The sequence below is a fragment of the Syngnathus acus genome, chromosome 2 (assembly GCF_901709675.1).
Source record: "Syngnathus acus chromosome 2, fSynAcu1.2, whole genome shotgun sequence".
NCBI classification, from domain to species: domain Eukaryota; kingdom Metazoa; phylum Chordata; class Actinopteri; order Syngnathiformes; family Syngnathidae; genus Syngnathus; species Syngnathus acus.
The window spans coordinates 5,621,730-5,693,818 of record NC_051088.1 but is presented as its reverse complement, the minus strand read 5'-3'; the positions used below and the strand labels follow the sequence as shown (position 1 = coordinate 5,693,818).

At 40.5% G+C, this 72,089-nt stretch overlaps 1 protein-coding gene across 10 annotated transcripts; it reads left to right on the top strand.

The window, feature by feature from the left end:
• Window positions 1–14,193: 14,193 nt before the first annotated feature.
• LOC119133942 (neural cell adhesion molecule L1-like protein) lies at window positions 14,194–69,888 on the top strand. Of its 10 annotated transcripts, none has more exons than XM_037270343.1 (31): window positions 30,648–30,904; window positions 33,939–34,114; window positions 34,344–34,452; window positions 34,550–34,743; window positions 34,852–34,974; window positions 37,047–37,217; window positions 37,500–37,538; window positions 37,711–37,816; window positions 37,908–38,089; window positions 38,213–38,347; window positions 38,934–39,074; window positions 41,333–41,444; window positions 43,072–43,238; window positions 43,763–43,928; window positions 44,014–44,138; window positions 44,388–44,492; window positions 44,987–45,184; window positions 45,506–45,576; window positions 45,646–45,868; window positions 47,461–47,576; window positions 48,408–48,612; window positions 48,755–48,877; window positions 50,574–50,756; window positions 57,331–57,351; window positions 57,796–57,861; window positions 58,282–58,395; window positions 59,452–59,613; window positions 60,370–60,501; window positions 62,634–62,703; window positions 63,444–63,519; window positions 69,452–69,576. In XM_037270343.1, the coding sequence occupies exons 2-30, from the start codon at window positions 34,033–34,035 to the stop codon at window positions 63,517–63,519; spliced, it is 3,717 nt and encodes a 1,238-aa protein (XP_037126238.1). In that variant the 5' UTR covers window positions 30,648–30,904; window positions 33,939–34,032; the 3' UTR covers window positions 69,452–69,576. The 10 variants fall into 10 exon arrangements, with proteins under 10 accessions (XP_037126195.1, XP_037126184.1, XP_037126238.1 ...); XM_037270334.1 differs by having other exon boundaries at window positions 60,370–60,546; XM_037270300.1 differs by lacking the exons at window positions 30,648–30,904; window positions 63,444–63,519 and adding an exon at window positions 14,194–14,386 and having other exon boundaries at window positions 60,370–60,546; window positions 69,452–69,888.
• The last annotated feature ends 2,201 nt before the right edge of the window (window positions 69,889–72,089 follow it).

The following is a 72,089-nucleotide window of genomic DNA, read 5'->3' as shown; positions in this document are numbered from 1 at the left end:
AATAACTCTGAATGTTACGTCAGGCCCGTTCTCAGCTCTTCGTTTGTGTTTATGTCACGTTAGCATACCTATCGTTTAGCCTGTTGTTGCTCGTTCATGTCTGTTCTTGGTGTTGGATTTTGTCGAATAAATTTCCCCCAAAATGCGACTTATACTCCGGAGCGACTTATATATGTTTTTTTTCACGTTATTGTGCATTTTATGGCTAATGCGACCTATATTCCCGAGTGACATTTAGTCTGAAAAATACGGTAAATGTATGAATGTGTGCAGATCGCTTCAGACATGTTTTGCTGTCATCATACTTGGCTTGCTCTGAATAACCAATCAGAAGACAGAAAAATGCATTACTTTTTTACTTTCATGGCCCTCCAAAGTGAATCTGATTGGTCAAAGGAAGTCTTTAATGTACAGTCAGCACTATTGATTCTGAAGGCCCTGGGCTGCTTAAATTGACATGACAGCACAATGAAATCTGACTTGACAAACAAACCCCTCTAAGCTCCACATTCCTGTTCTGGAAGCAGAAGAGAGCTGCTACGAAAGAGGACACTTTTTATTCATGTTTCATGTAAAAAAAATGCTTCGTTAGGTGCATCAAATTGAAGTGATTGCAATGTTCTGACGTAATAATTTAAATTGGAATTGGCCACACATACTACCAGTTTATGCTCCAAAATGGTAAGAAAAGAAGGTTGAATGTGTGAGCTGCAATTGATTCTTTTTTTTTTAATGCAGTCTTTTCTCAAGCAGTGCTAATATTGCTAATCTTAGTCAACATTGGGTGTCCTGGCTGGTTCTCCTGTGTCGTAGACCACTGGAGTAGGTGATGTGGGGTTGCCATGGCAATGATAGACCCAATTTTCTCAATCACCACTCCAATTCTCTAGCTGTTATTTTAAGATAAACATTTGACATTTTGTTGCGCTGATGCATTTTATGTGCTGTACATGTCATACACGTCATAGGCCTACAGTTTTTTTTTTTAGACTCATTTTCAATTGTTCTGCAATTCCAGCTTGTTCCATTTAGGGAGAGCGAGAGAAGAAAAGTGCAAATGTTTGCAAGATCTGCAAGAAGGCAGCTTTTCCCATATTTAACCCAGTTTTGCAGAAGTGGATGTGGGCACCTAATTTGCTCACTTTGCAGATTGGTTAGCAGACAGCGAAATACAACAATTTTGCTCAAAGTAAGCGAGGAAATCACACAATCACGAGTGAGCAGACTTCAGGTGGCCCTCAAGATGTTAATTATGATGCTTCTGATGTCGATGCTTCTCTGTAGACTTGAAATACTGCAATGACATTTTTGTACTTTATTCACCCACAATCTTTTTTTTTTTCTTTTCAATGCCGCATTTTCTTATTGAAAATGCATTTCCAACCCTACTGTTTGTGGTCATTGTTGTTTGTTTTTGCAGACTCGCAAGCACTCCATTTGATCCCCTGAGCCCTTTGACACAGATTTCAGCTGCAGTTAATGGGGCCATAAATAATTGAGTCCTGAAATGAAAACTTTATCGAATCTATTGGTAAACAGACAATATATAACCTACTTTATGATATCATAAAATATTTACCAGTCACGCTTCTAACAGGTAAACCTACATGGCGTTTCCTTCCATTGAAATCCTGTTTCACTAAACCTTAAATCGTTTTTGCCGCTATCGTCATGCACTGCGCAAAGCATAAATCACGTCCATGAAATTAAACCATGTATGTATTCCTGTGTTTTCTTCCTTGCGTTTCCCTCTTACTGTTCTCGCTCGCCCTGTTCTGGGGACATTAGCTCATTAGCCAGACTGCTTAGGAAAGGCTCTCAGAGAGGACTAATGATAATGAGCCAACGTGTGTGCCTTACATTGCATAGTGCATGTCAGTGTAGAGGATACAAGGAGCGGTTCTAATATAGAACATTTAAATTTATTACGTCAGTAACCACCACATAGCACCCCTACCACTCCCTCTTGTTTCCAAGTCAGACATACTTTTAACATTTCACAGTCTGCACTCTTGGGAGAAATACGTTCCCATTTTTCTCATTTTTTTTTAGTCAGAAGCAGGGAAAAGTGCTCTGCACTGTGCCTTTGAATGCTCTACATTATTGATATGAACCAAGAGTAAAAGGACAAGGGACTAGGGACTAATAATGTGAGGCACTTATGCATTCCGTTCGCCTTGAAGCAACAATTCTCAACCAATCAACAGACATTAGTGTTTATCGCTGCACCATTCATAAACATTTGAACAGATTAAAATCCTCCTCTTATATCGGCACAACTTCCAATAAATGCAGCAGAAGATGCCTTGGTTACTTTCTGATGAAATATATTGTAGCATTTATGAGTCGATCTGTCCTCCAGTCTGTTGGGAGAACGAGGGATGGTCGATACCATTCTTTTTTTCAGACCGATACCAGTACGAGTATTCTCTAATGGTCACCGACACCAGTACCAAGCACCGATAGCAATAAAACATTTGGTACAGAAAACGTTCCCTAAAAACATCAAGAGATTATTTAAAAGACCTATAAATCTCAATAAAGCAGATTTCCTTGAAATTGCATACATATTTATATGCATGCAGAAAATGTACGAATGTACATTTTTGCGCTTTGAAATATTTATATATTCATGCAGTTTTTAAATACTACAATTCCACATCTGATAACAGTGATTGCGCGGCACACACTTGGAAAAAGACAATACATAAACTAGAGTGAGGCTTGAACTTTTCCTTTAAAATGTTCACTCAATGACAAGAGACAAATGTGGCGAAGCTCTTAATGGCCAATTGTGCAGGAGATGCGCAATGGCCATTCAGCGGTTTTCATTTGTGGTGTTATTGAGCAAATGTCACCGTTTTGTGCTTTTCGTCGCCGTTGTAAATTCAACCAATACAACCCCCCCATCTCTCCCCAGTGCTGCTTTGCTGTTCGTATAATCTATTGACTGACAATCTTCTTTGGCTGCTTTATACTATTATACACCCTGGTTTGTGAGGAATACTTGCAATTTCTGCTGTGACACGTGTTTAGCAAAAAGCCATCTTCACACAAGTCAGTCATTCAGAGTTGAATTGCAACCAGCAGTTTGCCTCATCTTCACTTTAACAAGTTTTTTTCAAGCTGCCAGTTTCAATGTCGAGTCCTTCGAGTTCACAGAAGAAGGCACAAAAAAGACAAAATGCAGGCACTTTTTCCTCACAGGAGCACGTTTCCCTCGCAGTAATTTGGGTGTTTAGTGTCTGACTTAAGGACTCTTTAGCTGTGTTTGTGGTGCGTATCAACAGCTACATCACGCCTGAAAGTGTGCCACACTAATGGCGTTCACTGCAGCTCCAGAAATCAAAGTGGCGGAGCATCATTGCTCTGGGGCCAGAGTGGCGGGTGAAGAAATAAAAATAATAAATTGTTGCGGCATCATAATTTTTCTAGGCCTTTGCTGTGATGTAAAAGCTCTGGTCAAGTCCCCCCCACCGTTTGAGCATACAAAAGTGATAACGCTAGTCACCACATGTACAGTGAGCAAATCAATGAAGCAAATCAAAATGGCTTTAACACTTTAGCACGGATAGAGTTGGGGAGGGATGTTAAGAGCGGCGCAGGGGTGGAAACAAGATCTTATGACATGCAATAACTCGCAATAGTTTGTCCGTTTTCCAACAGGATGTTCATCTTCCCTAACAGAACTTTTGAAAACATTGATAACAAAATGACGCTTAAATCAACAGGTTGTAGCACAACAATCTAGGAGTGGTGCCTCAAGCTTGGAGAACTATTTAGAAAAAAAATAATGATTAAATAAATAAATAAATAATTAAGAAATGAAATTGAAGTCTATTCTTAAATGTAATCGATGCACTCCAATCTGAACAACACACACAAGCAGTCTTAAATCCTCATGTCAGCCATAAGTGAATTCACAGAATGCCATCCTGTAAAAGTAAAAGCACAAACAACATACTATAGGATTTGGATGATAAAACGAACATGAGCAATGGTCAGTTAATGGCAAACAAAATTCAATGAGGGTTTCTCTCAACTGTCAGCCTTCAGCCCGCAGACACTTGCAATCCTCTTGTCCTTCCACTGACCCCACCCCCTGACTCACCCATCCAATCTCAAATCACAGACACCAAGTGCTACTCAAAGTGTCATCTGCACCATATTGTCAAAACATCAATATTGCTTCTTTCTTGATAAAATCAATAAACACTGCAATTGTTATATACTCAGCATACATATACTCACTCTACTTCTAGCATTATTTGCACTATCACAATATCTTTTGATTTGGCCAATATTGTCAGCACCCTTGATGAGAGTTCAGACTCAACAGAGGATGATGAAACAATCCCAAATGAAATTATGCATTCATTATTGGCCCATTTCCAGGTGATAAAGCCAGAGGGTCTTTAATATCAGTTATGTATGAAACATAATTGTTTTTACCAATCATATTTCTTTCTCAAATTATATCCGTGGCACAGGTTGTGAATTTATTTTATGATTAGATGCTGGCATGTGTGCCACCGCTTTGCAACCTGTATAAAGAACAATTACTATTTTGCTATTAGCCGCTTTATTATGTGTTTTTCCCAGTGATCTAGAAATACTCTTTATTTTTTATCCATGTATTGCAAACAACTCTATCTTAAGTAATTTATTGTACCTTACATTGACCGGCTGATCAGCTGTCGTTAACCACCACTACCAGTAATGATCCAGCTCTATCGCTGCATTGACAAGTCAGCTGGCCATCACCTGCTCTCTTCTCCAAGGCTTTTCCTAAGCTTTTTGTAAACTTAATTATTCCAAGGTAGCATTGGTGCTCCAAAATTTACAGTCTGTCCATCCAACCATTTTCTGCACAGCGTACTGTCTTGAGTGTTGCGCACGGGAGTGCAGATTTTTTTTAACTATGAAATTTCACCAAGGCAACCGGGTTGTTGTGCAACTCTCTAACCAAAATTCACTGCCTCGAAGCGGCCACTTCGTGAGCACACACCACACCACGATGTGAAACATTCGCCTACCTCCAGAGCTTGTGGATGAGGTGTTTATTCTAAATTGCCGCCCACTTGCACCACGACGCCGACGGCTTCATGAACCGACTTCTTGATCGGTGTCGAGCGCAACCCTATTTGACTACATAAAGCCGCAAATGGTGCTCTTCGTGTTCCTTAGTGTTTTGTGGTCTAGGAGCTGCAAGTATGCCGTATTGTTTTTTGTGATTGAGTAGAGCAGGATGCAGAATTTGGATACTTACCGAATATTGGGATTATTTGACTTTAGCCGAACTCTGTGCCCTACTAGGTGTCATCCTAGTTTGACTGCTTTTAACAAACTTGAAATGCTCTCCCATTGAAACTGATAAGTGTAGTTTACATCCACTGACATGTAGGTGGTGTGTTTGCACCTTTTATGCAAGCACATATAAATATTTAAACAGCACAAGTGTCGCTGATGATGATACAAATGTATTATCACCTAAATATTTATTACGATAAATATTTTATCTCTTGTTCAGCGAGAGAGAGAGAGAGAGAGAGAGAGAGAGAGAGAGAGAGAGAGAGAGAGAGAGAGAGAGAGAGAGAGAGAGAGAGAGAGAGAGAGAGTAAGAAATGGCAAAAGAAAAGGCAAAGGTGTATTGACCTTTGTACTGTTAAACACTAACTGTTCTGGCAAGAAATAGTCCAAGTCACCTGTTGCTTTATAATACCTAAAATCAACTGGTACTTTGAATTTATTCATTTTACATACATGATCTGACTTAGCTCAAAGGTTTTCTTTCACCTTCCCATTCACTATTTTCAGTTTAAATAATCACACTTCTGCTTGCGTTGGAGAGTGTAAACCACAAATACCTCTTTACCGACCCTCTCGCTACAAACAACAGAAAATGCCGACAGAAAGTGGCACTTCAAACTGTGAACATGACTAGTTGTCCAACATAGAGTCATTGATCATGGACACAGAAATCTTCACTGCAATAATTCCATCGAGCAACCTGCACAGTAAGTCTCCATGTCCTTTGCGTAGCATAAATTCTTGTATAAAAACCTCCACTGAGGTCTTTATCTCAGGTCTTGCGCAAGGGTACAAGGATGGACTGGGATAAATGTCTCTGGACAAGGCTCTGTCTCGACTCCTCCTTGAGAAGCTAATGGACACTGCGTTGGACCCAGTACATCCTGAACCAAAAGAATTTAGTTAAAATGCATTACAAATTTGCCAGGTGAGAAACAAGAGGATCGCTATCGGGCAGCCGGTGCCACAAGGTGGACGAGACCATGGTAGAAGCTGCTGTACACATCTGGATCATTAGACCACTGAATCTTGAAGAGTTCTCTTGTAGAAACCAGTAGCAAACTTCCTGATCTTAGATGAGTGTTCGAATTTAGAGCTGCTGTCCCAGCATAAATCATGAAAGGCCTTCCTCTGTCTGTTTTTATGCTTTATGTTTTTATGACGTGCCCAACAGGTTGGCTATGGCCAATGTTTTGGATTTGAGTGATAAAAAATACCCTCAATCTTCTGTAGAATCTATTGACGATTATATTTCTTTTAGTACATTCTCGCATGTGGCTGAACTGTTATGTTATTTTTTAATTTGTATTCCCACCATTGCTGAGTGATTGAAAAACAACTTAAAAGCAGCTCTAAAAGCCTTTTCTTTTAAAAGAGCTCTATTCAAATGCCAGTCGGCCAGTGGCGTCGTCAGTGCACAAAACAGGGCCATTAGGACACATTCTACTTTTGAATGATTGCATGTGCTAAAATAAAATATTGTTTTCTGTCTACTATTGGTTTCTTTTAAAACCCCTTCACAGGTCAGACAGACTCTTTTCTTTCAGCCACTCTGGGAAGAAACATGATGTGACCATGAATGATCTGGCCAGATGACGTCGTGTCCCCACTGTGGACTATTCATCGTGCAGCATGCTCATTGTGCCTGTTCCATCAACGGCTGCTGTGGGCTCAATAACATCTCTAACCCGGGTGGGTTGGATGGGGTCAACCCCACCAGCGGTGTTGATGGACACTACTGCAGCAATCAGTCGAGACAGGCTACAGAGCTTCACATCTTGACCGCTGGGAAGGAACACGCATTTTGTTGCTTTCAAATAGTCTTGACCCAGTATGCAGGTGCCCCCTCACATCAACCACTCAAGCTGAAAAGCCTCCTAGGATAGACAAAAAAATCTTCCTTAACCACTCACCTTGGGATTTTCTCCGGTCACTGGCCTCAATCATAAGATTTGTTTTATAATGGTTCCCACTGGAAAAAAAACAAAACAAAAACACATGCAGCCTCACTGTCACGGCAGGTTGAGGTCGCCCGTTTTGTTTTTCAAGAATCATGTTTACTTGTCTCTAGTGACACACGAACCCCAAAGACACCGGTTTTATCATCATTTTCATCTGTGATGCCAACTGGCCGTATTTGGAAACCTCTTTAGCCAGTACAGTGTTTAACAAAAAGAGGAAAGTTATTTTCATAGCAAGGCTAGCCTGCTTCCAAAATGAGACCGGAAAGGTCTCAAATAACTGCACAGTTCTCCACCACCTTGCTGACGTAAGCCTTGCTCTCTAGGTAGATGCTAATGGCGCTTTTCATGCGCTGGCAGATTTCACGCTGCCGTACCCCGTCACCTTTCCAGCCGCTAACCGTCATTCATCAGCAGGGGGTCCGCTGGAAACATTGATGGGATGACGTTGTGTCTGTCCCTTATTTAAACTCCCCCACCTCCAAACTACACCAATCAGCACAAACCAAAATGACCACAAAGTAAACACAAAAACATATCACAAAGTGACAAAGTAAGAACACATTCACTTGAAATGCTTAAAAGTCAGTCGCACTACACTCTCAGCAAGCGAGAGACCAATAATAGGTTGTTATTTCGGATAATCGATGAGGGTGCTGACCCAAGAGCACCCTTCTGCTTCATACATTCAATTGGCTCATTTTGTCTTGGAAAAAGCTCCATGGATCCGCTTGGGTCTCATTTTAGGCTCGCTGTCTGATCCATTCTTTATTATTTCCGGACATGAACAAGATTTCTTATAAGAAATGTGAAAAACCTTTTCAACATTTTCCCAAAAAGAGCCCCCTACTTTTTTTAAATATGAAATACAAGACAATAACTCCCATTATGAAGCCATCCTCTTGAGGTCAGCAAGTGCTGTCAGACTATAAATGAGATGTTTGCCTCCTGAGTGAGATAACCAAGCATTTTAGTCTTGTGTTTACTTCCATTTGTGAGCATTCAAAGCAGATATGCGAGTCATCTGTAAAGTCTAACGGAACAAGCAATAAAGGTGTTCGCCAATCTTCCTCTGTGGACACACGCAAGAAAAGTTCAGATCTGCGCTGCCTGACGGCATTTGTTTTTACACATTGTGCTCATGTGTTCAATAAAAGGAATCTATAGCCAGTGAGTGGGTTTTTAGATATGTGTTGGGCTAAGGTGCAGACCTCAATTGATTTCCAATAGTCTCTTCCTAATGAATGTTTTCTCTCTGCTTTCGTCGATGATACAATGATTATCTTTTGCACTTTAAAGCCACAAGCATATTAGATAGTGTCGAAAAGGTCCGTGTTATAATTGTGGCCATAATATACAGACGAATGTTCCGTATCTGCTCAAGATGTCCAGCTCAGTTTTCAAATGCATGAATTATTCAGTCCTCTTCATTAACATGAAGGATTTCTTTGGAATCAACACACTGACTTATGATGAGTATGCATCATCCATTATCTACTCAGCCTTCGCTGACATTGGTGGCCATAGGTGCGGCAAAATTTCTGTTATTGCCAGCAAGGATGAGGTTTATGACATACTCAGCCTTCAGGAATGAGTTACTTGTAAAATTTGAAAAAATTGTATGATTTTTTATTTTCACTGTTTGTATACATGAGTAGAGCTGTGCATGTGAAGTTTCAGACACTAGGTGAGAACAGAATGTGACAAAGCATGCCAGAAAACACTGCTACAATGCTTGCTTGCTTCCTTCCATGACCCAGGCTGATGCATGAAAAAAAACAATCCCCGCCCATAAATTATGGGTGTCATTAAGATGTGCTGAATGTAGTCATAAAAAAAAGCATTCGATCGTTAGAGTTTATCATTTTAGTGCTGACATCATTTTTACATACACATAAGTGTCCATGTTCAGCCAAATCAACGGTCGCTTTAATGCATGCTTTTAGTCCATGGTAGGAAACCTGAGAGGGCAGATGGAACACATGTTGCCACAGGGATGGCATTCAAACTTTGATTGCACCCATTCAGCAGTTGACAGGTTAATGGAGTTCATCTTTCCCACCTAAATTTTGACACATGATGCTTCTTTTAAATTTTGTTTGGCTGGTTTTGTCCAACTGACTGTACAATGAATGTATTTTAACTTCGATAAAATTGCAATCTCTGCTACCATAACATTACCATTTTTTTTCATGGCTGGAACTCTCAGTCTATCTTCTTTAAATTTTTAGTGCTGATTTTTGTTTCTTCCGCTTGCTCACCAAAGCAAGAAGCCAATTGATTTTGAGGATTTGATCAAATATATGTCTCAAACAGCAAACAAGGTCAAATTTGAGTGGTTGCTTCACTTTCCTTATCAGTGCTCTACCCAATTCTAGTATTTCCCCCCCCACAACCACAACATTTTAAAACGAGAAGATTATTGTTCCTTATCAAACTCTATGAATGGTAATTATATGAAAGCCGCACGATAGTTATGGTAGGTTAGGGTAAATTCAAACATCTTTCTATCTCGTACATCTGCCATTCTAAAGACATTTTCCTTGAAGGTCTCAAGTACTGTTGCTGACAGAAAGAACTGATCACTTTTTAATGAGAGGATGTTTTTTTTTTTTTTTTTGCACCAACATTTCTCCACCGTGTGGCAAAAATGAGAGATTTACTATATGTCCCAAAATCATAACAATACTACAGGTGGATACGCCAAAGCTTCAACAGATCATTAAAAGACACAAATTTAAAATTAAGAGAGCTTTGAGCAACATGAATGCAGCTCCTCTGAAGCTTCCCAAATGTGCACGTTTATTAAAGCCATTTAACATTTCAATTTCAATTCTTCCCTGAAGCACCAATAATGTAACCAGCTTGAGTAATGCTGTCAAACGGTGATGATGTAACTCCTTATTCCTTCCGTGCAAATTCAGCATTCTCTGGAGTCAAATGAATGATTGGGAGCTGCAGGCTTTGACCGCACTTATCAGTCAGCATGTGTTCTCAGTCAGTCTCCATTTAGCATCCATCACCTCGCCTTTATCTTGTCATCAATTTGCACCGCGCAGTGCAGCTTTTGCACGGGGCACTTGATGGTCCTAGTGTTGTCTGCATGGCGTAATCAGTCATTAAAACCTCGTGTAGCATCTTCTCTGTTATGTCTCTCCTCAGATATAATACAGATGGTCTGCATTCTCTCAAGGGCTCTTATTTCAGATGGAGCATCTCTTTTCACACATTTAGTTCATTCTGGCGCACATAAAGGTAGAAAGAACTGAGAGAGCATCTGACTTCTGCACAGTAGCCACATAATAAAATTCGGAAGGAATGCACAGAAAGATAGCATGTTAATGTCTGGATAGATTTTGTCAAAGAACAGCATAACTGCAAAATGAGCCAAAGAAACTAAATCTCAAAAACCAGATTGCAGGGATGGAATTTTAGTGCAATGTTGAGTACGTGGAAGCAGGAAGTCTTGATGAGCTTGCCTTTTGAATGCTTTCAGAATGTTCCAGGAAGCACATTTGGTTTGCATTCAAGCCATTCGACACTTGCTGTTTTAATGAAGGGGTGAGAGTTTTCCCCATAATTGATCATTTTTAGTAATGAAAATAAATGTCTTTTTCAAATGATGTACAGAATGTATAGGATCTGACTCGCTCACACAAACTTTGCCAAGTTCATCTTCCTGCAGTCTGGCTGCCTCTCGCTATTCGATTGCAACCACTGCAACTTTAATCAACAACGGAGAATAGCAGTCAGCGCTGTTAACATTTCCTTTGATAACGTATGCAGCAACATTTCATTCCTCCTCCACACATCAAAAGAACGTTGAGGACAACTGCTTCAGAAATTGACACACAGTTGAACTTTTACTTCTAGTCAAAAGTATGTAGACTCCTCCCAAATGGTTATAAACAAAGCAGTTATTTTTAATTCCTTGAAACAAGAAGACTGTGAATATGAGTGTCGACCTTTTTGTTTATTCTCTGGTGTGCTGGGCCATTTTGAGATGTCACTAGGGGGCATTGTTATACCACAGGAGGCCACACTTGCGCCAGTAAAATGGACAGTTACCATTTACCATGTTTTCCCCCTCCAAATTACTTGATGAACTTTTTTTCCACATTATTATTTGGTTGTATTATAATGTCATGCTCACATTAATTGCTCATTAATTGCTTCATATCAAAGCAAATGGCCAAAAAGTCAACATAAACAAGGACTAGGATTGAATCTACTGCCATCAGTGCAGTACATCGCTGCTCAAAAGCTGTCATTTCTGGGTGCGCATGAAGGGTGAAGGGTTGGAGTGTCACGTACAGAATTATTTCTGACATAACCAAACAGTGCAGCAGAATGCACACGTGTTAGTTATGAACAGTGAGGGACTTTGAGCCATTGCCAAACACGGCAAGATTACAGGTCAGCGGAGCACAACCTATCCAATGAGTGACAATTTGTGGAGTGCCAGCACTATCCTCCAGAGGAGAAAAGGGTCAAGGTTCAAGCAGTAACATTTCAAGGCAGGTTTAAATGGAAATTTGAACGTGAAGCTCTTTTCAGCAGCCTTGAAATGAAGGCTGTTGCTTGTGGGAAGAACTTAGTCAGTGAATGTTGAAAGGGTGAGCATGAGTTCAAATTCTTATACCTCACTTTTATATAGGGTCATGCTACACTAATATTTATGAAACAACTGTAAAAACATCCCCTTCTATCATCGTGTCTTCACCAGGGTCACGGGTGAGCTGAAGCATATGAGCCTGACTTTGGGTGAGAGGTGAGGAACTCAGACTGCTTGCCTTCCAAACAAACCAGTTGGACACCAATTAACGTAACACACACATTTTGAAATGTGGAATGTAGCTCAGATGAAAATGCAATCTCCACACAGGAGGGCTTGAGCCAAGATTTGAACCCTGAACCTCTCAACTAATGTATAAGACCGATGCCCATTATTCCATTTGCTACCCTATCTATATATTACCGTTCTTCTCTCTACACCCTCTTACTATTCTTGAGTACGTTTATTGCTGGTAACAATGTCATAGCTTTGAAATAATCCATCCATCCATTTTCAATACCGCTTGTCCCCACGGGGGTCGTGGGCGTGCTGGAGCCTATCCCAGCAGTTATCGGACAGTAGGCGGGGGTCACCCTGAACCAGTTGCCAGCCAATCGCACTCACACCTAGGGGCAATTTGGAGTGCTCAATCAGCCTACCATGCATGTTTTTGGGATGTGAGAGGAAATCGGAATGCCCGGAGAAAACCAACACAGGCATAGGGAGAACATGCAAACTCCACACAGGGAGGGGCGGAGGTGGAATTAAACCCACACCATCTGAACTGTGAGGCGAACGTGCTAACTAGTGCGCCATCGTGCCGCCTACGCTTTGAAATAATTTGTGACTAAAAATGAAAACAAATATAAATGAAGAAATCCTTGTATGAATTAGATATAGGCTTATGATGCTCTCATTGAGGAATACATTCTCAAGTAGTCAGCACGTCTGCCTCTGGTGACTTCACCTTCCTAGGGGGAAGTCGTCCTTGTGTAGGTTTTTTCTGAAGACTTTCTGTATATGCCCTATGATTAGCTAGGATGTACGGTGCACCACTTCTCACCCAAACTCGTCTGGGATAGGCTGCAACAAACCTAATGAGGACAACAAGTGGAGTATGTATGTTGCTGTCCTTGTGTTCATCACTGAGAACCACTTAATCGCTCTCAACTTGCAATTCACATTCCTGTGCGCGAACAAGCAAGTGACAGCAGAATGCTTCATTTAAACAGCACACACGCGCACACACACACACACACACACACACACACACACACACACACACACACACACACACGCACACACACACACACACACACACACACACACACACACACACACGGATGGGCTTATTTATTAAGTCTGTACTCCTGCTCCTCTTCTGCAATACAGTATATATCGTATTACCATGAGGATAGGGACCAGGCTGGCTGCAAAGTGCAAAAATCTCCATATAATTGATGCCCGTAATAAATGCATTTGGAATAAAAAAAAATCCACCCCCATTTATTTATTATATTTTTTAACTCTCAAAATTTTTGAAGCAGAGATTTTGCACATGAGCATACCAGCAAAATGCAGATGCTTCAGTAGGTATTCGAGGTTTGACGATATTTGCCAAATGATTAATCATAGTCAAGACTGCACAAAATATATTTCTGAATGCAGAAACTTGACCAGGTAACAAGATTATTTTAGACATTGAAATAAAACAAAATGCAAATAAATCGCAATCATTGTTGCTCCAATTTAAATGATCAGCTATGGAATTAAATTCAATTAATGGAACCCTGTAGATCAGTCAAATAAAGACTAAACCGTTCTGTACGTACTGTACATCGCCTTATTGTTATTGACTTTTTTTTTGTCTCACAAATACAAGGCAATAAAATGCATTTAGAGTTTCTTCTTCAAACACAATGCATGTGCTGGGGGAGTTATGGAAAACTATTATGGAGTGATGAAAAAGCTTCTACCTACAACTCCTTGTAAATGCAATAACCTAAGCAATGCCGTACACTTGCATGCATTCATTAATATTCTTCTCCAAGTGCATGCAAATGACAGAGAGCAGAAAGAAAATGACAGAGGCTAAGCCTGCTTACCCAGAAAAGACAATTACATGCATGGATTAACAGTATTCATCAATCAACTGGATGTGGAAGGAAGTAAAAGAACACTACTGGTTGCCCCCAATGAAATAGGACAGACACCGGTACTGTGCACGCTCAAACGTGCAGAGCGAAATATTTCCTTTAAGCCCATGCGTGCATGCCTCTCGTAGTGTATAAATGTCGTCTCACACACACACTCACACACAACAAACGCAGTCCTCTGACGTGCGTGTCCTTTGACCTCTTTTGCTTCCAAAATAGAGGAACGACCTCATTGAGACTTGAGGTACGGTTGCAGTGTGACGGACTCACTCAAAGTAAGTCGTTGGCTGTCTGTGGAAAGGAAAACTGGACCAAATAATGTAATCCTGCCAGGAATGTGATGATAGGACAGCTGAGTCGAACCGTGGCTCATATTTTGGACACTCCTAAGGGAATCTAAATCGGTAGGGAACTGTCATCACTGATGCTTCCTGAATAAGAAATTTTGTTTGCTTGTGGCTGTTGAAGTTATTCACTTGTGCATTTTACTATGGCATAATGTAAGGAAACCAGAGTCACTAGTAACTGGCAAATACCTGGTCATGAATGTCAGAAGAAAAAACAGGTTACAATCATCATGCTCTGTGGTCCCCCTGATTGTTTTAGCAAATATTGTGAGACTTCAGCTCAGTGAGCATCTTTTTCTGTGGGTGTTCTATCTACGTATCTATCTATCTATCTATCTATCTATCTATCTATCTATCTATCTATCTATCTATCTATCTATCTATCTATCTATCTATCTATCTATCTATCTATCTATCTATCTATCTGTCTGTCTGTCTGTCTGTCTGTCTGTCTGTCTGTCTGTATATCTATCTATCTATCTATCTATCTATCTATCTATCTATCTATCTATCTATCTATCTATCTATCTATCTATCTATCTATCTATCTATCTATCTATCTATCTATCTATCTATCTATCTATCTATCTATCTATCTATCTATTTTTCTCTCTCTCTCTCTCTCTCTCTCTCTCTAGGTCGAGCTTTATTTCAAAAGAAGCATATACTGATGTGGTTTTATTTCTAGATGTATTTCGGATATGGTTCAAATTTTTGTGTCTTATGAAACAACCATACATTTTTACAAAGTAGAAGATAAAACTTGCTCCAGCGAATCACACTTCGGGCTACTTTTTCAGTCGTGCTTACAGACAATCCCCCAGTAGACGAGTATATCCAGCATGTGTTGCCACATGTCAGGCATGCTGTCTCCACCTAAATAAGAGGAGGAGGAGAAAATAATTGCTTCTGTAATTGCATAATTGTTCATTCCATGTGTCTGACTTTTTGCATGCTTTACTGCACTGTTTGAAAAACATGGAAAATTATGTCTTCCATCGTACGGAGGTATGCATGGAGTATATTGTTGGTGTTTTTTTGTGTGGCTGTGAATGGATTTGTACCAGTGAGAAAATAGTGTATAATTTTCAGCATCTGATCATTGTTATCCTCAGAAGTGCCATAAGATCCTTTCCAGGCAGGAGATGACATTCTCAGCCTTTTAATCAGTAATGAGCTTGGGAGCCCCATGGCTGCCAATCCGGTATAGTAAACAACATTATTCAATCTGTGTGTACTGTATACATACTGAGATACGTAGATAGGACATTTCTGTAGTCACATCTTACATATCCAACCAAGGTACGCTGAGAGCTTTCACAGCATCAGAGGGCTGTTTAGTATGTGACAAAAATCTTCCACCTTCTTCATGCAGTATTTCTAGGCTCCGGCATTGGGTGCAAGATGCATCCCTTACGCAGGTCAGAAAATGTTTTGCTCCTCTTATTTATTATTATTTATTATTTATTCATCGCTCTTACTTATTCATTGTTTGTGTCTTCTTGTTTTTACTTTTTGTGTTGTTTACTTGTATGTATATTGTGTACTATGTCTCGTCACCGTGGGATACGTAGGAACGTAATTTCGATCTCTTTGTGTGTCTTGACATGTGAAGAAATTGACAATAAAGCAGACTTTGACTTTGGCTTTGACTTTGAGATTATCAAATGTAATGTTTCAGTCATGTCTTCTTTACTAGTTTACACAACTGCATATAATTTTGTATATCCTGTGTTATTGTACTTTCCTTAAGTTCAGATAAGATCATACTGACTACTATTCCAGGACGAAACCTAAGGATCACGGCGACCTGACCACCAGACGTAAAGTACACATGGGCCAAGGACAGTACAGAAGGAACAAACCAACAAGTTGTGGAACTAGCATTGAAGCCCTCTTGCATGTCATGTCATATCAATTCTTGTATTGATTATGTTGATTATGTGTTGCATTCCAGTGAGTCCAAGGATGAACTTTCTGGGCCATACTTCCAGAAGGTAGATTTGGCAAACACGCAACACGGCTCATTACAAAATGAACAACTTACTTAAAGTGAAGCAGAGTGGTGGCACAACCTTATGTGGGACTGTTTTTCGTTCACAGGGACTTGGGCCTGAGTCAGAGTGGAGGCAATTATGAACAGTACAAAATACCTGTCAGTGCTAGCACAAAATCTCCATGCCTCTGCTAGAAAGGGTCAGGAAAAGGTGACTAGAGCCACTCAAATGTTTTGGGGGTTATTTTGACGAATGATGGCAGGTGTGTGATGACTCCTTTTTATTATAGGTTTGAATGTGGCAGATTAACTCTAAACTACTGACAGTAGTATTTGCCTTTGTTTCACATAGCACCCTTATAAGCGCTGGAAAGACGATAAGAATTTCATTAAGCGTAAATCTTTCTGAAATTTGGAACAAGAAAATATCTGTGGGAGAGAATGGTACTCATTTTAAAAAGTGTGTAACTAATGGTCGTTTCAGTTTGTAACCAGAAAGAAACATGTTCATTGAATTTGCTTTACTAGAAGGGCAAAATATCATGTCATTATTTTGCTGAATGATTTCATGTGCATTAGCAGTTTAAACCGTTTGATCAGATAAACTTGGAATTCTGCATACTGTATATGAATATTTGTCATGCCTCTTCACAGGAATTCTAGAAAGCAGCTGTCCGAAAGCTGTTTTTTGGATGCTGTCACGATGCATGCATTGCTTTGAAAGAGCTCTTATAAGTAGAAACTTGGCAAATTAAATCGGGGTTTTCAATTGGTTGTGCCGCAAGACCCACATTTTCCACTGGTCATAAAGGTGTAACCCACTTTAATAGAAGTTGAACTTAGCAAATGTATTTTTCAATACATTATTCACGTGGAGAGTGCATGTCAGCATTTTATTGCAATTGCACCAAATAAATAGTACATAATCAGATCGTTTTACATTTAAACACATTCTGAAGAAGAATGTGACACTTCCATGAATTAAAGTGAATGAAATATCAAAACTGAGTAAACTAAAAAAGACCCATATTTCATTCAATATTACACGTGAGTCACTGTCCTTTTTCATCTTCAGCAAAAGATTTTCCCCCAAATGAAATACTTTTGCTTGTTATTCCAAATTGATTGAAAACTAGCAGTTTAACATACCCAGCGCCTACTTTTGCTTTGTGGTTTACCAGTTGAGAGACTCCCAGCTTTAAAAACAATTTGATGTAGAGTGCCAGGTGGCAATGCCATCTTTTTCCCAGGCTCTTGTCTCCGGTGATTGTGCACCAACACCCTTCTTCCATGGCATTAAAGGACACACAAGAATCACAACCCCGCTTCCAGTTGACTAGTTTGATGAAGTCAAAGAAGTGAAAGGGAGTAAAAACTTTGTGTGTGTGTGTGCGTGTTTGTTTGTGTGTGTGTGTGTGTGTGTGTGTATTTGGTGGGGCAATTTATTGGGCTCCTCCGAGGACAGACAGTGCACAGTTGGAATGCTTGTGAAATATTTGCAGGAGTCACTGACAGGAGAATTCACCACAGTTAACGCAGCGGTTTAAAATAGAGGGGTCACTGTCGCAAGTTGATTGGGTCATCACTCTGTCTGTCTTTCTGACTAAAAAAAATGTTTTCTAGATCTAAATCAATCTGTCCTGCGTCAAGGGATGTGGATTTCTTTTAACAACGCTCAGTAAATGTTTTACGCGTTGTTCTCGTTGCCACATCGTCTGGCTTTGTGCCCTTCGGCCTGCTGGTCCCCGACAACCAAGGGCAAAGGTGGTGTAGCCGACAACTGTTTGGTGAAGTCAAAGTCTCGCACAGGGGAATGTTTACAGTGGGCCATTGGGAACAAAGGAATATGGTGTTTCCAAAGCACTCCATTCTCAAAAGCATTGGTGAGCTCCTATGAGTTGACATGACCACACAGACAATTGCGAGTCTAATACTAAGACTGACTTGTGAGAGGCAGAAAAACAAGTACGAGTTACGAGTAGCGGAAAATGACAGGTGAAGTTGAATATTAGTTTGTTGGCAATCTGCGATGTATAATTCTTCTCATCATTTTTTATTGTGGTGGATGATTTGGGGGATTTTGCGCAAAAACATTTTGTGCAAAAAATGTTTCCAAAGAGGAAAAATCCACTTTTATACACCCCACAGCACAGGATAATCACTTAGAACAGGGACTTGTCAACCAGTGGTCCGCGGTCCTCAAGTGGTCCGTGGCAGTATTGCAGGTGGTCCGCGTAATTGGAAAGGGAAAATAATTGTAACATTTAAAAAAATAAAATTGGTTTATTATTTAGACTTGATTTATTTTCCAGCTAATTTTGTGAATCATTTACCCATCCAAATTATGTAAAATGCAGCTGAGATTCCTCAAAATAGACATACAGATGCAAATAAACAGCCTGGTTAGGTCTATCCTCCTTCGGTGCAAAATAAAATAATATTCCGCCAAAGTAGAGGTCCCAGAGTTGCTTCTCCATTATTATGGTGGTCCTTTAGACAAAACCAGTAGAAAACCCATAGTTTAGAATAATCTTTCACAGACATCAGACCTTTACTGACTTCTGAAGGGAGTCAAAGTGATTTGGCCCATAACCAGTGACGTTAGCGATGTGTAATGTTGGCTACTTTATGTAAAAGTGCTGTCATCTAAAAGGTTACTGTTCTGTGTTGATTTTTAAAAAATAATGCTTAATTTGATTATTTATTTTTTCATTTATGGAAACATTAGATCAGGGGTGGGCAATTCCGGTCCTGAAGGGCCAGTGTCCTTCATGTTTTTTGTGTCATGCTATGCTGTCATATACTTGAGATTCATCAAGACACTTCTTTTTGAACAGTAGCCTGACTGTTAAGAGTGCTTTTCTTCTTCTTTTTTTTTTTTTAGTACAAATGCTCACTTTGAGACAAAAATGCAGAAGATAGTGACAGCACGTCTCAGAGAAGGAAGTAAACAGCCACTCTGTATACGGTCACCTCCTGCAGATTTCTTTGTGGATCACTGCACTGTTTTGTTTTGCTCCTGGAACCTGTGGAAGAAGGAGCTCCACAGGTGGCCTTTTTAAAAATCAGCCCATGTCAGTGTAAAAGGACTTGTCTGACGGCGCCATTTAGGCCTCATCATAAGAAAGCTTTTCATTGCTGATAAGAGAAAAGAATTTGGCTGTGATGGTCTGGCTGCTGTGTGCATACTCATACTCTCCTGTTAGGGCTTGGAAGGTCGACCGCAAGTAGCACCCAGCAGATGCTTAAACCTGTATCAAAACATGTCTTGGCACATATACTTAAACTTTGTTTTCTCCGCAGCGTTCAATATTTAGTTGAGTAAAAAAAAAAATGCTGTTGAAATTAGGAAAAGGAGTACATCTTTTGCACACAAGAATTGTACCTAATGAAAGGGGAAAAAATGTGTCATGTTTAATTAAACGTGGGGAAAACAAATGCTGTGTACGTGACACATGCTTTTGGCTGAAAAAAAAACCATTTGAAGATCAAAGTGAATGTTTGTACAGTGTCAGTCAGATGCTTGTCTGCAAAATCAGAAACAGGCACAGGCATGTTTTAAAATAATGCATAGGAGTGATTTCTATGACTCATCACAGACGCCCACAAACTTCCAAGGACCCTGAAGAGATAGCAATTTTATCCGAACATTCTGACACACATCTTAAGAGTTTGGAAAAAGTATTTTTACCTCACACACGTGGTCGTTAGGTCTGTTGGCAAGAGTGAAACCCACGTGTGTTGCATTTTCAACAAGTCATACTTCTGGCTAGTACCAAAAGCTGTGTCCTTGTTCTTCTCGGAAGGCATAGTTTAAAGACACCCTTTTCTTAAGATGGTGGAAAATCTTGGAGGATTGGAGTCACAAGTTGATCGTCAGCTAGTGAAGTCACAACAAAGTTCCTAAAAAGCAGCTTGTTGGCCAGCCCTGACATACTGTGTTGAATGTCAGTTTGTTCTGGATGTATAAAGTTATCCCCAAAAGATTCTTTTTTTTAACCAAAGAATATAAGACAGTTTTCCCTACTCATCTTCACTTGCTTGTGGGCACTGACTGTTCCTTCCTGCTGCTGGAATTTGATTCATATGCTAATGAAATAGATTCCCATGGATTTCCCTCTCCTGCGCACTGTTGATGTCTCCTATGATGCAGCTTTCTTTTGTTGCTTGGGATTGTAACAATATTCCATTTAACTACACATTCTTTTCTGAAAACATGCCACGTTACCTTTGTAGCAGGTGTGGATGCAACTCTCAAGCTGTTTAGAGATTTGAAAGAATCCTAAATAATCTTGCTGTTTGGAATCGCTTCTCAAATTGAACAGAAAATAAAAAAGAGCATTACTTTGCAAGATTTTCTGAAGATTCACCATGAAGAAATCTAACGTCACGCAACAAAGGCGGCACCCATTTTCAATGTAAAATTAAGTTGTCTTTTTATGTCTGTTATAGATTTTATCTGCGTCAATATCTGTATTTTAGTGCTTTCTGTCTCCTGTGCTGATAAATCAAAGTGTATATTGCACCTTGAAGGACAGTACTATTCTATTCTATTCTATTCTATTCTATTCTATTCTATTCTATTCTATTCTATTCTATTAGCCATTTATTGGCCATTGTAGAGCCTGCATTGTTTTACAAGTCACTGACGGCGTCGTGGTTCACACGCCTGAGTTTTTGGAGGAGGCAAAATGGGTTCAGTTCCAACTCAGTGATGTTGTGAATGAGGGCGTGAATGGTTCTATGTTTCTTATTTGCCCTGTGATTGACAGGCAAAGTCTGGGTGTGAATGTGACTGTAAATTGATGTTTGTGGCGACAAGTTCAGGATGTTTTCCGCCTCTCACCCGAAGGTGCCCTGGAATAAACTCCAGCTCACTGTGAACCCTAACGAGGACCCTAACGTGTGTGAGTGTGTGTGCGTGTACGTGCGTGTGTGCACATGGGTACTTGAGACAAATTGAGCCCTTTTGGCTCTTGTATTCATGCAAATTGGTTTAACATATCTTTTTTGTATATTGAAAAAAATTAATGCAAAAGGAAATTGCTGCATGCAATTTTTAGCTTCTAAATCAATTCAAGTTGAGTTAGTATCATATTTTAACATGTTGCATATTTTATTGTATTTTGACATTACATACGTAACATTTTGATTGGATCACAAAGCAGTTTTGGAATTCCTGAAGTATGACATTTAACTTCACCTTTCTCCTTATGACGGCCGCGGGGGTGCTGGAGCCTATCCCAGCTGACTTTGCGCAGAAGGCTGGGGACACCCTGAACTGGTTGCCAGCCAATCGCAGGTCACACAGACGAACAATCATTCACACTCACACTGACACCTACGGGCAATTTGGAGTGCTCAATTGGCCTACCATGCATGTCTTTGGGATGTGGGGGCGAAACCAGAGTACCCGGAGGAAACCCACGCAGGCACAGGGAGAACATGGCAAAGTCCACAAAGGTGCCGCAACCTCTGCACTGTGAGGCAGACGTGCTAACCAGTGCTACACCGAGCCGTCGCATTGCATATTTTTATATTTTGCATATAACAGCAAAAATACTACTACTAAAAACTGATTCAAAGTCACAGTTTGTCCATTAATCTGCCACCAGCTACCACAGTTTCTAATTTAGTAAACATTTGTAATGAAACCATTATACATGGTATACTGATGTTGCAGTCACCCAGAAATGTGTCAAGTGATGTATCGTCGGCATGCAGAATAATCTGGACCACCATGATAGTATTTTGTTCACTCTGTCGTGCATCAGATTCCAACAAACAGGAGAATCCTCCAACAAGTTCTAATAGAGCAATTTTGTTCAGCGCACAGACTGAAACAATCACTTTCATTCATGGAGCTCAAAAATGCAAATGAAACGAGGTCTTTACACTTGCACAGACATAGTACCTTTGTCAGCATTCCGTGTTGGACAGGCTGTAAGTCAGGCTGAGAGATGAAAGGTGCAGCTCCTATGGAAGCTGTCTCATGTATAATTTAGACCTACCTGCTTCACGAGCACCACTGGACTGAGGCCAGAACATTAATTAACAGATTAGGTGAAAACCAGGTTAAAACAAGCTGAGCTCATCATCTTGCTGAAAGAGCTAATAAAGTGCCTCAGCAGGATTTATCGTCATATTGCTGTTTTTGTAATTCATCATATTATTCTAATTAATCACATGATTATATCTGTGACTCATCTGATAAACAAAAAATAATGACTTATGTTTTCCATTAAATACCATAAAATTGAAAAGAAAAATAATGCTGTTAAACTTTGCCTCCCAAGCTGAAATGTTAACTTCAGTTGTGTTGAGCTCTAACTTCCAGGAGCGCCATAATAGTCTGCCACCAGTTGTCATTTAAATGGCTGATAAGTGCTGCTTCTTTAAAGTAAGTACATTATATTTAGAAAACACTTATAACAGAGAGGACTCCCAAAGTGGTCCACATCGTTAAAATGTAGACTCACAAAGCAAGGAAAAAAAATCTTACTGAAACGTTTGCCTAAGCAAATGTGTTTTCAAAGGCTAGTACTTAAAACTGCCCAGAGGAAGGAGGCAGCTTTTAGCTCAAATGAATTCCACTGTCTGGGAGCAAAGGACTGTAAGGCTCTATCACCTTTTTTTTTTCTTTTTTTCTTGTGTGAGGGGCAGTAAGTAAAAGCGATCAGCCAACCGCAGTGACCGAACAAAACAATCAAACGACCCCAGATCCTCTACGCATGTAGCAACCTGACCACTGAGGGAATTGCAGGTCAGGGTTAAAAATTTCTATTGAATTCTAAAATGAACAGGATGCCTGTGCAAAGACGACAGAATAGGAAGTGATGTGGCAAACATGACCTCAAGGTTTCTCAAGCTGCAGGATACATTTTTGGAAAGTGACCCTAAACAGGTGGCAACTTAAGGAGCCAAGCTGTCTGGGGCAACATTGTACTTCAGTTTTTGATGTATTCAACTGATGCGCGTTGTGAACTATCCAGCCTTTAATTACAGTCACATTGCAGACTTACAAATTGTTTGCCATGGTTAATTTGGTAGGTTTGGACAACCCATGTTTGTTTGTTCCCATTATTGGCTTGATAGGACTCTCACTGGATTTTGAGCAACTTTTCCTGAACTAAAATAGTTCAATACATTTTATTTGACTGGTGGAATACATTTGAGTCAATTTGTTTGTGCGATTTTAATTAAGATCAGCTTATATTTGTGTGACAAATAATGTTAAAAAAATATTATATTGAAAGGTTTAGTTAATGGTGACAGTTTGAAATTTGGTAGATAATTATTTCAATTGCGTTCAATGGCAAAGTCAACCAAAGAGGATTGACCATTGTTAAGGAACGGATTCTTGTTGTGCTCATAGGTCGCTTGAAGATGGTAGGCGTGGGTGCTCTCATTTTGTGACTCATAGCCCTTGTTTTCCCAATATTCAAGATTCAAGAGTTTTTATTCGCCATGTTTGAGCGTGCCAAACAAGGAATTTGACTTCGGTAAATCACAGCCTCTGTTCAACATTTAGGTGACTAACAACACTCAGGACATGTGAAAAATGGCAAATATTCTCAAACATCCCCTGATCTTAAACTCCCAAGAGGGCAAGGAAGAACTCAAAACCCCAGCTAGGGGAACTGAGAAACCTTGAGAAGAGACCACAGATGGGAAGGTCCCTTATCCAGGATGACCAGGCTGCAATGGATGCAGAGAGGACACATAGTACAAACAGTGTAGACAAATTCAAAAAAGGTGTGGAGAGCAGGACGTTATTGCACAGTAATGACTCTGAGACTCTAAGAGTGGTGTGAGTTCATCAGAGCAACAGACTGGGGGAAGAAGCTGTCTCTGTGTTTGCTGGTTTTGGCGTACCGAGCTCTATAACGCCGTCCGGAGGGGAGTAGTTCAAACAGACTGCAACCTGGGTGAGAAGGGTCTGTAGAGATGGTCCTTGCACGTTTCCTGGTCCTGGAGAGGTACAAGTCTTGGATAGATGGGAGGTTGATTCCAATTATCTTTTCTGCAGTCCTGATTGTCCGTTGCAGTCTGTGCTTGTCTTGTTTGGAGGCCGATCCAAACCAGACAGTGATGGAGGTGCAGAGGACAGACTGGATGATGGCAGTGTAGAAGGTGTTGCAACAGCCCGTTAATACTCAGCTCATCATGGTAATGCCGGTGAGTCATATATTGTTTGTTTTTTAATTTCAATTCTCAGAGATGATGAGATAACATAACAAAAACATCCTTATTTTACACATGCAGGATAGATAGATAGATAGATAGATAGATAGATAGATAGATAGATAGATAGATAGATAGATAGATAGATAGATAGATAGATAGATAGATAGATAGATAGATAGATAGATAGATAGATAGATAGATAGATAGATAGATAGATAGATAGATAGTGTTGGATTTTGTCCACAATTTAGGGAGCGCGCTATCTGCGCCTCACGGCAAAAGCCATTGCCAATCACCTGTTATCCAATTTACTCACTGCGTGCTCGTTTGATTTCTTCAGATTTAGGAAAATACTAAGACACTGAAGCAGAAATTAGACTTACAGAGGTTGGTTGAGTTCAATCACAATTCTTGTTAAGAAAGCTCTGTTTTCAGGAAAGTACAATACAGCGCTGGGCCCTTCAAGAGCAGAAAGTCTCCATTCAGAAAAGGCAACGTTCAAGGTTCTTTGGTCAGCTTATATTCAGTTGCACAGGCCGGTATGGGCCGAGTTTGATGGGTGATGAGTCGTTGGGGTGGGGCGAGTTCGCAGTAGAGTTTGATTCAACGGGAGTGGGTGCTGGTTATGGACGATTCGGTGTGTGTGTGGGGGCTGCCGTCTTCCATCCTGTCTTTCGGCCTTGGTGATCATCTTTGGCCGAGTCCTTGGCTGTCTCCCTCTGGCACCTGCTGGTTTTATCTCCAAGTGACCTTCCTGTAAACATTCTGCTCCATTCTTACACTGTCGCACCTCATCCATTCGTCATTCTTTCAATTTTGTCATTTTGTACGGAATTATGTGAGCTTCTGGCTGTGACATCATCAATTTATTAATGTTCCCTGACTATGCAAAGTTTGTTCTTTTGATACTCCATGTCTTTGCTTACATCATTACATTCTTAGTTTAATCATGCTTCCAACCGTATCTCTTCTTTGTTAGGCAAAATATCTCCCTCTGTGCAGAGCGTTCAGTAGTAATCGAAAAGCTGGCGTCTCGCATTTAGGCGACATATGACGTTTAGTCAAAACACAAGATATAATCAAGTACTGAACGGTCAAGACGACTCTGGCCGTGTCCATGATTTAGAGGAAAAACATCAGGCATGCATTACACAGTTCCTTAAGGGTCATTAAGCTATTTAGGCAATATATCAAAAAACATTTGTTATTTCACAGTGCTCAGAAATATATATCAGATCATAAAGTTATAAAAACCTTTGTCATTACCACCTATTAAAAATGTCTAGTTATGTCTTCTTTATTGATTTGGTGTGTAGGTATAATTATATGCTTAAAATATTTCTTTTATTGATTTAATATGTGAATATACTTTTCTGCTTATGTACTTTATTCAATGAAGTTCGAGCATATCTGTTTTTGTAGCTAGGCAGGACTTTTTGTATTTCGACCCCATTCCTTCAATAGATAGATCATTTTCTCCCTAATTATACATGATATTAGGCAACGATGCAACAGTACATGACTTCTTCGTTTGTGATCCTTTGTCTCAGGTGGAACTGGAAGATTTCTGGAAAAAAAAATTAATTGAATGTAAATTTCCGCTGTTGTGCACCTTAGCCTCGGGGCATCACATTAATGTTGTCTGTGTTCAAAATGCAGGGTGAGTGTTCAAAGCGTGCGTATACTACAAGACCGGGCAGGTGAAGGGAACCTTCATTTCTTACTGTAATCCGAGCCCTTTGGAGATGAATGTTAATCCACAGGATTGACAAGCAGCTGCTCTTTCTAAACAACACAAAGTCACATTTATCACAAGTCATCACTGTGCATACAAGCAGTTGTAGCAGACAGTCAGGTTGAGGGATAGTTAACTGCTTTTGTCCTTGCAGCATGAACTTTTGTTTGTGCCGTACAAAAGAGATCTTAATGCATTGCCTTTAAGACTTGGTCGCTCAACATTTCAAGAGTTGTATTCAAGACACAATTGAACTACTCTCAATTCCACTGCATTATCAGAATTTTCAACAGTCACTTAATTAAAAAGTTATTTTTTTCTGCAATATAACTCTCTCACTCAAAATTATGGTAATGAATTGATTGTTGTATAATATTATCACCTTCAATGTTTTTATTCAATATGTTTTTTCCATCTGTGGATCGAAGGAAAATATGAATGTAAAATTGTATGGCATATATAGTGGAGTCAAATAAATGATAAATAAATATATTCACAATCACAACACCCATTCTGGGAACACTCTTCCAGTTCTCGCATGTAAAATGTGTACAAGTGTTAAAACACATTGACACTTCGCCTATCTAACATCCCACTGAAGCATATCTTGTACATACTGTAAATAGAAACACTTTCAGTAGCAGCACTACAATGATAAATCTTCTGCCAGCTGAACATACAGTAAGGCAATCGTTGTTGGCGCTGAAAATGTAAACACAACGGAGCATGGAGTCATTGTGCTATATCTAGTGAGGGGTATCTTCTCTCTAATAGTTCCTTTTCACATTCAACTGCTTCGCCAAGCCAACTAAATACCACTTAAGGCTGATCCCATGAACTACGTAATTTGCAGCTTAGTTAATACTTTGGAGCAAAACGCCACTTGCAACTTGGATTTTCTGCATCAGTGACGAACAATACGTGTGTGGCGCTGACAAGAAGGTGTGAGGAGGTGGCTGGTATTTGAAGGGGAAAAGCTGAGTGTGACTTTGTGTCGCCACGCTGTCTCTGTGAAGAGTGGAGATGCTCTTCAAAGCCACCCTGTAGCACTTCTCACCCTGACAATAACCACTTTCTGCTATTTTTGGGTCACCCAAAGTGTGCAGGGTAGGTTACTTTTTGGCAGGTTTACAAAACAGTTTTTGCATAAATTCACATGAATGGTGACGGTATAGATAAAACTTTGCACAGGAAAATTGCTCTTTGAAATCCGCAATGAAAGAGTGAAATTGCGTGCCAGCCCAGCATCCCATTTATGGCAGCTCATTCCAACTACTGTGTCGAAGACTACAATTAACTACATGGTAATCCCCTCCAAATGTGTGCATTAAAATCATGTGTAACACCGCTTTTAGGGATGAAGAATGTTTTTCATTCTGGTGTAAGCCAGGAAACACATTGTGAATGAAAAAGTGCTTTAGATGATAGCTACTGGAAGTGCAGGTTTTGATGTGTGTCAGGGTGCGTTGTTTATGTGAATTCCTGGCATGATTGCAGGTTTGTCAAGGTGCAAACAGACATGAGCTGCATGGGACCGCACTGACAGAGACGAACTTTCAGAGACACATTCACCTTACAGATTAGGTGGCCTACAGTATGCTAGTCCTTTTCTTGAGAGGATTACAGTGGTACCTTGAGGATGGATCCAAAATGTTCCTGAAAAATATCTCTTTAGGTCTATGTGACATATCACGGGGCCATTTGTAAGATTCAAGCCAAATCAAAGGATTCACTTTTTTTTCCCGCCACTTTGCGACATCTTTTCTGAAAGAACGAGAGTGGTAAGGACTGAAGGAATATTCACCACTCACCAGCACAATGTAGCCTACTTTTGTCCTGTGTCAGTGATTGTTTCAGTGTAATGTTAGTCAAGGATCATCCATTCTAGTCATGTTGACGACTGAGCAAATGTGTGTGATTTGTATTTTCTCTGACTGGCACTTTGAGTCATATCTGTTTTGTGATGTTTGAAAAGCTCGTGATGGTGTAGACTGCAACCTTAACTAGGGCTAGGCATTTACTCAATAGCTGATAACATGAAAACTTGGAGTATTTTATGTGTATATTTTGTGGTTTATTTTAATTATGAAAAGAAAATATTGCAGTGTGCTTCACAGCTCTAGCTTGTTGTGTCAGAATGTACTGAGAAAGTGGATGGTGTGTGGGTAGAAGTTTGAAGTCGATTTGAAGTCTTCTTGTTCTGGCTGTGACACTTACTGTACGTAGCATCTGCCAGGTGGAAGAAATGTGATAGAATTAGATCATCCTGTGATTGATTGGTAAGAAGTAACGGGTGGAACCACCTTTTGCTCAAAATCAACTGGGATGGGCTCCAGCTTCCCCATGATGGATGGATGGATGGATGGATGGATGGATGGATGGATGGATGGATGGATGAGTTAGGGTTAGGGTCACCCAGTCATGCACAACAATTACTTTGGATTAACACACACACCACCGACTGTTTTTCCATGCGCGATAATATAATGCTTGATTTAACAATTTACACTGTTATCAAGTACAGCACAAGATATAGGAAGAAGATATGTAATAACTACATACTTGCGTGTTTTACTTGCTTTGAGACACAGCCGACTAGAAATTATCAGTCGACTGCTGAACAGGAAGTGCATCATTCTTGTGAGTCACCATATGAGACTTCGGTCAGGTATGAAGTCAAAACTCAAATGAGTTTGCACTTACAATTTTAAGTAGTGTTTGAATGTTGTTTAGTGCCCCACAGTTTGGAAAGTATGTTAAATACCCCATCAAGCAAACATGAGAACGCTGTCTTGACGCCACACAACCCTGCCAAATTTAAACGATTACAAAAGCCTTCAGGTAAATGGTGACAATTCAAGCTTTGTCTCCCAAACACTGTGTGTGTATATTTGTCTTTTATCCTTCTTTCGCAATAATTGTGGAAAAATGGCCAGTGAGAAAACAAAACCTGTAGAGGCTAACGATTTTTAATTATTTTTTAACTGAGGATGAGTGGGCAAGTCTCAACTCGCAGAAATAAAAATGTTTTTACACATCCAACACGGGAGCGGTATTAAAAAAACATATATATATGCAAAGAACATAACAGTTTTAATTGATAGTCTGTCTCTCATGCATCTAAATGAGATCACTTTAACGTTCAAAACACATTTGGATGCACTGCAGGTTTAGTATAAAGTGTTAATGTTGAATGTAAATATTGGGTCCCAACCGACATAGACTATGTCAACATCCTCAAATGTTCCTTCCGTTACAGGCTTTATACTTCCATATGGAGTCACTGCCTATACAGAGACTCGTATGAAGTTTCCCAAAAGCAAAATGAACAAAAAAATCTCAAATTCCTATTATGGTTCTAGGCTTTACGTTTACTTTTACTAGTTTTGATAATGTTTGTTGTGTATGTTTGGGAAGGTAGCAAACTCTTGTGTAACAGATGCACACCGATCTTTTAAGCATGTGCGCGCACGTCAACGGGGCATGTCAGGATGTGAATGGTCATGCAGGTCCGATGGGCTCTGCTCGGAGTTGCTTTCTGTGTGTTCACAGCAGCTATGCACACCTCAGTCGGCAACAGGTCCTTTTGAAGTGACAACAAATGTCTGCTTTTAAACACCCACGCCAGTCATGGACATTTTTTCTGCAGTGGGAAAAGTATAGAAGCTCTGAGTCATTGCTTCTTGTGCAAAGTGAGCCCTGATCGTCTAAACATGGTCCTCTGATTCATCTCGCGTTGGTGGTATGATCATTCATCAGATAAATCCACATCACCTGAACTTTTTGACTTGACTTTTGGGTTACATGCCTTAGGTTGCCTCATAGTTCTGTTTTCAGGGTATTATTTTCACTTTGCTGCTTCACCTTACAGTTTGCTTGCATTAGGGTCCCGTGTGACAGTGATGTCACGTTATGTCATGTGTAATCCCGCCACTTGAAGGACGAGAGTGGAATAGTTTGCCATGATTATTCCATCTGCCGTGATCACGACTGGACTATTGAAGTTGTAATTGCAACTTTGGGAGAAAAAAAAAGATACTTCAAGGCCAAATTAAGAAGATTAGATAGACAAACTACAGAAAAGAAGAAAGGAAAACAACATTTCTCTTTCAAGCATGTGCTCCCATTCCTCCAGTTACTGTACGAGTAGCCTGGAGCAAGTCAAGGCAAAGACAGTTCTCTCTACAAAAGCCCCAATCTTCAAAAAGATGACTCCCTGCTCCTTTCAATGGCGCTCAGACACATTGCATTGAAATCATGAGCACAGTGTAAATGGGCATGCATAGTTTGTGGAAGGCGTGATGGAGGAATCCAAGTTAAAAAAAAAAAAAAAAAGAAGCAGATATGCTCGTACTTCCTCTTTCATGCTCCCGACAGGCCCCCCGCAGTGGAGGCTTTGTCACTGGCTTAGAGAGCCTCTTTTGCCAGGCGAGAGGCTTTGGCAACATATGTCACTTGAGCGACTCTCCTGTCAACCCTTGGGCGCTTGAGTAGAGGGGCGTGTTCAAGTGGGCAGGCCTGAGGTGGAGCAGGAAGAACATGATGTCAAATGTGTTCGTTCAGAGAGAGGAGTTGGAACGCTCTCCTGATAGTGCTGTCTCTGGAATTCTAGCTTTCACCGTCATGCACATAAGGATGTAGAATGACTCAACAATTAGTAAGTACTTCTTAAAAGTCTGTTTGCACACAACATTTAATTGGGCATTATGCTTTATTTCCATTTCATGCAGCAACTTTGTGAGTTACAGGAGGTGGATATAACAAGTAGTTCATATTTGGGTTGTATTTTCTAATTGTATTGTACTTTAAATTGTGTGTTGGCAAGGATTAGTTGTGTAGCATGGTAGCCACAACTGATTTTCATACACAGGCTTAGGTAGCATAATCCCTAAGACTTTAAGGCCATGATCTGCCATGTGTTCAGGTGCTGGATGGCACTGAAAGAAATGCTTAGCTTTCTGCTCACACTGACATTAAAGATTACTTGTGTTATCATCAAAGTTGCAGGTTGACAGATCCCCATGTGAATAACAAGTAATTCATGTTCTTTAGGAGTGCAATTAGTGGAATTGTGCACATGGATGTCATGTGCCGGGGTCTGGTTGATGCTGTGTTGTTGGGATTGACACACACATTTAAATGAAAGGCCCAAACGTCTGCTACTGCCTACTACCGAGGGCCTTTCTGTAAGCAGCTTGTTTGCTCTCTTGGCACTAAAGCGTGTCTTTAACTATTGTACTGGCAATGGATAACTCGGTCGAAAGCTGCGTGTGAGAATGCATGTGAGCCTGCACTTCACAATAGTAATAGAATAAAAGCAGCTTATCATGTTTTGACAGTGGGAAAACGTGTTTACTACACCACAACAAACATCTAGCCAGCTTTATTTACCATTTAATCCAAGGAAGATAATCACATCAGGTCTATGTAATATATAATGCTTTCTCAATTTGTTTAATTGATTCTAAATTCAAGCAGCTTAATCTTGAATCGAGTCAACACCAATTACCACATTACCCTGCATCGCTAAGAAGGGCTAACACATGCCCACTCACATCTTTACAAGTCATACTCAGTCATTGTCGGACATCCCAGCCTTCATTGTTCTGATAGCGGGATTAGCTGCAGGGCGAAGCCGTTTGGCACTGCCAAGGATGCCGCTGCAGACTCAGCGCTGTAAACCGTGAAACGCCGGTGGGCTTAAGCCAATGTCTAGTCTGATACTTGGATCCAGCCATCGTAGCAGACAGCAGCTCAGCTTTTGTGCCAGTTGGGTTTACAGTAAGCATGCCATGCCACCCGACGAAAGAAAAAATAGGGTTATCTGCAGACAATTTTTCTGCTGCATTGTTCAACAACATCCCAACAATAAGGTACATGTGACGCTATACAAACTGGCTTATGTTCACTGGATTTGTTTTGCATTCATTAAGGCCATGCCCACAATAACATGGAATCCAAATAGACTGGTTGAGGAAAAAGTTTCGAATTAGTAATAAAATATCAATGAAATGAGTTCGAAAATTCAAATCTGAACTAATTTATAACATTTATCGGAGCTACAATCATTATTTGAATGACAAACAACTAATTATCAAATTAATCGATTACCGTTTTGAGTAATGATTAATCATTTCTAGACCAATTTTTACTTTAAATTGTCCAAATCCTTTGTCCTGTTTTTGAGTAAAGCGATTGAAATTAAAACTTGTTTTTTAATCCGATTCATCGATTAATTGACAAAATAATCGACCGATTAATTGATTATAAAAATATTCGTTGATTGCATAATATATTATGTAAGATGATTTATTTTGTGTTGCTAGCTTTAAAATCAAGTGTGATATTTGGCGGTAACTCTGTGGTGACTCATTTACGCCATTTTCTTAAATCTCCATTACTATATTGAACAAAAGTGAAAAGTGGCCTCAGTTTGAATGGGGTTATTGAATTACTTAAAAACAGGATTATGTAAAAACTATGAACCGGGTTTCTATGAAACTATGTACAAAGGGTGGCACGTGTAGGCCATTAATGAACCCATTCAATTTTGGTGCACATTCAGGAGAAGGTGCAGATAAAGGAAATATTTTCACTTTTCATTAATGTCTGTTTGCACCTGGTCAGACATTGAGGCTCTGAACCACCACATCCCAGTTTATGGACCTGTATCGGAAAACATTTGCAGCGTGGCTGCACACACACACTGACTATGTATTGCACATTCTTGCTACTCTATTGCCCAGAATGTTTTGAATATTTTCAATTAAACGAGACAGACTGGGGTGGCCTTGACTTGGGACTGTGCTTTATTGAATGCCATCTTTCTTTTGACTGGTTGAAATGGCCATACCTGAGGCTTTGATATGCTCTTGACAGTCTTCACTTTTTTCTTTCTTTTTTAGTGCTGTTGGTGAGAACTGACACACTTTCATTTAAAAGTTACTAATTGAACTCATGTTTGTTTATTGCTGATTTGTGCTTTTGTTCATTTTGTTGTTTTTTCTGAAAGTGAGTACTACTGTATTATTTTAATAGACTCCTTGTGGCTAATGTTCCTGAAAACACGCATTAATGAAGAACATCATTATTTCCTAGAGGGAAAGCTTATTTTGAACAGAACAGAATTTCTCAGCAAAAAGCCTAGAGAAATAGTGTGACTTGTTTCATTTTTTTTCATGGGATTTAAATCTCAGCGATGTTTTCCTTTTGATTTCCCTGGCGTCCGTCCATCCATTCCATCCATCCATCCATCCATCCATCCATCCATCCATCCATCCATCCATCCATCCATCCATCCATCCATCCATCCATCCATCCATCCATCCATCCATCCATCCATCCATCCATCCATCCATCCATCCATCCATCCACTATACCGCTTGTCCCCCATGGGGGTCACGGGTGTGCTGGAGCCTATCCCAGCGGTCATCGGGCAGTAGGCGGGGGACACCCTGAACTGGTTGCCAGCCAATAGCAGGGCAGCCATCCATTTTACATAAATTACTATTTATAGATCAGATTTTGAACACCACCACCTTGTTCATTTGCAGACAAGCAACTCTTCATTTGAAAGGTTTACTCAGTTCTGCATATAATTAGAGCAGACGCTTGCAGTGCCATTATCTTGCCTTTTTATTCTAAACGAAATAGACTTGCCATGACCGTGTTTTTAAAATGCCTCTCTGCAGGTTTGCTGTGCCTTAGAAAGTCCAAGGATTGCCAATTGATCTTTCTCAACGCATATTCCATTACTCCTCTGTGTCCACTGACCAGCGGAGGGTGATGAGGCAGGCAGGGAGCCTCCACTTTGTTCTGCTGCTGGCTCTGAGCACTGAGGCCACAAGCCTCAATATCCCCCCTGAAGGTAGGAGAGTCATTAGTGATCAGCTCGCCATCAGTATTGAACATACATTCGATACATCCTTGGAGGGCCATCGGGGCTAGCAAGGCTTTCTCTTCTGGTCTGAACAACATCAGAATCACATTTTTTATCTTATTGTTCATGTTAAGATCATCAGATTGTGCATCCATACTAATGTTGTTTTTGGTTCATTTTCGTCTTTACATTGCATGCTTTTGTCTTCTAACGACAGTGGAGCAGCTTCCCACTATTATATTTCACACGACGGGTCCCATAGTTGCCCTTCCTTACGACAACACCGTGACAATCAGGTGTGAAGCAAAGGGAAACCCTCCCCCAGAGTAAGCAATATTATTTTTATTAATGCTAACTGTACAAAAATGGGATCAGCTGTTTAATATTCATGTCACCCCTCTGCCTTTTGTTCTCTGCGAGCAGATACAGATGGACAAAAGATGATCTCGACTTTGTTCCTCCCCAGTCTGCAACTATCAGAAGTGACCAACTTGCCACGGATGGTACTTTTGTGCTTCAAAACAAAAGCCTTTCTCGATTTCAGGGTAAATATCGATGCTATGCTTCCAACAAGCTGGGAACCGCCATGACTGAGCCAATTGAGCTGATAGTACCTAGTAAGTAACATTTACTGGAAAAAGGTTAACTGTTGTGAACAACTGCAGACAAATTACTGCCATGATAGGCTATTTGTTTTAATATTTATTTCCTTTCCCTTTGATTAGGTATGCCGAAATTTCCAAAGGAGACGATAGAACCAATTGTTGTTGAGGAGGGAGAACCTTTCGTCCTGCGGTGTAACCCTCCAAAAGGCGTTCCCCCAAGAAAGATCCACTGGATGTCCATTGGTAAGATCACAATTGTGTCTGTCATTTACACTGACCAGCCACAACATTACACAATCCAATGATGTTAGATTTTTTGATGAAACCAACTGTTATCAAACCAGGCATATCAGGGATAAGAGCCTCATAATTGGTAGCTACTTGGAAATGTCATCATTAGATTGGATTATGACATTAGTCTCAGTATTTGAAAGCAAGACTGTAGAAGGTAGTTGATGCAGAATGCCCTACCTGATGTTTGAATTGTGATGTTTGTTTGCATCGACCTACACTATATTGACCAAAGCAGTGGGAAACCTGACCATTTGCCATCTAGAATGTGGAAAGGGAAGAAAATGTGGGTTGATGCCTCATTTGCTGCCACAATAGGACTTGTGGGAAGACTCGTTACAGAATGCTTGCATTTGTCGAAGGGATGTTAGACTGAAGAAGGAAGGCCAAGTGCCCCGTTGTGCTTTATGGGAATCATCCACCCTTAAGTCCTCCAAGCATGCCTTAAGTGAATTTGCTGTATGCATGTATGTTGCTCAATTCGAGTTGACTGGAAAACCAAACACAGCAGAAAAACAACTACATCGTATATTTAAGTACAAGACATGTTTCATTTTTTTCACGTTTGACTGACGACCAGTTCAGGGTGTTCTCCTCCTATCGTCCACGACCCTCGTGAAGATAAGTAGTTTGGAAGATGGATGATTGAATGAAATTTATTTTCATATCAATGAAAATCATCCAGATTATTATTTTTGCTCCATAATTGCGCAGACCTACTGCATAGTATGGCCGCAATCAAACACTGTGCGGAAAAGAAAGATCCACACTTGAGTTTACCTCACATTGTGTCACTTTTCAAACCTCTGCCAAAACAAAGTGATTTGTTGAGCAAAAGGTGACCTCTGTTTTTCCCGAAGAGGACTGAGCCAAGTGTCTGCCTCTCGAGGAGCCCTCAAACAAATGACAGAAAGTCAGAACTCAAAAGAAGTGCTCGCTGTGCTTTTCTTTTATATACGACCCAAATGCAGAAGAATAGACGCCGAGTTCTCCCAAGTGCCATGGAACATAACTCTGTACTCAAAGTGTTTTATGAGTTTGCTTTGTGTATTGACTTAGGCAATGACTTCAGGCTATGCTTTAAATGAGACTCTAAATGAAGCTTCAGTGACCCGAGACATAAATAATAGGTCTGTGCAAACCAGCACACTTCCAATTGGAGTTCACTGGTTCCATTCAAGTACACTTTGTGTTGAAGTCAAGAATAGTATGAGACTACATTGTACCCCCAAATTCATCCATCCATTCATTTTCTAAACCTGCTGATTTTTGCCCAAAAAGTGGACAGTATTTTGTAACACAAACAAAACAGGTTGCTGGTCGTAATTAGATCTTTGCGGTGACATAGGCAATTGAGTCACCAAAGTCAGACACTTAACACTGTCATTAGCAAATCATGCCATGCAGTTCGACACCTACTGCACCAATAATTACAGTTGTTTGCCTTTTAAACTATCACTGTAATTGGCTAAAGAACATTCACAGGTAGATTTGTTTGCAGACACATCAAATGCACATCCTGTAGAAAACGAAACTATTGTGTTTGTAAAGACAAGTATTCATCAAAACTTTTAATCCATAACTTGGATTCTACAAAACACAGATTTCTTTTCCCTAGTTTATTTAGCAATGGTAGTATTGAAATGGTGGTTGATGGTAATTTTAACAGTCTACATATGCAGACAGAAAATGAATTCAAAATTTTATTGAGATGAAAAAGCTGCAGATTTGCACGCGTGTCACGTGTGACTATATTGGATGCAATAAAAAATTTCCCACGATTCCTTGATTTGTTGTCAAATAAATCTGAGTCATGGCTCTTAAAAACATTATTCCTAAAAATTGTGTATTAATAATTGTTCTCTGTCACTTTCGATCCATGCTTTTTGATTGATAATGAACTTGTGAGAGTGTAAAAAAACATCTTGCTCATTCCACATATTTGTTGCTCGGCATACAGCATGTCTAGTGTTGTTTTGGCATCAGAATCCTGTTTCTAAGTGAAATGTTCACTCTTTTTGCAGATCTGCAGCACATTCAGCAAGATGAGAGGGTTTCCATGGGCACTGACGGCAGCCTGTACTTCTCTCATGCCTTACAGAAAGACAGTCGTCAGGACTACTGCTGCTTTGCCGACTTTCTTCGCATACGCACAATTGTCCACAAACCCGCTATGGCTGTCGAGGTCACTCCATGTAGGTGTATTAGGGTTCAATCAAAACTACTATTGTAGTATAAGAGACATCTGTGAAATGGTGTACAAAAAGAAGTCACTTTGACGTATAGAGCACTTGGATTTTTCTTTGTAGGCTTGCCATATTTCCCTAGTTAACATGTTTGTTTATTGCATACCAAAAAGCAGGGCTTGTCTTGCTTGATAGACTTACTTGGGGTGTGTTGGGCAGGGTATTTACTTGGGATAGCTGCTGAAACCTCTGTATGTGTATTCTACTTACAATGTTTTATTTCCACTGCAGGGACACCAGCGAATAAATTTGCTGACAGCAGACACGTCAGTGAGTGATTCCCCCTGCCCCACTTCTTTTATCAGATCCAGCAAAACACAGATGTTTCATTTTAGTGCTTCTTTTGAAAATTTGAAGCAGTACAACTGGGAGATGTAAATAGCTTTTGCTGATATGCCCACTAAATTATGCATAAAAGTGAGGAGGACTGTTGTTGTGGCAGGCCCCCCTGTGAGAACACCCAGCCTTTTGCTGCCCTCTGGTGTCCAGACAGAGAAAGTGCTGTTGAAAGGAGCTGAACTTCAGCTTGAGTGTGTGCCAGGGGGAAAGTGAGGATCCGTACTGCAACCGCATTTTTATAATTCCTAATAACATTTACCTTCTATGCCTTGACTGACTTACAAATGTATATTTTTGCAGTCCCACTCCGACGATAGAATGGATGAAGATGGGAGACAAGCTTACCACTCGAGTAAAATTGGACAACTATGGAAAATTATTGACCATCGCTGCAGTAGAGGAAAGTGATGAGGGCAAATACATGTGCTTAGCCAAAAACTCAGCTGGAAAGGCTTCCCACTACTTTGACGTCATAGTAGAAGGTTAGTCAACATGAGATGCTCACTATGCAAGAAGCACACCGTGGGCACTTTTGTTTTGACTCAGTGATGACAGCTGATTTAACACAAAGCAACCACAACATGTTTTTTCTCAACAACTCCCAGAGCCTCCAAAGTGGCTGACAGCGCCGCCTCATAGCCAGCTGACTGTGATCAGCTCTGATGTGCACATCAAGTGCTCGGTCAGCGGGAAACCACAACCAGACATTATGTGGAGAAAGAATGGACATGTTTTTGAAGGTGGGTGATGGAAAGTCATGTTTTCATGCATCTGTTTGCACACCAGTCGCTGTTGTCAAACACAGAGTTCCAGATGACAAGCAAGCACCTCTTCACAGCAAAAAAGATGAACGTGACTCTTCAAAAAGCATGACAATTATAGCCCTAACATGTTGACACCACAGGCCACAGATTCCAACTTAGCGGAACAAATTTGCTGACGTCCCTTTTTTATGTTGCGCCCCAGTGGAGTCCGTTAAGTGTCGAAGAACAAGCGTGCTGACCTCAGCCCCAACAAATGTTTTTGGGATCAACTCAAACAGAGACTGGACAAATGTTCTTCCAGATGCAGTGGCAAGAATTCCCTTACACACATGTCAGCATTCTGTCGAAAGTCTTCCCAGGAGTGGTGGAAGCTGCGAGATATTCTCACAATTTTTCTGTGTAATGGTCATGTGTAGATAAACTTGCATCCCTACATATGTGGTCTTTAAAATGGCAAGTTTTGGTGCACACATCTTTAAGGAAAAAAAAAAAAAAAAACGGTGAATTTTATTGCGAATTCAACAGAACAATTTTTAACATGATTTAGTGTTTCTTTTTTTAGATGACCCCTTGAACAACAAACGAGTGCTTGATGACACACTGGTGCTCCACAATGCCATGCCAGATGACAGTGGCGTATACCAGTGTGAAGCAGCCAACAGACATGGCGTTGTCCTGGCCAACATTAACATCATGGTCATGAGTGAGTAGGCTGTGTATTAAAAAACTCTAGGTCACAATCAGAATCATATTTTTTTACAAAGTATGTTAAAGACATGGTGTCTCTCCAGTCCACGCTACATATAAAATCCAGGAGTGTAGATAAAATGTTTACAAGTAAAATGTTAAACACATGTACAGATAAAACATTCTTATGAAAAGAAATAAAGTGCAATCATGCATTAATGAAGACGGGTAGACAATTTGGGTAAATCTTCACGAGTGCATATACAAGATAAACGTAATGCAAAGACATGTTTTAAGAAGTTGTGTTTACACTTAAAACATATTCATATTGGTGTCATTTACTGATTTTGTAATTGTGTGCCCTTTTACAAGAACTTATTCACACTGTATACTTCTCATGTACAGTATGTGTGTCATGCTCTCCTGGAGAGACGATTACTTACTGTGCTCGAAGCTGTTAAAGTCCCCGTAGAACATAATTGCTTACATTTTAACAACATTGTATAACTGAGAAAATCAAAGACAAAGCTAAGCTGCCACCACATGACTGAAGATCAACAAATTAACATAGAAAGAAGAATGAAACCTACCGTAATTTTCGGACTATAAGTCGCACCGGAGTATAAGTCGCACCAGCCATAAAATGCCCAAAAAAGTGAAAAAAAAACATATATAAGTCGCTCCGGAGTATAAGTCGCATTTTGGGGGGCAATTTATTCGACAAAATCCAACACCAAGAACAGTCATGAACGAGCAACAACAGGCTAAACGATAGGTATGCTAACGTGACATAAAGACAAACTAAGAGCTGAGAACGGCCCTGACGTAAAATTCAGTTATTCAAAAAACTATTACATAAATAACACGTTAATAAAACCATCTGCGTCACTCCAATTCATTAAATCCATCAATCGTCCTTTGTCAACAATGCGTGCGCGCCCCTGACGGCTCTTGCACTTAAAAATATTCCACAGGCCCATATAACGATATATAAATTATATATCAAATAACTATTATATAAGCAATCATGTTATCAAACCATCTGTGCACTCTAAATCATTAAATCCATCGATCAAATTCCTCGTCCTTTGTCAACATCGCCGCGCGTGCGCTCTGACGTCAGCCTCGTCGTTATTCCACAGATCTACTATATAACTATATTGTAGCGTTAACAAAGTTCAAGGAAAGACGTGGGTTTGGTAAACGGCTCTTTATTTAACAAAACAAACTTACAGGCGTGTGGCGGCGTGGACTTCCAGCCACGGAAGTGGAAGAGAGCTCCATACAATAGGACCGGGCGTGCGTAAAAGCCATGACCGAGCCCCATCCACCGTCCTCGGACAGCCACCCGGCTGAGCGCCGGCCCTCGACTTCCATCCACGGAGGCGAAAGACACCGGGCGTGCGTAAAAGCATTGTCCGAGCCCCATCCACCGTCCCTGGACGAGTCGATCTTTGTCCTTTATGTAAACAACCGCCGCGCTGCTGACGCGACGCCGCGCTGCTGACGCGCGACCGCGACGTCGCGTCGCGCTGCTGACGTTAGCAGCGCTCTCTTTCACTTTCGTGGATTGAAGTCGGGCGCCGGCGCTCGGCCGGGTGGCTGTCCAGGGACGGTGGATGGGGCTCGGACAATGCTTTTACGCACGCCCGGTGTCTTTCGCCTCCGTGGATGGAAGTCGAGGGCCGGCGCTCAGCCGGGTGGCTGTCCGAGGACGGTGGATGGGGCTCGGTCATGGCTTTTACTCACGCCCGGTCCTATTGTATGGAGCTCTCTTCCACTTCCGTGGCTGGAAGTCCACGCCGCCACACGCCTGTAAGTTTGTTTTGTTAAATAAAGAGCCGTTTACCAAACCCACGTCTTTCCTTGAACTTTGTTAACGCTACAATATAGTTATATAGTAGATCTGTGAAATAACGACGAGGCAGCGCGACGCTGCGTCAGCAGCGCGGCGGTTGTTTACATAAAGGACAAAGATTGACTCGACGAGCTGCTGCTGACACGACGTCGCGCTGCTGTCGTCACTTGAAATTCAAATTACAGTAATCCCTTGCTACATTGCGGTTCGTTTATCGCGGTTTCATTTTATTTTTTTTTTGAAATTTTTTGAAAAAAAAAAACACAAGTCGCTCCTGAGTATAAGTCGCCCCCCCACCCAAACTATGAAAAAAACCGCGACTTATAGTCCGAAAATTACGGTAATTAGTTGGTGGTTTTGTGTGGGTTTTAATATAGCATGAACACGACATTGGTCATTTTTCCATTCACTTATAGATATGGCTCCTCTGATCCTGACCGCGGACTACCTCGAGTACGCAGTGATACGTGGCGAAGATGTGGCAATGAACTGTAGTGCTTTTGGCTCGCCACCTCCCACTATGTCTTGGTAAGAAGCACACGGGATTATTGGTGAGAAATTTCACAGAAATGACACAAAGGTACTCACAGTGGAATCTTTTGGGGGGGTGGTCTTGGTCGTAAATAAACACATCACTGAGTGTGACTGAGGGGAAAAACGCGTATAACTGCAGTGTGTGAATCAACTTTTCAAACCACACAGCTTCAGGTATTCACGCCACATGGGCTTCTGTCTGCTTAATGAGATTATCCTTGCCATCCTCGAAATTGGGGCTAATTAGATTCTATTAATGAGCATTAAAGCTCTGCTTCATTTCCTTTTAAGGGGATCTTACACCCTCCAGATACACTTTTTGGTCTTACTAGTTTGTGTCTGGGGATGATCCACTTAAAAATTTGACTGACATGAATTGAGATTATTATAAGACTGAGAAATGGGCTTTATTAAATTGAAACTTGCTGCAACAAAAACGGTCTTCTGAATATTCTGGTATGGAGACAACTGATAGAGATTTGCACACTATGTAGCAGTCATCCATTCATTTTCTGAACAGCTTTTCCTCACGAGCCTTGCGGGCGTGCTGGAGCCAATCCCAGCTGACTTTGTGCAGTAGGCAAGGGACACACTGAACTGGACAAACAGACAAACAACCAGTCACACTCACACCTACGGGCAATTTGGAGTGGCTAATAACCCTACCACGCCTGTTTATTGAAATGTGTCAGGAAAGTGGAGTACCCAGACGAAACTAACGCAGGCATGGGGAGAACAAGGCCAGAACTCGAATCCAACCTACAATCTCTGCACTGTGAGGCGGACGTGCTAACCAGTCTACCAAATGTACCGTAATTTTCGGACTATAAGTCGCGGTTTTTTTTCATAGTTTGGGTGGGGGGGCGACTTATACTCAGGAGCGACTTATATACATATATATGTTTTTTTCTCACTTTTTTGGGCATTTTATGGCTGGTGCGACTTATACTCCGGTGCGACTTATAGTCCGAAAATTACGGTAGTCATTTGATCTCAAAATAACTAACTGCCTTACAGTTCCCATTTATGAGCCAGTTTAGTGCCATGGGAAGTACCAATTAAGTGCACTATATGACATACGCCTATCGATTTGACCAGCTACATCTGTAGCGGGGGGTTATGTAAGCAACTCAACAGGGATAGAAATAGAAGGTCACAAATTGAGAGCGCCTAAAATTGAAATGAACACGAGCACAATCGGAACGGGCTGACTACAGAGACACTTGGCTGTTATGCATAAGACGTAAGAGTGAAGGGATGCAGTTTGTCAACAAGACTACACATAACAGTGTGGTGTCTATATCTGGCTAGTCTGCCTCTTCACCAAAGTCACACGGGATAGACTCCAGCTCACCCGCGACCCTAATGAGAATAAGCGCTATAGAAAATGGATGGATGGAGTTATTCCCACTGTTGCAATAGCCTACAGCAGCTTCCACTCTTCTGAGAAACTTAGTTCGAGAAATGTTGGAAATGTTGCCAATTCACCCTGAAGAAAATAAATATACGTGATATTGTGAACACTGTAAAATATTGCTTTTAATTTAGTTCTGCATAATGGAACTTGGCTGTCAGATATGGAGCAACTACTGTATATGAAAGCATTCTTGCTCTCTCTCAGGGCCAAAGATGAGACTCTAGCAACCATTGAGGGAGAAAGATTTGTTGCCCTTCAGAATGGGTCATTACAAATCTCCAGTGTAGAGAAGAACGACAGCAGCAAATACGTCTGTGTTGCAGATAACAGCGAGGGCAAGACATCTATCACGGCTGTTCTGGCAGTGAAAGGTAACACAACAAAATACGAAAATTGCTGAAGTATTAGTAAACAAGATAGTCCTTCAAGGTCCAAGCACAAATGAATCCAAATGATGACAAATGAACTTATTACCAAGAGTTGTACTGGTTGACAGAAATTAGATGCTTGGCCTGAAGGATGACGGGGATTTTGGATGGCAGTTTATAATGACTTGGTTTCAGAAAATGGAATTAAGTGCATAAAATTGGCATATTTTCTTGAAGTCTTCATTTTTAATACTGATATTTATTGTACATTTTCAAATAAAAAAAAAAGTTAGGTAAAGCAATTTTATGCAAACCAATGTTTTCTTCAATTGAAATTGATGCTGTTCCGTGTCTCATTGCATTCTGAAAGGAAATCAATTTAAGATGCAATTACTAATTATTTAGTCAATCTCCAAACAAACATACATTCTAAACTTTTGACTTAATAAAGTAGCCGCCTTCGGCAGGTATGATATCTGAAAATACGGTTCGGGCAATCTGACCTGTTTTTTTTCTTCTGTTGCTAGACCCCACACACATTGTCAATGGACCTCAGGACATGCAGGTCATCAGTGGAACCACAGCCCAGTTGACGTGTCAGGCCAATTATGATAAAGGTCTGGAGGACTCCTTTCAGTTGTCTTGGATCAAGGATGGAGAGAAGATGACATTTTCCATCGAGGAAGATTCCAGGTTTGCAGATGCCATCAAACTTTTCCATTGCTTCTGTTAATGTATATTTACAAAGCATGACCTAATTAACGCTTTTTATGTTCAGGTACTTTTTGGGTGATGGCATGCTGCAGATTATGAGCGTGAACCTGAATGATGAGGGCGTATATACATGCATGGCCAGAACACGTCTGGATGAGGCCAATGTTTCTGCAATTCTCACGGTGCTCGGTAAGTCTGTCTCACTAAGAATGTATGTTTTGCCACATTGATATGGTCAGCATAGTGAGTCGTGAATAATAATATATAAATAGTGACCACCACATAAGAAAGCATACAAGCTTTATTAGAAATGACCTACTTTGTTGGTGCCATACAATGTTTTGGACAATATATTACCAATGTGTAACTCATTCGAGTAATCATCCTTGTTTAATGCTGAAAAAGCTATTGTGACCGTAATGTTGGTGTGTGTTGCAGATGTTCCTGATGCCCCGCAAAATGTAGAGATAAGTGAACTTGAGAATCAGAGACATATCCGTTTGACTTGGGTACCTGGCAGTGATCACAACAGTTCCATTATAGGTGAGGCAAAACTGATGTGAATTATAGGTTCTCCTTTTTAATAAATGTTCACAGACACTTTGTCCCTTTAAAAGTTTATTACAAAGTTTTTGTGTCATTTCTGTTGTAATGTCACAGTTCCCAACAATAGAATAAGGCTGACAGAAGTTGAAATATTGAAATGTTTTCTATGCTATTTTGTGTTACTCTAAGTGTTTATCTTGTGCATCTAGATGTGCAAAAAGTATTTATTATCTCTGATAACAAAAGGGCAAATATATTTTCTTTCCCGGTTAGTTTACACATTGTCTTCAACTAATCATCACATTGAATTAGTTCAAATTAATTAAATTATGTCTTCATGTTGAACCACACTTTGACCCTTCATTAAGATAATACATCAGAAACGCAATGTCCATACATGATTTCAGAAGTTCAAATGAGTGTGCTGGTGTGTACGTGGGTGCGTGATGAGAATTAAACGTGCACTGCCCCGATCTCCTGCATGAATACAGAATTCATTGTGGAGTATGAGGAGAGCCAATGGGAGCCAGGCAAGTGGAAAGCACTCCACAAAATCCCTGGTAACCAGGCAACAGCCGAGCTGGCACTCCACGGACATCTTAATTACCAGTTCAGAGTGTACGCAGAGAACGCTGTTGGACCTGGCCCCCCCAGTGAGCCCACTGAGCGCTACAAAACCCCCCCAGCGGGTGAGACTCACTCACTCACTCACTCACTCACTCACTCACTCACTCACTCACTCACTCACTCACTCACTCACTCACTCACTCACTCACTCACTCACTCACTCACTCACTCGCGTGAATCTGTGCTTTCTGCTCTGATGAAATTTTCACAGTTCTTTTAAAATTGTCTCGGGCCAGCCAGAATGACACTGTAATTCTGCAGCAGTAAGCTTACTTAGCTTTGAACAGCTTTGTTCCACAACATTTTGTTGCAGCTTCATGTTAACAGTACTGTATGTATATAAATTAGAATTAACAATCCATATTTACAAATACCCTTCAAAGCTCCTGATAGGAACCCAGAAAACATTAAAATCGAAGGCCACCAACCTCATCAAATGGACATCAGCTGGGAGGTAAGGTTTTACTTTACTTAAATATTTCCATATACTGGGATCCAATCCAATGAAATATTGCCGTTGTAGCCACTGCTGCCTGTTGAACACAATGGCCCAGGCCTGGAGTACAAAGTGAGCTACAGGAAACTTGCTGTGGACGACACCTGGACAGAACACATGATCAAAAGACACTCCTTTGTTGTGAGGAACACGTCAACGTTCATCCCATATGAGATCAAAATTCAGAGCAGGAACAGCCTTGGCTGGGGACCGGAGCCTAAAATTGCTACAGGTTATTCTGGAGAAGATGGTGAGTGCATATTGCACCAGTTACTACACATATAGCACTTATTTATTGTGGATATGCTGGGAAACAAGCTTTCATGCTCATACTTCAGTGCATCATGCAACATTTTCCCAAGAGATACTAAAAGCAGTGTGATTTTTTTCCTTTTCCAAATGGTGTTCATGAAATGGCTGCAACTATAGGAGCTGTCCATTTAATTCAACAAGCTTGAGTTCCATTGAACAACGGAAGTCAGGATGAGGGAGGGAGAGGTGCATGCACATACTGATTTTAAATACCCTAAACCTTTCTTTTCTTTTCTTTTTTCCCTTAACGCTAATCTTAACCTTTTTAATGGGTTAGCCCACACTGATGACCAGGTAAAATTTGGCAAGTGTGGGCTTACTACTCTAATACACAACACAAGACATATCATAAAAATATCATAATATTCCCACGGACAATAGAGTCTCCTCCCATAATCCAGAGGACTGTTGTGGAACCAATACTGACCTGTGAGAGGCAACATGGTGCCACAGATGATACAGACTGCCAGGAAATAAAAAGACAAAAGAGAAGAAGCTTGCCTTACTGTTGTTATCTTATCTGGTAATTATATTACAGTTGCTAACTCTTCTCTTATCATTTTTATTGTGGTGAATTAAGGACACGGTATACAAACACTCAGCACAAACATCCTCTATTCTCGCCTGGTCTTGAGGTTGTATCCTCAATGCCTTTCCTTCTCCTTCACATAACAATCACATTGTTTATTGCTTGACTGAACTATAAAAATGTGATTGTAAATATAGATCAGATTATTATTATTTTTTTACTATTGTTGGACCTATTCTTTTTTTCTGGCAGAGATAGAGGTTAACAAAAGCCCAACACGCCACACCACAGAATGATTGCTGAGGATAATCTTTTTTTTTTTTTTCTTTGCCATTTCAACAATGGTGACATCATTCCTCAACATTCACACACAAATTCCAGGGGAACGTTCATTTGTAGATACATTAAACGTCCCTTCTCTCTTAACTTGAGGCTCAACGAGCTCACATTGGATGATTTCCTGAATTCTTTGTTTTATGGTATCCCATCCCGTCTTCAGTCATCATTCGCCATTGTCTACGGGAAAATGTGTCAGGTTAAGTTCTTTCCTTTTTTTCCTGTTTGCCTGTGCCGCTGTGCTGTAGTGACTTCTCCCACCCTCGAGTGCAGCAGGTGGCAAATAACCTTTTGTAGAGCTGTGAGATCTGAAATGTACCACTTCTGTCTCTGAATCTGCGCGACCTTTATTAGATCACGACGCGCTTGGCAGCGTAGGCCGACTGAGGCGTGATGCTGCTGATGTCGTTGCTAGAGTCTGCTTAGCTTCTGTCCTTTCCAGCAACCATGTAGAGCAGAAATTATGTAGAGCTTCATTTTGGTGTCTCCCCCCTCTACATAAAACATGATTTGGGGCATTCTGTGTGCCTGCTCATTTGCTACCACCATTAGAAGCTCAACCAAAAACACTTGCACCAGCATTTCTGTGCAGTAATGTTTCTGAGTCCATAAGCTTGACTGTAGTCTCTGTAGGGTTGTGTAACCTCCCTCCATGTGTCCTTTAGTTCCCACCGCTGCGCCACGGGATGTTGCGGTGGAGCTGATTAACACGACTGCGCTGAGAGTAAGCTGGACCCCGGTTCCGCCTGCCACAGTGAGAGGTCATCTAAGGGGGTACCATGTGAGTTTTCATCAAGTACCACCCCCAAAAATTTGTATGCCTGTGCAGATAATCAAATGAATAATCGTTTTTCAAATTTTAATTGCCTGCTGGTTTGGTATTGTCAAGCGGTGTGCATGTGATTGAGGACCCAAATGCAGGGAAGCAGCGAGCCAAGTGAGTTTCAAAACTGCATATTGGTGACGTCCAGCCAAAACCTGTCACAATTTGGGAAATGTCATATTTTGGGGAGTGAGATTGTTGATTTGGATGATATAAGAGAGATATGACAGAATGATGTTATGTTTTTAACGTACCCATACAAAAATTGGAATGAATTCTCCAGCTGCCGAGGACAACTCAGCATACACTCTGGAAATTGAATTCCCTCGCCCACTTGTTGCTGTTGAACAAATTTCAATTATGTCACACAACACCCACCTTGTAGTGAAAGTAAAAGGTCCAAACATCGCATCTGACCAAGGCTTGTTATTTTAATGAAGTTGTTAACATTTGAATCTACTCAAAAAAAATCTTCTCAGATATACCATATGCAGTACACACAAAGTACTTTTGTTTTCTCCGCTAAAACACTTCTATATGCTGCATAGAGTATTTCCTTCAAATAATTCCTAAATTGGTCAGCTTTGCTTGAATTAATTAACGGGTTCTGCATTGACAATACGACTGAAGCCCCCAACATGATCATTGTTTTTCATCGACTTTCTTCAGCATAGTTTCTTACCTTAAATGACAAGAAAATTGGAAGCAAAACAGCTCTGTATTTAGGTCAAGGTGAATGGAAAATGTCTCCCTCGTCGGCAGTAATTTACCATTGCCTGCTTCTTACAGGTTCACTGGCTGAGGAAGCGAAGTTTCCTGAATCCTGACAGGATCTTGGCTGAGCGCCACACGCTGTCATTTCCTGGGAAGAGGACTCATGCCATTGTGCCCAGCCTTGACGCCTTCTCAGAGTATTCGCTCACTGTCAACGTCTTCAACAAGAAGGGAAATGGGCCTAGTAGTGACCCAGTCACCTTCACCACTCCAGAAGGAGGTGAGGCGATGACTCCAACTCTATATCGATCCAGCTCCTGATACTCACAACTTTCACACAAATGTAAAATAGACAAATAAAATCTCAACTAGTTCTTGGAAAGGTGATATTAGTTTTATACCTATTATGCTTTTTTTGACAGTTCCAGGACCAGTGCCCATTCTGACTACCTCCAATGCCCAGAAAGAGTCCATCCGGCTTGTATGGGGTCCACCACTGGTGGCAAACGGCATCCTGACTGGCTACTTCCTACAGTACTACCTCAGTATGTGTACACAAGCGCACGAGCGCACGCACGCACGCACACACACACACACACACACACACTCGCACGCATGCACACACACACACACACACACACACACACACACACACACACACACACACACACACACACACACACACACACACACACACACACACTCAATAACTTGCCTGATACCTGATCTATACACGCATACTAAAGCGCTCTGGGATTTTACGCATTAATATGTGTCGCGCATTTGATTTTACGTGTTGTGGGAGGCCATGTGTTTGGTGCAGAAATGTTGTTTAACAGGTTTAGCATATATAAAATGTTTAATGTACATTTAATTGACATGAAAACCTCTTTTTCTTTAAAACAGCCATCTCCATTTGGTTATAATGTCTCAGGTTCTTAAATGTTTTTCAACAGCTACAGTATGTTATATTTTTACATTAGACCGGAAACAAATTTGCTGCATTGAAGATATACTGAATTTTCTGTAGTTTTTCGTGGTCATGCCACGTGTTTGCATTGCCACTTGGCATGTTTACTTTTAGAATTTAAGAATAGGACACTGACAAACCATTGGGATTTCTCTCATAATAAGACTTGTTATCGATTTTTATGTGTATATATATTAATTTCCCTAGTGAACCTATGTTCTGGGTTGAATATAAATTAATTGGAATAAAGAAAAGCTCTCTTCTCATCTGTATGAGTCAATGTTAAACTCTAGATGGCAGTGTTTAATTCTGAACTAAGCCCCACCAACGCCCCAAAGAGTGATGACTTCTTACGTCTTCTAACGTCTCGCATCCTCTGGGACTGCAGATTCTTTTCCCAAAACAATCATTCATGTCTAGGCTGCTTTTGCCCCGATGCCCTCCCCCATTCACAGGCTTTTCCCAGATGCATGAGAAATGTTGGTGAGTGAGGGGCTTTGCTTTTTACATTTTCATTGGCTGGATAATGTTGTGATATGATAGCACCAGAGTCTCTTCTATGTCTGCCACATTTCAAAATATAGCTGTGGGTTGATTGTGCCAACCTAGTGCCCCAGAGCCATCCACTCTGTGCGTCCAAATTAGTGGATGACTAGCCCGATGGCGTTCATCAGCACATGAAAGACCCTAAATCGGCGTTGAGCTGTTTTGGCTCAGCATCAGCCCTCACCTGCATTTCAACATTGGCATCGATATTGCTTTTTACACAGCGCACACGTGCTGTGCTTTGATCTATAATGCATGTTGGGTGATATGTTCGACTGCTCTTGATTGCCCCTATATTCCCACTTCCTTGCACCGCCTACACTTTATGCAAATGTTTTCTTCTTTCTTCTTCATTTGCTAGTTTTCTTCAAGTTTTGCTACTTTGTTTACCCACTTTTATTATGCCGACTGTCTGTTTTGCCACCTCCCCTCTTCATCAACTGCCACTTGTTAAAACTCTTCCCTTCTTTTGAGTTCTATGAATTCCACCGCATCTCCCTCTTGACATCTTAATGTATTCCTGCTCAGCTCACCTGTCACGACGCGTATCAGCGACATTTGCCTTCTGCATGAGTGAGCATTACACCTATTCATGCTTCCACATCCCTTGGCCGTTGACCCTTCTTTCAGTATTGTTCCATTAACATACAACATGTGCTTGTGACGTCTCAGACGTCCGCCACGTCCCTCCGCTCACTTGAACTGACATAACCTCTTTCTTGTAGTTAATGAGACCACAAAGGAGGCGCTCGATTTCCGGGAAATAAACATCACAGGGCCCGACACCACCCACTGGCAGCTGGAGGGCTTAGAAGAGGGCAGCCTCTACCGCTTCCACCTCAGTGCCTGCACTCGGGTAGGGTGTGGACCTCCACTTGCGCAGGAGAGCAGCACTGTCACTCCAGCACGTGAGTAGACAGAAAAGATGCATAATGGAGGAGTGGATGATGGGATTTATGCTCTTGTAGAATCCAATGTGACGGTTGTATCGGTATTTTTTGGGAACACTCAATCTTGTCTGATCTGGTTAGTACTTGAATTGGTTTTTTTTCATATATAAACCACACTGGACTATAAGCCGCAGGTGTTTCAATGTTTAATAACCATATATAAGCGAATATGCACAAATAATATAATATCATAAAAACATGAGAAATTCATAGATAAGACGCTCTGGATTCTAAGCCGCAGGGTTCAAAACTTGTGCAAAAAGTAGCGGCTTATTGTCCGGAAAATACTGTACCTCAAAATAGGCTCCCAAATAGAGAAAAAGATTTGTACTCAGAAACAATACACTAGTAAGTTTGTCCACAAAACATTTCTGTGATGGTGGTTGAACTATCAAAACAAACCAAAATCTTTTTCTCACCTGCTTGTCCTCATTAGGGTGATAACTGGAGCCTATCCCCTGCTAACTTTGACGATCGCATTCCAAATAGCAATGGTACAATAGAGATTGGAACTAACCTAACCGACATGCCACTTGTCATGATTTAAATTTCATACAACGTGCATTAAAGTGAACCACAATGTAGTAGTGCATCAGAAACGACGCTCTACTGTATCTTTAATGTCCAGTGAGAAGCGGACAGAATTGTTGCAATAGATTTCCATAGCAGGCGGTTGCAGTAAAGCATCTGTAATGTGCATTCTTAGTTGATGTAATTGAGAATAATGAATATTCCTTTCCAATGGCAAACTTCTCAAATGCTGCAATTGGCTGGCAACCATTCCAGGATATACTCCGCCTCCTGCCCAAAGTTGGCTGGGATACGCTCCATCTCACCCGCAACCCTAATGAGGACAAACGCGATTGAAAATGGATGGCTGGAACTCCTCCAAAGGGGTACATCTGATGAATGCAGTATTGCAACTAGAATGTTCATCAGCATGTTGCATACAAAGTACTAGAGATATTGAGATGAGGTATGCTAATGAGGGTGAGAGCAACACCTCTAACATCTTTTATCTGTCGTTATGAAATGTGAGATTTATTTTGTGTTGGTGATAAATGTTTGGCATTTATTGGTATTCTGTGGTGCTATATTTCAAAATATCAGGTGTGTAGTTCAACTTTGGATAGGTATCAAAACAACAACAAAAAAACTATCCACGTTTTTCTCCCCATGTTCTAATAAAATAATAATAACTGCATTGGTGTTGGCAATTTGTGGTCCACACCGTGAGTAATTATAGAATCATTTAAATTCCAATGATATGTTTACGCTCCTGTGAATATCAGATTTAAGGGGGGGCGGGTAAGTATAATAATATTTTTTTTAAAAAACAGTCCATAAAACTGTAAAACAAACAAAAAATGATTAGTTATTGGTGGAAATATTGATTTACACAAGTGTTTGTAGCTTTGTTTTCACCAGTCTGGACTCAATATTGACTGAACAGTAAGCAAGCTTCTTCGCCTGTTTTTTTAAACAAAGAACTTTCCTGGCAAGTTTTTTATTCCTATTAACAATTCATATTTTTATATACACAAGTATACTACCTAGGATTGTTAAATGTCCCTAATTTATTATAACTGATCACAAATTAATCAAATGGAAAATGGTTTGTTTTAACCAAATTAAAAAGGGTGAACATCCTCTGTCTTTTTAGTTGTTGTCATAATGAACAAACAAGGGAATATAATTAATACATTTAGGAAATAAAATAGACAAAAAAAATCCAATAAATTAATAAACAACAAAAAGTGAGCTTACTTATAATAGTAAATGATCACTTTGTTTTTAATTTTTTTTAAATTATGGCTTAGTTAGAGACCAATTAATTTATGGCCCTTAGAGGAGCTTTATTATGCCAAATCAACCTTTTGGAGGATTTAACCTTAACTCTGCAACAAAAAATAATAAAGTGGTGCTTTTCTCCATTCATTCTTGGTGCATTCCTGCTAATTCCTCCTCTCTAAGCACCAGTCCTGCCTTATCCAAGAAAACGACCGGGTCTTCACATTGTGATGTCACAAAGTGAGGAGCCTCCCCGTACCGCCCATAGCAGACTAAACACACGCCCAGATTCTCAGAGCTGTACCTACAACCTGAGTTGAGATGCAGCTGTTCTGATTTTAGAGCATCAAATAAATGATAAAATCTTTCCACGATTCTCCTGAAATGTGCTCAAGTATTAGTCATTGGTTTCAGTGCATTGAATATTTTTGTATGTAATTTTGAGATGTCCTACTTTTCAATGACAATCCACTCAGACATACGAAGCAATACACAGTATCAAGTTTTATACTATGGGTCAGTTGCACAGGCTCTCTATTGGGCAACTCCCTCACCTCGAAGCTTCGATTTATCCAGTGACTCCGAGTCCTGTTGTTCCTGAGCAAACCCACCTACTGCTAGATTTTAATGTGATCTACACACACCAAATGAAAATTTAAACAGAACTCGTAGAACACTTGATTTTTTTGTTGGACCATGTAATTTAACTCGGCCTGCTTCAACCAGAACATGTTATCTGTATCAATTCCGTTCAGGCTGCACTGTAATTTCAGCACAGTTAGTGCACAGGCAACACAGAGGCCATTCTGAGTTTTAGAAAACAAGCCCTCGATACACCAGGTGGAAAATGTGGCCGTAAAGGGAGATATTTGTCCTCTCTTTAATAAAGGTTACTCATACCTTTGTGGCTTTTAGGTTTCCTTTGAGGGTTTCTCAACTTTCTCCCTGCCGTAAGATTCATTGTTTGTAAATGCTGCTTGGTGGAAAGATCAAACTGGTTTTGTTTGGGGAGTGTGATCCTCCAGGCATCTTGCTCACGATGTAATATAGGACTGCCAATAGTACCATGCAGGAGCATCATGAATTTGGAGACATTAATGTGCAATGATTGAGAGACAGTGTGGGGGCTGAAAAGAGAACGCTGGGAGCAAATAATTCCACACACTGAAAGGTTTCTTTTATATTTTACCTTTAAGGTAAAGTTATTTGTCAACGATCTAGTAAAAAGAGGATTTTTCTTTCCTCTTTGGGTCGTTTAAAAGTTTTACAAAAGACAACTTTGTCAGTGAATCAGCTTAGAATGAAGTTTATCTTCCATTTTCTGGAGAAGGTGTTGTGTTTTTAATGCTTTTAAAGCTTTTTTATTCACATGTATAGTACCGTAATTTTCGGACTATAAGTCGCGTTTTTTTTTCATAGTTTGGGTGGGGGGGCGACTTATACTCAGGAGCGACTTATATACATATATATGTTTTTTTTCACTTTTTTGGGCATTTTATGGCTGGTGCGACTTATACTCCGGTGCGACTTATAGTCCGAAAATTACGGTAATTTTTATGAATTACATTCCAAGGAGGGCGGCTCGGTGGCGCACTGGGTAGCACGTCCGCCTCACAGTTAGGAGGGTGCGGGTTCGATTCCACCTCCGGCCCTCCCTGTGCGGAGTCTGCATGTTCTCCCCGAGCCCGCGTGGGTTTTCTCCGGGCACTCCGGTTTCCTCCCACATCCCAAAAACATGCTTGGTAGGCCGATTGAAGACTCCAAATTGTCCCTAGGTGTGAGTGCGAGTGCAAATGGTTGTTTGTCTCTGTGTGCCCTGCGAATTGGCTGGCAACCGGTTCAGGGTGTCCCCCGCCTACTGCCCGATGACAGCTGGGATAGGCTCCAGCACGCCCGCGACCCCCGTGGGGACTAAGCGGTTCAGAAAATGGATGGATAGATGGACATTCCAAGGAGTATTTCATTCATTCTAGCTCAAATGCATTGAGATACAGTAACAGTTTCTTAGTGTGAGATAGGAAAAAAAGGAGAATGCAGTAACTATTTACAGTACATTGCTGTAATATTAAGATATGCAGACCACTGCCACATAGCTCATTTCACAAACAAGTTTAGAAAAAGATGACATCACAAAACTGATATGGAAAGCAGTCATAATGGCATTTAAGATTAAAAAGAACTTGATTTGTGTGTGGCCAAGATGAGATTAAATGCAAATTAGTTGAAGGATTTCTCTACAAAAAAAAAAGGAACAGAATCAAACAGGGGAAAAAAGTCCATTCCCTTCCTGGGGTCTCATGAGATAAGAGGGCATAAGCGATAACGTGGGTTTCAAACAAGACAAACAGCATCAAGTGCACATATTGCGACTCAAATCTCAAGTCGCAGGAAAGAATAACAACAAGTAAACCACAGGGATTCAAATATTTGCTCTCTTGCACCACATTTGAGCTCGCGGCTTGTTATCGCCAATGTGTTAGTTGGTAGCTTTGAATGTAGGTAATGCTGATAAAAGGTTCTTTTTAAAAAAAAAAAAAAAAAAAACAGCAATCAAGAACTCTTCAGCATCTCAGCAGCCAAAAATCAGCCATCAGCGGAATCAGAGTATTTTAGGACAACACACACACCGACACACAGCAATAGTATTTCTTTTCATAGTTACGGTATTGTATTGACTCAAGTGGAGAAATGACTGAAGAAAAAGAGAGAGATTGAGCACATTTGAGTCGGAAACCGGTTTCAACAGCTCAGCTAATTTTCTACATGATTAGAGCTTTTCCATCCTTTTAGTCATTTAATATTCAGTGTGCATCATTTTATTTTATTTTATTTTATTTACCCAGGCAAACAATTAAGAACAAGTTCTTATTTACAACTGCGGCCTAACCATTTTGGGACTGTTATCAGTATTTTACGCCGTGACGTGACATTCTTTGCGGGAGCGTATCGGCACTTACGCATTCGCCGTCAGCCCGTTACAACATCGCTCCGTTCCTTTCCACCTGGTTGTACTTGGCCTATTGAACTATTGCAGCTTTTAGGCTGTGGTATTTTATTGAACAAAGAAAATAGACACAATGGACTTTCACTGCTTGTATGTCTTGCTACAACAGCAAGGAACTTCACACCGACATGCAGTCGGCCGACTTCCATTTGGCGAAGAATGTATCCCTCAGGAGATATGGAGAGGCATGAAACAAGAGAGAGAGGACTAAATTGGACAGGCGAATCAATCCTTCTGGATCCATGTTACCAGCCAACCGACAAACTGTTAGAAAACTGCAGTTGTTCCTTTACATTTAAACTGAACTTGTAGCAGACATGAGTTATTATATACAGGTTGTCATCTGGAGATTACAATTTCATCTATATCCTGGCACTTTTGCACTGGTCAGTCACTCCAATATTGCGCCTCCTTTATCTAACAGTTTCAAGCAACATGTGCAGCAAGAGGAAATAAAGCTCAGCACATCCGTAATACTAAATTTACAGGCAAAGGTAGCTCTTCATTATTTTCTCTAGAAAGCAGTATTTCACATTTTATATATTATTGTATGATGATTTATTGTCTTTTGTGTTTTATGTACAGCTCTTTGGTACAACTTGTTAAAGTGCTTAATAAATAAAGTTTTGTATCGTGGCAAAGTGTGGGTGAGAATCTGAGCGCTCTTTTTCATGCAAGAGGGAATCCAAGTAATTAGCAATATCATGACAGCTTGCCAGTGTAACAAGACTGTTGTGATACAGCCAAAGGATTAATACATCGCAATAGGAAAAAGGTGTTTTGAAATATAAGACCTTGAAACAAACAGTTCTTGCACAATAGGCATTCATAAACACACAAAAAATGAGACATTTCAAGGAATGTGTGCTCACTTGATGGCACCACTTTTTACTATTTAAAGCATGCAGCAACATTCTACATCTACATTTTCTGAAAATATTGAAATTATATGATGGATGGTTGGGTATTTTGTGCTTTTGTTGAAATTGCACAGTATAATAATGTGCATGTTAGTGTGCATGTGTGTTCACAACTTCAGTCTTGTTTCGTCACATTCTGTAGTATCTAAACCAGGGGTGGCCAACCAGTCAGAGACTAAGCCACATTTTTTTACTGTGTACCGCAAAGAGCCTCATACCCCCCCCCCCCCCCCCCCCACACACACACACCCGAATGGGTTTGCCCCTCCTCCTTTGCGGGATTTCACCTCATGGGCATGCGCGTTTGACGAAAATACCATATTGAACTCAAGCGAAGCGAACACGCAGCGTTTGATGAAAATACCATATTGAACTCAAGCGAAGCGAACACGCACAAAAACAAACAAACAAATAAACCCACAAATGTTGATATGAACATAAAGGAGCCGCATGAAACCCGGCAAGGAGCCGCATGCGGCTCGCGAGCCGCGGGTTGGCCACCCCTGATCTAAACAATGTCATTAGTTAAAAACTAATTCAAAAGCATAGACTTGCAATCCCCCAAATATAATGTATATCTCATGCTGAAAGATATACATTATGTAACGCTATGGGTGAGCACTGAAAAAACTACATAATATTAATAAAATGTTAGTTAGATTTCTTTTTTAAATCATCCATTTGTGTTCACTGGGATGCACCACATGTAAAGGAGAGATTTACATACAGTATTGCACATGTTCAACCATTCACACTGTTTTTCTGTTGAAAAAATGACTGATAAAAATTCATCTTTTTTTGTATTTGTTGACTGCAGCTGAGGCTTCTGTTCATAGCAGTATGTATGACCGCCCGCAGCCTCTGACATAGATGTAGTGCGACATGGATTGTAGATCTCAGTTGTAGAATATTTATGTAAGGCTTGGAATTTTTATTTTTCTATTTGGAGTTGACATTGAGGTTTGTTTGTAAGTTCATAGAGTGTGCTTCTTCCATCAGTCTTACCAGTAGTAGTTCATCACACAGTAGAACCTTTAAGGTTGAACAGAAGGCTAAGGTCTCGCGCGTCAACATGGATGACGGCAGTTCAAGTACCGAGAGAAAGTCTGTGCGATTTCAAAGGTGATTCTTTTTCCAGAAAATGTGTTAAATTGGAGAGTTGTGTAGCCTTGAGGGTGTTTCCAGCTCAGAGGTTCTACTGTGGTAGTTTCTGCTTGCTTCAACGTTTGCTTGCTTATTCTTTGAAGCATGAATCTAACATTTGAGACTTGTGTCATTGCAGACCACAACTGCTCTCTTTCCTTTCCTCGCTTGATCCCAGGCCGTGCTACTCATCCTCCTTCTTTAGGTATAAGCAATATGGACTTCGGCTCATGCTCCCCGTGATGCCATCTTCAAGTTTCCGAACTTTTAACGAAGAATGAGATTCAATGTATGGAGTTTCTTCGCTCTGTTTGGCTCGGGCGCCAACTCTGCTTAAAAAAGGAATAGAGTCACATGCACCCACTAGCGCTACATTGAGCCTTCATAAGCCCAAATCTAGCTCTGCCTAATTAAGTCTGGTGGTTGCCTTTTTTAACTGTCATCTCGAAGGGCTTCCTTTTGCTGCAAGCTGCACTGTTCTCAAACCGCAAGGGATATTCTATTTGCTTCTGATAATCCTCTTTTTCCTGCCTTCTGTCTCTTTTTTCTGTGCCTGGTCCTGTTTTCCTCTCCCTCCCTTCCATACTTTCCTCTGTCTCCTGCCTGTTTCTTTACACTGTCTCAGTTCCAGGCCTGTTGAACATAAGCTCTTACGTGAGCGACACCTATGCCAAAATCAGCTGGACTGCGAGGGAGGAGCAGCAGGACTCGCAGCTTTACGTGGCATATATGAACAACCGTAAGCTTCTTGCGACAGCTCCACCCCGACACAAGTTTTAGGTGATCGAATATCACACTTCAACATTTCCCCGTAAACATTGCCTCAATACCGTAGATATTTCAATTGTATCACAGGATGCAGTGGAAACTCTTAAGATCAAACTTAAGCAATGTTGCTTTTTTCATTTCAAGGATGGCATTGTGGGTGGTGGCATTCATGAGCAACCACCCCTCCCCAAATGAGTTACTGTGCCCCCCCTCACAGTTTAGCCTTTTCATGCCAAACTTTATATTTATTTTTAAGCTACGTTTAAATGTATTTATTAAAGCCACTAATCTGTGAGGTAAAGTTAAAAATAAATCAAAACAAAATAAAAATGAGAAAATGTTGTTGAACATCCTCTATACACAAATGTGATGGCTTTACCAAGTGAGCTTTCAACCAGGCCCAACATTTGGCACCTCCTCAAGAAGTTGAGAATTCATTCTCCTTTCTAACAAAGTTGTTTTTCAGACCACAGCGGCACACCGCTGCATAAATCAATCACTTGCCGCTTCAACCCATCCAAAGCAAAACCGTGTGTTAAATGTTCTCAATACCAACCATGGTTTGTGAGTGTTGATTGTGTGACAAAATGCGCTTTCTACTCTGGGCTAAGAATCTCCCACCCACACGTATCTGCTCAGATGCCGACACTGGTCATTTCAATTATTTTTCACATTTAAAATTTCTAAAAAACGCCGGACAAAATACAATGATCAGCTTCAGGGTGAAACCATTCCTATCACAAAGCTCTAAGTACCATTGTGACACAAGTGTAATAAGAAATGAAATATTGTTAAAAGTAAAACTAAAGCAGTCGCATATTTATACATAATACTAATTGATGGTGGAAAAAAACAAACTGCAATAAACACTTTAACAATGACAAGCTAAGGTCAGAAACATTTCGTGGCTGGCTCAACTGAGCTCACAAGTGTGTTTCAACTCTCTCGCATCATGTTATTATTCCCTGCCAGGATGATTGTTTAAGATTTGCTGCTGGTGCACTTGTTGTGCTTGGCTTGTGTGTAGGTGATGGTAACTGGCGAATATCCGAGGCGGTAAACACGTCTCGACGCTTCCACGTAATTGACGGGCTCAAACCGGGGACGGTGTACACAGTGCGCCTCATGGCCAAGACTTTGCTCGATAACGCTAGCATTTTCGAAGACGTTATCCACACGCAAGTCAAAGGTAAGGGGAGGCAAATTAGTTGTGTGACGTCAGTAGCGCTTAGTGTTGTCTGCTGTTACGGGCCGGCCCAAGGCATATGCAAACTAAACACCTGCTTAATGATATATATGATTTAATTATTTAATTTTATATTTGTTTTTAAACCATTTTGTCACCTTGTTTAAGGTACTTTTGTTCCGTTCAATAACTATTGACATTTCAATGTAGATTTTCTTTGTATTATACAATTTTGCTGATATTATTTTGATTTTTTTTTTGCACTTTTTCTAGTTCCTGCTGTTGCACTTTTTTTTTTTTTTTTTACCACAAATAATACTCCATATGACACTTTGAAAATGAATGAGTGGTTTAATTAACACTGAAACCATTTTGTTCCCTTTAGTAGTCATTGGTGATATTCCGTATTCCAATGCTTTGGCAATTGTGTGAAACAAGCCCAATCTCTTCCTGTCGTGTAATTATTAAAAGGTTGCAACTGATTATATGCATTATCATCTATTAATATTCATCAATGACTGGTCAATAATCAATATTATTGCCAGAAATAGATAGCACCAAAATTGAATTTTGCTTCGGGCCCCACACTAGGATTGGGCCGACTTTGCTGCTTTGGCACAGTTTGATATTCACTTAGTGCAGGCTGTGTTCCTGCTCAAGGGAATAAGTGTCATCTTCTCCAGCTTGAATCCGTGCTGCCCCTTTGACATAAACGTTCATAAACTGCCGTTTTAAATGCTTCTTTGATGTCGTCTGCAGGCGTGGCAGGCCGTCAAAGAAACATATCTACCAAGGGCTGGTTGATCGGGACTATGTGTGCTGCAGCGTTCTTCACGCTCGTTGTCCTCACCGTGTGCTTTACGCGGAGGAACCAAGGTGGCAAGTATGCAGGTACGCCGCCGCCTGGAAGACAAGACATGCTCGCCATGGACAAAGGTCAGTTAGTCTTTCAACGGGTTTTGCTATAGGGTCTCCTGTGTCTTTTTTGGAAGTCAACCAAAATAGTGATACCTTGACTGACATACATCATCCCCCTTGGTTTGGATGTACATCAACTTTTGGCCTTGGTTTTGGTTGATCTCCTGAAAGAATGGGCCTCAACCCTAAAAAACCCAAACTCTTTGCATAGTGCATGCATGTTCCATGTCTGCATAATAATCTTATCAGGCCTGACTGCGGGGAATAAAGTGATCATGACAGAATTCAACTCTTTTCTCTGTCCTGAAGATTTTGTAGGACGACTGGAATACTAGTATGGAAGTTAAAGAAACTTGGAGTTCCAACTAGTCCAGTAGTGGAACGCAAATCCTGAATCCAAACTAAAGTAGGGTGAGACGGACAATATAAAGTAGCTTAACATCAGGTGTAATTTTTTTCCGTAAATTCTTTCATAATAATAGAAGAACATGGGAACAATAATAATAGAACTAAAAAAAGACCCATAGCTGAAAGCTTATACACAAAGGTAATGCACAGAATGAACAAAATAAATGAGATGTTTTTTTTTCCTCATATTCCTGTACCACCTATTAAAAAGCAAGTCTTGAATTAGCCTTAAAAAGGATTTTAAGTGTTAAGTGTGTCTTCCCTGAACCTGTAATTACGAGCTTAGGGTGAGGAAGCTTTAATTAATGAGGTAGCTTCTGTCACTTCTCTATGCAATACAAAGTGTTAGTGAGTTCCTACCAAATTTCCAGCACAGTAGGGTCTGACAAGCTTGCTAAAGCATGTGAAAAATGTTTTGCATGCCCGTGTAAAGTCTTTCTTCTGAATAAAAAAAATCCTGTCAAGGTGGATGAGGCAGTTCCAACTTCTCACCTGTGCTTGTGCACCCGCTGGGCTTCTGTGCTTCTTCATAGAAGAGAAATACTCATTCTCCTCACATGTACTTTATTTCCTCACAAGCTGTCTTCTCCCTTGCAACCCACCTCAGCGTGGGTAGCTTTTGACAAGTCTTGAAAAATTTCACAAGCACTTTTGGACCTCCCATTTCTTTTCCACCCATTTCTTTATATAACAATGTTTTTTTTACTCTGCTCAGTTCAATTTCAAGGCAAGAATAGATAAAAAGTAAGGAATAGAAGCTCTTCGTACTCACACTTGATAGAATGTTTACACAAATCATTTGTTTGTTTTCACCAGAGGCGTAGCCAAGCCGGGGCGATTAGGACTCCCTGCGCCCCGGTTGAAAAAAAAAAGAAAAAAAAAAAAAAAAAAGAAAATCGAGCTTTTTCGATTCTTCATTTTCATGCCGTTTTTTTCTTTCGGTCTTGCGCGAATGTGCTTGCGCTATTCTATGTGCGCGATGTTATCCATTCACCGTTTGCCTCCCGGACGTTGTTTTAGCGATCAGCGAACGGCGTGGGTGATGTTCGATTTTATTTCCTGTGGGCGTGCGCCCCTACTGGAAAAATTCCTGGCTACGCCTCTGGTTTTCACTCCTGTCTTTTGAAATTGAATTCTGGCATGCACTCAAATGTTTCCGTGTTGATTTTGCATTATTGCAGCTTGGATGTTAAGTGGCGCTTTAGGTTTTTTGCAAGCTTTGCCTGGCAGAAAACCAACAAAATATTTTAGAGGTGCTAATCGCCTATCAAATTAATTGATAACTATTTTTGATAATATAATAAAAAGAGACCTTGATTGGTTTAGAACGGTCTAAATTCTCAGAATTTAAGCTTTTCAATAATAAATATTATACAATTTCTCCAGTCCAATATGAAAGAAGGCTAACGCTTTGTGTTGCATCAAAACGAAACATTTGGAAACATCTGCTTTGAATTTTGTCCATTGTCTGAAATGTTGTTTTTTAATTGCCAAAATAATAAACATATTGATCGATTATTAAAATAATCATTAGGTGCAGCACCAAACTGTTTTATTACAGTTTTAGCTATCCTTCTGCGGGCACACACAGGAAACCTAACAATTATATTATTGTAGGTGTGCAAATTGTGGCTAAGGTCTGTCCAGACAAAACAAAATCATGTCTAATAGCCAAAATGCCCCAATTGTTTTTGCAGTGAAAGAGAAGGAAGACCACCCTGATGAGGAGTCACAACCCATGAATAATGACACCTTCTGTGAATACAGGTAAGCTGCAGCATTTCATTTTAAGGAACCGTCCATTGATCAATGTGTGCAGAGCCCATTAGGCAATAAAGGCAAATGGTAAGGGTGCTTTGAGGGGGGCATCACAAAATCGAGAAAAAAAAAGATTCAATCATATTTAAATGAGTTATGTATTGCTTAACGTTTTCAAAGGAATAAGCTAATATTCAAATCTTCTCTGTAAGGGGAGGGGCACATTTATTGATATGACACCAGAGAACTTTGTAATCATGTCAATCATGGGGCACAGGGAAGAAAACAAATCCGACAGGAGAAAATAAGATCATTTAGCACAGTGTACTAAGTTGATGGCGTCTTTTTCTGTGCCCCCCATTAGCCCCCACCCCGACCCAAGTCGAAGGCAAAGTGCACTCTTTACTGTGTGCATGGGTGGAGTTTTCTTCCTTTTGGTATTTTGTTAGATGGCGTCAGTCTTTGACATTGCGGAAGCAGAACATGCATAATAGGCAACCTGTATTTATCAGGGTTTTCATGTTTATATTTTAAATTACCAATATTGAATTATTCTTAAATCATATTCTAAATTGGGTGACATCGTCCTATATATTAAAGTCACAGATAGAAGGGGACCACTGTATAATATCTCACCTTGTGGACCATAGTGGGTAAGGCCGGCTCTGATTGTGTGTAATGAAAAAGCTACATGTTGAACACACTTTCAATTTCCTTTTACTGTCATTTCTTTCTTCCTATCCAAAAAGCAAACCTTCCGCTCACGAGCTTTACGAGGATGAGCCTAGAAGACACTTTTCAACTTTCCATCATGAAATTGGCTAGGTAATCACACAGAGTAGATGAAATTAGTTGAACTAGGACCTAGTAAATGTGTTGTGCTCCCTTTAGTCAGATACAGAGCCTTTTGAATTGGACTAAACATAAGCTTGTGTGTAGTTTGTGTATTGCTTGGGGCATCAGTAGTTTGTTTATTGCAGTGGTTTAAATATGCATGTATGTGTTTTTGTGCCTCTTACTTTATGCTGCGCTATCATTTGAACTGAGTATTGACAGGGACACTTCATCTAAGCAACGCAAAGAGATTTAATACGAGACATGTATGAAAAATGCAGTGGTGCTCCGACTGATGAGCCATGACGCCATGCGCATAATTTTAAACACATCTTAAATCATTTTGCCCCATTGGAATCAATGCAAATACCATGAAACCTTCCAGCCCACATAAAATACCATCATTGTGGTCTTGTCCTTCAAAAAATACAGTATAACATAATTAAATACAATATAAAAAAGTGTTTTTGCATCATAATTTCATGCTTCAATGCTCAGAATCACCTGCACTTCTGTCACATTCACCAAAATCGCATTACACCTCCTGTGCCACAACTTTGACCGGTTTTCAGCTGGTCTAAGGTCAGGTGCGCCATGGCCTTATTACAAAAGAAAAAGGCCACAGTCCACTGAAATACCCAGTATGGTGCAGTGTGAGCTGCTAAATTCCCAAACACACCAAAGGATGCTTGCACGAGCACGAAAATGAGAATATGTCTGTTCTTATGTCCAAACTCGTATGTGCTTTTTATGAAAATAGATGTTTTGGGCAGTGGATGCAATTCCAGGTCATTTTCTATAACTGCACTACTATCAATTCTATCATTCTATGTGGCACGGTCATGTATGTGTAAGGCGATAGAGAGGGAAAAATATGAGGAAAATGGCACCAGAATAAACCCATCTCCTCTTTCAGCACCATTTACAGCACCATTTACTTGTCAATACACAGCCCAGTGAGGCCACTTAATGTTTCAAAGCCACAGGCAGGGGTCAGAGATTCTAACCTGTGTAGTCCAGAGGCAGAAAAGGATCAATGAGTCACACTGACTGAAATCACATATTCAAGTGCTCAAGACTTCCACAGCAGTACTCTCTTTGCCCCATGGGGCTCGAGATGAGTGGGCGGAGGGTTAACTTGGCTGTTGCATTGGATGATTTGATACTATTCAGCTTTGGATGGCAGCAGCCAATGACCGTGTCTTAACTATTTATCTTTTAGCCATGTACAGTGAAAAACATAATGGGACGGATGTTGTTTAAAGACAAAGATATGGCTCTTTTTGGTTTATTATTGCTTGTAGGGATTGGGCCGGTGTAAAAACATTTACCTGCACAGCAAAATCAGAAATGTTAGATTGTTAGTGTTGATAATACAACTTTTTAGTTCATTAAAGTAAACCCTTGTTAAGGTTAATTTAAGTACAGCAGTGAGTGTGAGTGTTGCAGTGAGAGTTGATTCTAAAAGTAAATTGTGATATTTTCCAATAAACGTCAGTGATGATTTCGCTACTGTATATTTGGCACCATTTCTCGATTTAGTGTGAATCTGTAAAGACACTTTTGAAGTGTTACATTTAACTCTGTAGTTGTTGAATTAACACTGCCAATTTAGCTGTGTGGAGGCTTCATTGAATCAATCAAAAATCAATCAATCAATCAACCAATCAATTGTATACAATGGCTCACTGTACGCATCAAACATAACAAATGATTTGCTGTAGATTAAGACTTTTTCCACAATTTAAAGCAGTTCACCGGTGTCTTTATAAAAAGTATGACGTTCTTTGGTCAAAATACAAATAGAATAAGAATTACAGCACATTTTACGTGAACTTGTAATGCGAATAAACACATTGGCAGGAAAATGCAGCGAGCGAAAATTTACTTGGTGGTTGAATTACACACTGAATAGGCACCCAGTGACACAAGCTATACTGGAAGGTAACAATTAAAAGGCCAATTGTCCTTTAAAAAATATGTTTCTACATAAAAATTAAACTTTTCATATCTTAAATTCATAACTTTCTGGACTGTCATTGTTCGGTGGCTTTTTTTGTTGTGATGCTGAAAGAAAGGAGAATCAATTGAATCCTGGTTTTCTTGAGATCACTGCTTGCTGTTTTTGTGACAATGATGTTTTTGTTTGTACACAAACAAAAGAAATCACCTAAAATAGCCCTTTCTGCCTTCTTCCGTTCTGAACATAGTGAGTCACAATTGCATGCCGACTGCCAATTGCATTCCTGTGATGCCTGCCAGGACAATTATTCAACAGGAAGAAACATGTTGTCTTGGGTGTCTCCAAACTGTTCATGCGCTGTACCTCCAAGATGTGATAAGAAGGTTTCTCTGCAGCCCAGCAAGTTGCAGGCATGAAAGTGATGCTGGCCAATAGCTCTGACTCACTCACTGCTGTGCACATGCTGATATGGCTCCAACACACTTTGGTTTGCTTTAGATATTGTTTTCATCTCTGAGGTTTCACCCAGGTGGAGGTCATTGTATGACACCAACTACTGTTGAGCTGTAATAATAGTCCCTGTGAAGCAATGGGACCACATTGGATTAGGACCAAGTCCGCTTCAGCCACCTCTGACACGCCCACAGAGCTTCCAATAGTCAGCATTTTATGGGGTTCATATTCTAAATTGGGTGACAGTTCAAAGTTGTAGCACAGGTGTCATGTGACTTTGATGAATTTGATTCCGCACATATGATATGTTTGGTGGATGTCATTGGATTGCATGAATAAACATGGCAACAACATGCATGCATTGAACCCTTTGGGTTATTCTAAAAAGAAATTCATTGAAGGTATCATCATTATCGTCATGTTTATTAAATCGTTTCCAAGTGTGCACTTCACACTGTAAATACTTGAAAATGGGTTACGTTGCACATTGATGACTGTTTTAAGGAATTTGAGTCTTCAGATAAAAACACTCGTCATTATAAATGATGGCAGCGTGCTCTTTTAAATGTTGAAGGTTTGGATATATAAATATTTGTTCAACTCCAGTGTATTGCTGGAGGGAGTGTTGGGAATTCAGTGGAGAAGTGAGACTGCTCCTATCTGTTTAGAATGCCTCTCATGCTTGGTTTCATGAAGCTGTTCTGACTGCCATCCCCCCAGAGTGCCTTTAGCCTGCCTATGATGTTGTTTCCTGGCTTTAAAGCTGGAGCCGGGCCTCACTTATGCCCTTTGAGTCTCTGAAGGCAATAAGCCACCCACTGCTTTGCCACGTGTCCGGAGAGCTGACAAGTGGTAATTATGCCTCAGACCATTTCTCTTAGGAGACAGCCCACTGCTGCTTTGCCCTGCTATCCAGTACAGGAACAGCAGGTGCCAAGGCTCAGGATCTGCTTCCACCCATGAGAGCAGACAGGGGTGTGATTCCATTTTTTTGTTTTTCTTTTACCTTCAGCTACTTTCCTGATTTTTTTTTAAAGCAGAGCCTTCCAAAAAAATGTAGCTTACTACATTCACGGTTATGTTTTTTGCGCGTGCACTTAAAGGTGTTTTCACGTTGAGTCTTGTTCAATCTCTTTTTGTATAATATAAGTATAATCCTTCCAAGAATGCCTGGTTGGTTAAGTTTAGAAACATTCACAGAATCTGAACAAGATTCATGGATGGATGATTTATTTTTATGTCATTCGACTGCAAAACAATCGCATAAGGTAACCTTTAGAGGGCGCAATATTGACCTGTGGCACTTGTAGCAAACCTGAAAGGTGCACAATGGAAAGAAGCCAGAGTGGATCTTTGTGTTTCCAATGCATGGGCAAAGCAAACCGCTGTGGGCATGTTGCTAATATTAGTCATATATTTGACTTGTCAGAGAATGCTTACTGATTCTTTGGAGTTTTCCAAGACAGTATGAAAAGACTTGAAGTGTGAAAACACTTTAAAACTTAATCAAACCTGTGGATAGGACACCTGAAACCTCCTCCTTGGATCTGATGTTTCTGTGCTACCCTGAAACCAAGTCAGTACAGGTCAATGGCCAGACAAAAGTAATTACTCTGGGCCCGGTGATGTGGCTCCACTCCATCATCCAGCTTCTTGTGAGAGGGGGCCGCAGGAAAGCTTTGTTGCCCCACCAGCTGAGGCCAACTTAGAGCGAACATCCCGAAGGAGCCGCAACACAAAAGCATTGAGCCTTTCTTTTTTTACCTCCTTTTTTTCTTTTTTTTTTCATCAGCGCATTCAAAGTCACGGTGGGCGGGCAGCGGCGTCCATGGCATTACACCACTTTTCGATAGCAGACACTTATCTTCACCGCACAACAATCATCAGCCAAAGGAGGTTTGATAAGAGCTGAAATGTGGACCGCGTGTGGCCTGCATGGTAAAACTGCCTAATGGAATAGAATAGAAAAGGAGAGATAAGACTGCTTATTAAAAGTCCTCGTGAAGGAGACCTTTGAAATTGTAACGTGGGTCTTTGTGCTCCAAATGTGTTGGACAAAGGTGTGGCGTATATCGAGGGACAATTCTTTCTATAAGTACTTGATGTGACTGTTTGATCATTGCAGCTGCTTTCTGTTTTGAATGCACTTTGCCAAAAATAAGAATAAAAAACAGACATTTGTAGATTTGAATGAATTCACATTTGTTCGAAATCCTTGTGTTTGACATAAATGTTTCAAATCTTTCACACGAGTGGTCTACTTTAAAATGGATTTACGAAATTACGGTAATAACAGTGTAAAGCACATTTTGTGAGATTTCAAGTCGTCATTTTCTTAAATTATCATTTCCTGTGGAATCACCACTGCGCACCATGCACAGTGTTACTTTGTGCATTACTTTCCGAACATAGTATTTAATTATTCTGCTGGTGTCGAATGTTAAAATCAGCCTGATTTTTGGATCTCGTGGAGGGTGCGATCTCACTGCCTGAACTTAAAACCAATGCATCTTGCCTGTTAATAATAAGTAGCGCTTTTCAGAATCACAAAAACACTTTACGTTTAATGTTACGTGCTAAGGGCAGGTTTAAGTCTATTTCTCTTCATCATTCTTAAGAGACTGCACCTCCTTTAAAGTCATCTTGCACCTCCCTAAGAGAAGATGCAGCCACCTCTGCACATACGTAACTGCTTTGTGTTGTGAATGCTAAATCAAAGGACGGTGGTTTAGGGAATTAGAAAGCAAGACAGCAAGGGAGAAATCTCCTGTTTTGAGGTGACCTCCCGTCTTGTCGTGAGACACCGGCCAACTTGGCCGGTTGCCTGCTCTTAAATTGGCATCTAATCTCCTCGGCCCTGGTGTGCACCCCTTGGGAATACCGGGAATGACAGGCTGTTTGTCTGGAATTGTATATGCCCCCACTTCTCTCTGCCAACCCCTTCCTTATTCCTCTCTCTTTCTCAATCTCAGCCTTCAACACCAACCCTCCTCACACACACACACACACACACACACACACACACACACACACACACACACACACACACACACACACACACACACACACACACACACACACATTTTCGTTTTTCCAGGGTTTGGAATGAGCGAGACTCTTGCAATTTCCATCACGGGCTCTAAAGAGATTTGAAATTGCCTTTGGTCCTGGAGCCATGGCAATTAGCAATTAGTGAAGTGATTGTAGCAAGCCCTCGCCACCTCCTTTGTGCCATGCAGCCCGTTGCATCTGCACCCAGCCCGCAACCCGTACTGGTGCATTGAAAGCATAAGAACTTGCCTTGTGAGTTGAGGCCGCTGTTTCTGTGGCCAAACATTTGATAGTCTGCTCATGATTTGCTTCAGTTTTTGCTCTGTGTGACATTGTGTATTTGCTTATAGAGTAAAGAAGTCGCCGCAGGTCGTACGTGAAGCTTGCTTTGTTGTGTGCTCTACGATGTCTTTGTATATGCATTCGCTACTGACCCCGGTCTGTTGTTGATGCCAGTGACAGTGATGAAAAGCCACTGAGGGGCAGCTTGTGTTCCCTGAACGGTGATGATGCGGTCGGGGACAGCGTCAGCAGAGACAGCCTGGTCGACTACGCCGACGGTGGAGGGGAATTCAGCGAGGACGGCTCCTTTATCGGGGAATATTCAGGACACAAACAAGGAGGATCTGTCACCGAGGCCAATGGATTCGGCCCTGTCACTACATAATGCCAAGCTTCCTTTCAAATTCTGACAAGAAATTCTCTATATTTGGCTACATTTATATATAGCACACATAGCTCAAATCTGAAGCAATAGAAATGTCTTTTATAACTAATCTTGCCAAGAAACTGTAAAGACAAGTGTTTTTTGTACATACTGTAAGGCAATGAACCGAATAATTGAACTGAGGATTTTATTATGATAATTAAAGAACTTTTTTACCTGTCAATTACATTTTGTTCATACATTCTGTGTTTTTACATGGGGCTCAGAGTCAACACACATTCAAATGCAGACATTAAAGTCCATCATATCCGCCCTGTATATTTTAGATTAAGAATATTCTTCTGTCGTCTTTTTTGCAATTTAAGAAATGCTGTACCAAGTTGGGCGGCTCGGTGGCGCACTGGGTAGCACGTCCGCCTCACAGTTAGGAGGGTGCGGGTTCGATTCCACCTCCGGCCCTCCCTGTGTGGAGTTTGCATGTTCTCCCCGGGCCCGCGTGGGTTTTCTCCGGGCACTCCGGTTTCCTCCCACATCCCAAAAACATGCTTGGTAGGCCGATTGAAGACTCCAAATTGTCCCTAGGTGTGAGTGCGAGTGCAAATGGTTGTTTGTCTCTGTGTGCCCTGCGATTGGCTGGCAACCGGTTCAGGGTGTCCCCCGCCTACTGCCCGATGACGGCTGGGATAGGCTCCAGCACTCCCGCGACCCCCGTGGGGACTAAGCGGTTCAGAAAATGGATGGATGGATGGATGTACCAAGTTGTATAATTAGTTCATCGATTCACCCATTTTCTACATCACTTGTCCTTGTGGGGGTTGCGAGTGAGCTGGAGCCTATAATACCAATTACAGAGCACATAAGGGCAAAAAACAACATTCACACTCCCATTGCAGTGGTATTCAATTAACCTATATTTTCAGCATGTCGCAGAAAGTTGGAGTACCAAGAGAAAGTGTCAACGAGCAAACATGTAAGATTTAAATAGTTTACTTCTATAATATTTTTTCATAAATATGTAAATCTACAGCAGTATCACAACAAAAAGTAAGCAGCATATATGGTACATTCCTGCTCACCTTTGTTGTAAAAGGTTAGATTTGACTCATTAGTGGTTTGTCACTTCCACACAGAAATACCACATCAACAATATGGATATTTATACATCTTTTTGTACGTAACGGTGTCTTGACATCACCCCTATTAGACAGAATAAAGTTATTGCACTTAGTACTGCTTCAAAGGAGTTGGCTAAAGCTCAAAAAGTGTGGGGAAAAGCAGAGTATTAATAATTTGAGACAAATGTCACAAAACATTAAATTTTTTTAATGCTGAATATCTATGGGGTGTGCAAATCAAATGCATACATGTGAATTGAATTCCAAATTGAGAACCAAACAAATGAATTAGTTCCTCGGATAACAGCTAGAGTAACTTTATCTAAAGGTTTTATCTTGTTAAGGCTTTGTTATTTACTAATGGTCCTTAATTTCATGTTAAGAAACTAATTATATTATTTTTAAGGAGAAAATGTATTGATGGTATTGACTTTTTTGTTGTTATTGTTTACCTTATAATTTACCTTATAATTTAAAAGGTTTTAAAAGCAATCAGTCAATTGTTTGCACCAAGTGACTGAGCTATCTTCCAAGGGGTCAAACACTCAGGAATCCCTTTTTCCCCTACCGTTGACCTCTCTTTGGTCTTCGCATGCATAATGCATATCGCTCAAATATTAATCAAGGATATACTTTACATGATTCCAATGAAATAAAGTACTGAATATTTCATTGGCTTGATGCTCTTCTTCTTAGTTGTTGAGGACTTAAGAGTGAAACGAACCTAAAATTATGTAAAATTATGTTGAGTTGTAGCTGTTGTTTTTGGCGTCTCTCATGATGTGCGGCATATTTTGTTTTAAACTCACCAGAACAAACATAGCCTTATGGAAGAAAGTAGCTGTGAAGTTGTCAATCTTTCCTGAAGCATTTCCCATAACACTAATTATCACAGTGGCTTCATTCTCACAAAATATACGTACATTACGCTTTGATGCAGCAATCGAAAACAATAAGAGAAAATAGTGAACTAACAAAGATGGCAGATGATTTACTAACAACCCGTCTCGCCATGCAAAACATTCACATTCACACTATTTAACTTTGTTATTTCTGTACCATTCTTATAACAAGTTCAGTTCTGAAACTACACATTACCAAACCAACTTATTTGCTTAACCAGAGGTGTCAAATCCAGATCCAGAAACTTAAAAAACTATCACAGTTTGGCTTTATCCACAAATTCTTGGACTCACTGACAGTGGCAGGATTTTTATTTTTTGGACCTGGACTTGACACCTCTGGTTTAAACTGCTACATCTGGCTCGAGGCAACACTTTTTTTCTATTTTATGGTTTCTTTTTTCATTTCT

Excerpts from the sequence above, each read along its gene's own strand:
- LOC119133942 (XM_037270300.1), top strand. The coding sequence starts at position 34,033 with ATGAGGCAGGCAGGGAGCCTCCACTTTGTTCTGCTGCTGGCTCTGAGC. Across the intron at positions 37,539-37,710 it reads TGCTGACAGCAGACACGTCA|GCCCCCCTGTGAGAACACCC; the intron begins GTGAGTGATTCC and ends TTGTTGTGGCAG. Across the intron at positions 48,878-50,573 it reads CTTCCTACAGTACTACCTCA|TTAATGAGACCACAAAGGAG; the intron begins GTATGTGTACAC and ends TCTTTCTTGTAG.